Here is a 72,089-nt window from a genome sequence, read left to right on the forward strand (position 1 = left end):
TTTTCAAGACTTATTTACTAGTGTAATTTTGTTCTATTCACTCATTTGGACTATATACAAAGTTCTTCTTGTATTCAGGACACATGCTTCTAAATTATATGAAAACATATTTGCTAAAATTTCGAGTACATTTTTTGTTGCTAAATCAACTTCATTTTACCAAATTACTGTAAGCATTGACTATATATGACTGTTGTTGAATATTCATCTGTGAATAATATTATGTAATTCCAATTACTCATCTCAATAACATCTCATGTCTCCTCTGAGTTCTCACCCCATTGTTAAATCAATCCTTCTATTCTACTTCAAAGAGTTTATTCATTATTGTTGGAAACAAGTGAGTGCCAAAGGTACTATTTTTCATGCTTACAGCAATTTCACATCCACTTGTAGCTCTGTTTGTAAAGTTTAATTAATTCTTTAATCCCCTAGCTGCCTTTGTTTCACTAGCTAATTCTTTGAACAGTTTTAAATGGGTATGAATACACTCTGCCTTGTTGACATGCTTAAGTGCCTCTTCTAAGCTGCCTTACATACTACTGACAAATTGAAGACATTATTAGAGCAGAAAAAGTAAATAATTGTACTTTTCCTGAGAAACCCACACACATTTTAATACGGCTCAGAAAAATTCACCTTTTTGTACTTATTTATTTATATATTTATTAAAATGATGACAGGGAAAGAGCTTAATTTATGAGTAAACCATTTATGCTGTAAGATGACAAGACAGGTTTTTTTTTTATTGTTTTTGAAACAGGGCCATGCTGTGTAGCCCAGATAGGCTTTCATCTCATGGTCTTTTTGTCTTTGCCTTCTACATGCTAGGGTCACAGGCAAGTGCCCTCACATCTGACAGTATATTTAAAAATTCATCAAGTGGGACATTTTTAAAAGTCCTTTGCCCAGGTGTGTATTTGATCATAGATAAATTTTACACACCTTTCCTTTCCTATAACTGATGGCAATCACAATGCTCTGCTGCTGATAAGATGGGATCTTGTGGTGCATTGGTGAGTATAGTGAACAGTGGGAATTCTAGCTGCTCAAACAGCCTACTTCAATTAGATCTCAATTAGAGTCAACATCTAAATGTGCCATGTGAAGGCCCTGAAATAGCCCCTATAGCCATCTTTCTCCTAAAGGCAAGTTTAATTCAAAAATTGTCCTTTGAAATCATACTGCTTACTCATTTAATAACTTTCCCTAACAGTTCTCCTTTCTATCCCAGAATTCCTCCATCATAGGCCTTACAAAACCATCTTTAGTCTCAAAACACTGCCACACACTGTAATTAATCTCCTACATCCAACATTCCCTACCAGATTAGCTTCATCAGAGGTTAGTTTTCATATCCCTTTCTTACCAATGTTATCACTCAACACATTATTTCTGTGTGAAATTTGTAATTTTCTGTCACTATTTATTCTCCCTTCACTGAATCATGAAAAATTTGATCAAAATTTTATCACCATTTTGAAAAAGTGAAACTATTCTTACAATTCTAGCTCATGGGAGAAAGAGACACACAGATCACTCACTTGTCTGAAACCAGCCTGGGACCTTTAGCAAGTTATAGCCTTAGCTCTAGAGTGAGAGCTTGTTCCAGACAGACAAATGGGCAAATAAATTAACGAGTAAATAAGTAAGTTAATAAAACATGACACATTGAATTATTTATTTTTTGCTTCTATTTTTGGGGGGTGCACTGGCTACTTAGACTATTTTTCTTGAATCAATAATTGTTGACCACCATGTTTGTGCCATTCACTGTGCTAAGTGAATAAGAACCTTACATATAGAGTAAGCCGTGGGAAAAGAACTCGGTGCATACAGAGGTCACGATGTGTTTTCTCCGTGTAGGTTAATCCTGTTTTCTTTTCCTCAAATTCATGCTTTCTGTTTCTTTAAGTGAAATATGATCTATTATATTCCACCACTTCTAAATGCCATGCAAGGATCCATGGAAAACTTGTGCATGCTTTGGATCACTTTAGAGGACAGGGCTAATGGGAAAGGAGGGGAAAGATGGACGATGCTTATGTCGGAAAAGAGCCAAGACTGTAGGACAGCTTCCTCTGTAAGAGCTAGTTCCCGAAATGGCAGGGTATGTTGTAATTATACGAATGTTAAATGTTGCCTCCAATGTCCATGTTTCCACTTGATTCCCAGCTGGCAAGTAGCTTTTGGAGTATGTGGAGCTTTTCCTTGGGAGCTAGATCCCCATGCCTGGTCTGTAAGGTTATAGCATTCTTTGCCTCTACTGTCGTTCTCTGGCTCAAGCACATGGGAAGAGTGCTGCTAACCAGGAGAGGAACTACTCACCTGCAAATAAAACTCTCTATACACTTTTTAAAAGACTTTCCATTTCTTATGTTGCTTATTTCCGACACTTGGTTGCATCATTGAGGTTGTCATAAACATACTTACACATTCAGTTTCAGCTAACAACATGCTCATGGGCATGTCCAGAAGGCCAAAAGTCACAAATATGCTTGGGAATTTCAAAAGCTTGTGCGTAGGTCGGAAAGAAACGACAAGAACAGGCATCATGGTGGCCAAAGCCACTGGGGACTCCTTCAGAATATGCAGTTTCATGTTGAGAGTGTTGAACATCAACTAAGATATAGAACATTTATATCTCAAAATATTCGTCCCAAGCTACTTTCCAAGTGCAGCGACACTCAGATTGAAAATCCAACAGAATTACTAAAGTCAGATGGCATAGGAATATGAAGAGGTGTGGAGAGCCACAGATAGCAGCGCCCCCTGCTGCTTCCCTGGTGCAATGCACCCCCTTTTGTGCATGCGTAGTGAGTAAACCGTGTGCGCATGCGCAGTGCGCCCCCTTTTGAGCATGTGCAGTGCGCCCCTTTTTGCGCATGCGCAGTGAGTAAACCTTATGCGCATGTGCAGTGGGCAAGCCCCTTATGCGCATGCCTGAAGGCATGGCGTGAGGTGGCTTGATCTGAACAAGGCATGGCGTGAGGTGGTGTGATCTGAATGCACCAACCAGGAGCGACGACGTGGCAGTTTCTGATAGGACCAGGCACACTATAAAGGTTCTGTGGGAGCTTTTCCTGGGGTCACTCTGGTAGTCCAGGATCCTGAATAAAACTGCTGCAAGAAGAGTTCCTGGTGTTGGTGTCTTTCCTGCTGGATGGGGGCAGCATCGGCAAAGAGGTTTTTAAGAAGAAACTTCAGGTTGGTGTGGAATTTCTAAAAGTAAATATAATTGCTGGTCCAACTCTGAATTTACACAAATTTCAGACTTTGGGCTGTTCTCCATATTTTTCTCAAAGACAGCACCAAAGGCTGACCTTTTTATAGATTTGTACACTAAACTGTTTAAGCTACCTATTAACCTAGTGGCATAGCTATATTTTTATGCATTGACTTAAGCTATATGGCTTTAGCTATGAAGTTTCTTCAAAGGAGTGCCATTAAGGAAGGTTTTGAGAGTTGAAGCTTTGAGAGCAGGCACTGAGGGTGCTCACCTGTCACCTGGGGCCTCCGAGCTGTGGTCACTGTATCTGATGAGACTCTGGCTTTAGACTCCATGTTTCTCATTAGCACAAAAGTAGAAGCACTGGGCAATAGCTTTCAGGAGCTGGGGTATCACCACCTTAGCCTCTCAAGCATTCCCAGCACAGTAACCTTGAGCTTAGGGATCAAACCTGACATTTGTGTTTCTCCATGTGGCGTAGAATCTCACTTGCAGGGTTGTACACTCCATGGCAGCTGCCTCTACCTCTTAGTACTTTTCCAACTGAAAATGGTTGTGTCCTTGGATTCCTTTCCAATAAAATATGATCACAAAATTTGTGAGCAGAAGCTTCTCTTTAGAGGAAGATTTAATTAAAAGGGGATTTAGACTTTTTGTTTTAAAAAGCGTGTGTATATTATCAGGCTGAAATGTATCTTCTATGAGTTTATTCTAAATATTCTCTTAAGTCAATATCACTGGACCATAGATGTTTATCATCTACTAATGTCCTTCATTGTAACTTTATCTATCAGGGACTCACTGCCTGAGATACAGTGCTGACTACAGGAAATAGAAAAAAGGCATTCCAATTCAATGATATGACAGAAAAGACATAGTGAGGCTTGTTTCTTCCTAGTGTGGTCCCAACCAAATAGCTACAGTATTGAAATTCTGTAGTCACTCATGAGAGACTAGGACAAAAAAATTAGTTCTCAAAACTGAGAATAAAATTGGAGAATTCTTTTTATCAATGAGAGGAATAATTGTTCTGGGACTGTATCACCCTAAAAAAACTGCTCTGTTGATGTCACAAAAGTGATGAATTCTGCTTATGCCTTTTATTAAAGACACCTAGGAAGAATGTAGTAGGATAAATGTGACCAAGCAAAGAGACATAAACTTACTGAGTTCATCTTTTCTTTTGTATTATTCCTTTGCGAAGAGGTTTATGTTATAACTAACTTAAGTGAGCTATAAATAGGTGGTTGCAATTTCTTTTCTTTAAAGGTGTTATAAATATGTATCAATTGATATTATTTTTATGATTCTGTATTTTTATTACATTTAAAAATTTTAATCTATTCACTTTTCATCCTGATTGAACCTCCCTCCTTTGTCTCCTCCCATTCCACCCTCACTCCCTCTTCTCTCTCCCCCCTTTTCATCAAGTCCTCAGAAATGGGGAACCTTCCTCTCCTACCACCTGACCTCAGCCTATCAAGTCTCATCAGGACTGCCTGTAACCTTTTCCTCTGGGCTGGCATGGCCATCCCACCAGGGGAAAATGAACAATGAGTGGGCAACAGGGTCCACGTGAGAGGCATCCCTTACTCCCCAATTTGTGGGCTCATATAGAAACTGTGCTGCTTATTGACCACATCTGAACAGGGGTCTAGTGTAAGACCCCCTCCCCTGTGCACCCGCCATAGCAAGCATAGCAGCAGTAACACTATCTTGCAAGGCAAGACTAGAATAATAGGTTCCCGGGATAAGATGAGGCCTGGGGCCCAGAAGAGAAAAATAAAAGCATGCTGAGATAACATAAAAGCATGCTGAGATAACAGAAACAGTTTGTCCTTGTCGAACAAGATATTTATGGTCGGCCATCTGGCCCAGGGAATGGGTAAACTCCCCTGTTCCTAGAGCCCATTTGATGACCGGGCCATAACCTCGCCTCATTTAAATTTACCAATCAGAGCCCTGTAACTATGCTTCTCGCTTCTGTACCCGCGCTTCCCGCTAAAATCCCTATAAAAGGCCCCCGAAAAACTCGCTCGGCGCGCCAGCCTCTCCAGAGACTGAGACGCCCGGGTACCCGTCCCCCTACAATAAAGCCTCTTGCGTGTTGCAACCGAAGTCTTGGTCTCGCTGGTTCTGGGTGGGGGTCTCCACGTTAAGACCACCGTGCCGGGGGTCTTACACTAGGTCTTCTCTACGCATGGCCCTTGGCTGGTGCATCAGTCTCCAATAGGTCCTCGTGGGTCCAGATTTTTGGTTATCCTTGTGGAGCTCCTGTACCCTTCAGGTCCTTCTATCCTTAGACTCTTCCCTAAATCACCCTGTGCTCTGCCCCAAAGTTTGGCTGTATCAGCATCTTCTTTGATGCCCTGCTGGGTGGAGGCTTTCAGAGGACCTGTCTGGTAGGCTCCTGTCCAGTTTCTTCTCTTCAACTGCTTCCAGTGTCTATTCAATTAGCCCTTATGAATGAGAATTAAGCAGTCTCCCTAGCTTCCTCCTTGTTATTTAGCTTCTTGAAGTTTGTGGATCATATTGTGGTTATCCTATATTATATGGCTATTACCCAATTATAAGTGAATATATACCATACTTGTTTTTCTTGGTCTGGGTTACCTTACTCAGGATGATAGTTTCCAGTTGGATCCGTTTGCCTACAAACTTCAAGATTTCTTTGTGCTTAATAGCTGAGTGGTATTCCACTATGTAAATGTTCCACAATTTCTTTATCAATTCTTCTGTTGAGGGACATCTAGGTTGTTTCCTGATTCTGGCTATTACCAATAAGGCTGCTAGCAACACGACTGAGCAAATGTCCTTGTTCTATAGTGGACTATCTTTCAGGTATATCCCCAGGAGTATAGCTAAGGTTATAGCTAAGTCTTGAGGTAGAACTATTCCAATTTTCTGAGACAGCATCAGATTGATTTCCAAAGTGGTTGTACAAGTTTTCACTCCCACCAGAAATGGAGGAGTATGCCCCCTTTTCCATATCTTTCTCCATATCTGCTGCATGTGCTGTTACTTGAGTTTTTATCTTAGCCATACTGAAGTATGTAAGATCAATATCAGAGTTGTTTTGACTACATTTCTTTAGGTGTTTCATGTCCATTGCATTTTCCTCTGTTGAAAATTCTCTGTTTAATCTCTGTACCCCATTTTTAAAATTGGATTATTTGGTTTGGTGGAGTTTAATGTCTTGAATTCATTACATATTTTGGATATTAGCCCTTTGTCAGATGTGGGGTTGGTGAAGATCTTTTGCCAGTCTGTGGGCTATTGTTTTGTTCTGTTGACAGTGTTTTTTGCCTTACCAAAGCTTTCCAGTATTATGAGATCCCACTTATTAATTGTTGATCTTAGAGCCTGGGCTGCTGTTGTTCTTTTTAGGAAGTTGTCTCCTGTGCCAATGAGTTCGAGGCTTTCCCCCCTTTTTCTTCTATCAGATTTAGGTTATCTGGTTTTATGTTGATGTCTTTAATCCACTTGGACTTGAGTTTTTGCAGGGTGATTAATATGTATCTATTTGCATTTTTCTACTTGTAGACATCCAGTGAGATCAGCATCATTTGTTGAAGATGCTGTGTTGTGGTTAATTTATCAGTATGGCCTAATAGTGTTTATTATCAGGCCTATAATTATTATTACCATGGCATTTTCTAACCTGCTAGCAATCAATCAAGACACAGACACCTGTTATATTTTAAAATAGCCTTAATTAACCTGGGGCAGGGCAGATATTAATCCCCTAAACTACTTCCCAAGTGGGGCGGGTATCCCATGCCATCTGTTTCTAATAATTTCTATCAAGCTATCTCCTATCCATAATCCCAAATACTTGCTAATTATCATCATCTGGGACAAATCTACATCCAAGCCAGCCGTGTGCCTCTCCTCCCCCTAACCTATGGCACAGCCTTCTTCTTTTCCCTTCTCCTTCAGTCTCTCCTCTTCCCAAGAGTCTACCTGTTTCCAAAAGCCTGGGATCCTTAGCTAAGCCTATACCATTTGTGGCTGAAGTGTGTTTCTTGAATGCAACAGAATGATGATTTCCGTTTATGCATCCATTATGTGAGTCTGTGTCTTTTTATTGGAGAGTTGAGACCATTGATATTGACCATTATTAATGACCATTGACTATTAGAACCTTTTAATTTTATGGTGGTTGTGGAACTGTGTTTATGTGCTTGTCTGCTTTTAGTTTGCTATAGTGAAGCTATTTATCTCCTATGGTTTTGGGGGTGTAGTCAGCCTCTTTGGGTGGGAGTTTTCCTTCTAGTATCTTCTGTAATGCTTGGTTTGAGCATAAATATTATTTCAATTTTGTCCTATAGTCGAATATCTATAGATGTTTTCTCCATCTATGATGATTTAAAGACTTGCTGTATATAGTATTCTAGACTGGCATCTGTGGTCTCTTAGGGTTTGCAAGATGTCTGCCCAGGCCCTTCTGGCTTTTATGATCTCTGCTGAGAAGTTGGGTGTGATTCTGATATGTTTGTTATTATGTTACTTGGCCTTTTTCCCTTGCAGCTTTTAATATTTTTCTTTATTCTGTACATTTAGTGTTTTGATTATTATGTGGCAGGAGGATTTTTTTCCTGGTCTCATCTATTTAGTGTTCTTCAGGCTTCTTGTATGACTATAGGCATCTCTTTCTTGAGATTGAGGGATTTTTCTTCTATGATTTTGTTGAAAATATTTCCTGGGCCACTCAGTGACAATGGTTGCCCATGGTCAGAGATGGACCACTTGGGTACCTGAATGCCTGAAGCTGAGACCTCACCAGCAGGAGCCAGGAAGTTTTCCCAGGGTTTAGCCAGGTGATCTGAGTTTGGCCCCCACAAGTTTCACACACTCTGGGTTCTTGTCTCACATGGGAAAGATAGATATGTGGGGTTTGGGGGCCCACAACAGGCCTGTCAGTTTAGTTATGATGTGTACTTGGCACAGCCATCTTGGATCTCTGTTTTCAATTTCCCAAACATTTTGAAACCAGAAGAAGTCTGCATACAAAGTTGTTTCCCACTAGCCTGAGTTTGGTAGGGCTTAAGATTGATTAATAGGCATAGAGGAATACTAGGCATAGAGAAACTTCATTAATTCCAAATACTTGAATAGTATTTATATTAATAGTGTCCCTCCTTAATCTTATTTAAATGTGGTATTTATATAAATTCGGTGTTGTTCAATTTCTGTAATGAGAGATCTCATGCCACCTGTTAGGACAATAGCAATTAATGGTCTCATATCTCTGAATAATAAAAGAATAAATCAAGTAAACAGATACATGTCCCCTCTGTTACCTTCATGAGAATACTTCCCTCTCTCTTTCATGTTTCTAGTGGTTTGAAGATGTCTGTCTTCCAGTGCAGCATTAATTGCCATCATCATCATCTGATGGTCTTGCTTCTAAATTAGTCATGTGTGGGAAGCCATGCTAGAAATCCTGTGCTTAGGCTGCATGGTGTGACCTTCAAGTTGTTGACCTTTGCTGAAGGAGGTCTTGTGTGTAGGCTATCTTTGGATTGTTTACCTTTGAAAGAAATAGGGAAGTTCTTATAGGAACTACCCAGAGGAATAGGGATGTTCTTACAGGGAACTACCCAGAGAAATAGGGAAGTTCTTACAGGGAACTACCCAGAGAAATAGGGAAGTTCTTACAGGGAACTACCCAGAGGATTGTATTCTTATCTGGGAGTTAGGTGAAGTGAGATTGCAAAGGAGCTTGTGTTTACCTTGCTATATAAAGTCTACTTACCTGCATTAAAATGAGTCTTGATCAAAATCTCCGGACTTGACTCAATTTTCGTTGTGTCTCTGTCCCCCACTTTCAGTCCCCATTCCCTCTTCCAGGGACCCCTGTTTGATTTGTCCCATGGGCCAGGACAGTCCAGTGTTATTGTCTTGTTTCTAAAGCAATAATTATTCTCGATTGGGGGTCCACCTAATCTGACAAGAGCTCGGGTTCAATACTGGCTTCTCTCCTGGTTCTGTTTTTCTATTGTATCACATCGGAGGCACCTGGGGACTTGGACCTCAAATATAACATTTTTGGAGTGACACAATTCAGTTCAATGTGTGAAGTATCATAAACTGGAAAAAACCCAACAACTTTACATCTAAAGCAACCTTAGCAAGACTGCTACCGTACCACCTAAAATAATTTTCAGTTATTATTTTCATAGTACTTGAGTGGTACATCTGTTCAAGTCTAATCTGAAATTTGACAAATTCCTCAATATTTATAAAATTTATCCATAAATATTCTGAATAAGACCTGGTATACAAGTCACATTTATGTGCAACTGCATTTCAATTCTGAGCAGCAATTTTGCTACATATATCTGTACTAATGTGTGTGTGTGTGTGTGTGTGTGTGTGTGTGTGTGTGTGTGTGTGTGTGTATACATACACAATACTTTGGATTATTATATTAATTTTCATAAGCTATAAGCAATGTTTTCTGCTAGTCTCCATTAGTTTATTTTCCCAGTAAAGTCAAGATAAAAACTTTATAAAAATTCAATTACTACTTTCTCTTATTTGTCTTTCCTTCCCTGCTCTATATCCCTCCCACTTTCTTATCCTTTCTTTTCCTTTGGTTAATGTATTGGTCACTGATGATATTATTATACAAGTTATAAAACTGATATTTTTAAGTAACACTTCACAATTCTTATATGAAAACATTCCACATTTACAATTAGAAATCAGGCTCTAACAATAGCCACTTCAAATGTTTTGCCAAGAAAATAACTTGAAGATTTTGGACAAAAACACAGAAGTTATTCTAATTATTCAGTTAAGTTTTTGTTCAGAGTAGCAAATGAAATCATTTTCATTCAACTATGATCATTATGAACACTTGTTCACAGAGTCAATTGATATTTGCAGCATTGTTAGATATTTAAGAAAAAAAATTCGAGCTATATGGATAGCTCAGCCAGTAAAGTGCTTCCCATGCAATCATGAAGACTCATGTTTGTTTTCCTGAATCCCAATATAATATAAAAGAGAAAAGAAAGCCAAACAAGGTGGCAAGTGCTTGAAATCCCATATCTGGGGGTGGAAGTGCAGAGACAGTTAGACTGCTGGGTCTTGCTGTGCAGCCAACCTTGGTGAATCAGTACTTCCCAGTTCAATGACAAATCCTGTTTCCAAAACACAAAACTGGTATAAAATGATAGCACCCGAGGAATATCTGATATTCTTCTTTGTCAGCTTCTTTGCCAAGCATATACGCAATCACAGGAACCTTATACACATATGCAAACATGGAAAACAAACATGATTTATTTATTAAATAAGAGTGATCTTATGTCTGACTAACACATTCTTAGTCCAACAGTCATTTGTCTAAATAAATATTAAGAACAAATAACTTCATGATTAATGAGCTTTGCTTTCTAGTGTTTATTAATTTTTTTGCTTCCATCTTAACTACACTCTGTAGTAAATGCTAGTCCTTAAGTCATATATTCAGATTCATCACACTGTTGAATTAAACTATTTGACTGTTCTAATGTAAATAATTTTTTTTCATTTGAATGCAAGCTGAAGGGATTATTCCATGGGAATGGCCTACAAATTATACTGTTGTTTTGTTTGCCAGTTTGTTTCTTTTATTTTTTTTTCCTTATGAAAATAGAGAGATTTTCATTTGGTATTCATCTATCCTGGGCCTGATGCTGAGAGTGACACATTGTACAGAAATGACACCTGTTTAGCCCAGGACTGCCCTAAAGGATAGCTCATCTGTTAAGGGAATGGGTGAGATTGAACAAGACCTGCAATCTCCGTCTCTTGGTTTCTTTATCTAGAAATGATGCACATGTGTGTAAGTAACTTATTTTTTCCTGGTCTGTGTCTGCTTATTTGTGTATATATAACTGATAGAGGTATATAAGTAGATGATAGACAAAGTTAGATAATAGATAGATAGATAGTAGAGATAGCTCAATAAGGATGTTGACATATTACATAGACCAGTAGTTACATAATATAGGAAGGCAAGAGATAAATATAATTCCAGTTTCAAGACTTCTAGGAGTGTTAGTTGATAAAGGACTAAAGACGTCATGGAAGCAAATGGAACAGTGAAGTGTTAGATGTGTTTTATAGTTAACCAACTCCTTAATTAATAAAGATTATTTCTTTAATTTCTTAATATTGAACACTGTAGAAGACAATGACTAGGACTTTTCAAAAATTATTACACAGTCTGTGTTCATTCTACATACAGATTCTTAGTTGGTATAAATAAAGTGTATCAGAAATACCATAGATGAGAGTAATTTATGTACCCTAATTGCATTGACTACAGATTCAAAAGAAAATGCTCATGTATTATATTATTAAAAATTTGTATTTGTTTTAATACTACAGTAAAATCCCAAGAAAATAAGAACATTAGAACAAAATTTCCTAATTTAAGAGTTTTAAAACATTTTTTCCTAGTGAAAATAGAATTGAAACAATTGACACGTACTAAATATCAATAAATGTTGAGTTGATAATACTTGACCCATATTTACAATGAAGGATGTTGGGATTCATTAGCAGGAAAGTTTTGATGATGCGAGCCCGCATTTTGAGAGTAGTACATTGTTTTACTGTATTGATGGCAGCGAAAGTCTCTATATGTTCAGAAGAAGTAAAAAGTTTCAATAGCGACTTCCTGGAAGAGCCAGCCTCACCCATCTGAGCTGGCATCTGGGCCCAGATCCAGTGCTTACAGTTAGTCAACCCCACAACCTATTCCTTCTCCCAGCTGCTGGACCACAAGGGCAGCCAGTGCTGGAGAGCCAGCATCATTGCCAGTAAAGATGAAAACCTGAAGCATGGCTGTGACAGAAGTGTCTGCTATGGTCCAGTGTTTATGGTGTTTCAGAGACCAGGAGCCTTGAGGCAGACCAAGGACATGAGGAAGTGAGTATTTGCATGCAGAACTGTCTAGGCAAAAAGTATACTGAGTGATGTGCTACAGCTCCCCTTGTCATTACATTGAAGGACCTTGAGATTGAAGGGCATGAAGGATGGAGGAACAGGGTGGTGCTTACGCTGTGAGGAAAGGCTGAACCATGTCCAAGGCCTGAGCTGCTGCTGGAGGCCATGTTCATGTGTATGGCCTATACTTTAGTCTGTGGCATGTTGATATTTGTGGGGCATGCTGTCTCTGAAGGCCAAGTCTGGTTCTTTGTTTGTGACCCATGTGGTCAGTGTTATCACTGAAGGCCATATAGATGTTTTTGGTCTGAGCCACATACCCATGGGCCATGTTACCCCCAACCACATCCACCATCATTAGGATGTTCATGGTAGGTGCTGCTACCTGAAGCCATGTTGATGTCCAAAGGCCAGACTTCCACTGGAGGCTGTGTTGGTGTCTGTGGCCTGTACTGCCACTTGAGACTATAATGAGGTCAGTGGTGTATGCTGTGTGGCTAGGTGGATGTCTGTCACCAGATAACACGCTGAAGAAGCCCATGTTCCATGCTCCTGTTATTGTAAAGCACAAGGAAGCTTCTTCTGCATTGGCATTGATGACTGGAGACTCACAGTGGAGAAAGAGAGACAGAAGAGGGTTCTGTAACAATGCCCCCAAACACACCTCAAAAATAAAATAACAACATAGACGGAAAGCTATTGAAAAGAACCCCTAAGCATTGTGTTAAGGATGCTGAAGTGTAGCTCCCCACAATAGGGGCTACTGCTGGTGCTGGTTGAGTGTGACTCATAGTTTTAAGAAGCTATTCACTGGGAGTTTAGACTCGGGAGTTGCTGAAGAAAACTATATGGACAACACATGTTGGACTTTTTTTTTTTAACTCTTTTTTGAAGGGAAGATCACAAGAGTCAGGGGGCAGACGTGGGAGGATTGGGAAGGAAGGATGACCAGGAGGCATTATGGAAATTCTAAAAAAAGTCAATAAAAATATTATATTAATAATGTTTGACCAGCCATGGCAAAGTGTCATGCAACTGATATAACTCAATAAAATAAGAGTACGACTCAGGAAAGAACTTATCATACCTCTCAGCAGACATGGATAGAGCTGGGGTAGAGATGAATGAAACCCTGTCATGTTTCCAGGAATCACTGGTGATTGCTAATAGTTGATAATGGCCTTGACAATAAAGGAAATAGGATGACACAAAATGTATCTATTTCTTACCATAGCAAGATGAGCTTAGAAATATAGAATTGCCTGGTTGATTTACATCCCAGTTTTAAGTGACCATGTCCAGTTAGACTATATAGCTGATTTTAACACTTTCCACAGTGGTCCACTTTTCCTATGTAGTCTCAGTATGTGATCATTGCTTATTCAACATGTAAATATGTACCTAGAAATATATATGGACAGGGTCTTGGTAAATATCTAACTTGATATCTGAGAGAAGTCAGACAAAATGAACAATGGCTCCTATATACCTTTTGTGGCTTTCCATGTTATTCCAACAAAGATATTACAGGCAAACAAAAGTCATATTTTATTTATAGAAATATTTAAATTCTTTGCACCTGTTCATGAGGCCAATTGGTACACTCACTGAACAAGAACACTTCACACAAATTACAAGTGTTTCAAGGTTGTGTCCTACACTGTGTTTTCCTCTTATGTCATTTTTAACTACTATGGTCTCTGACATTTGGTTAATTAAATCTGCCCACGGTGTCTGACTTGGTTTTGTAATTCTCTAAGAATGTGATTTTTCAAAGGTGGCAAGAAGAATGGCTAACCTTGATAAGCCAGTTAGCCACATCAGCATGCTGTTCAATGAGACTGTAAAAGATTAGACAGCTTGAAGTCTGTGTGAACCTACAAGCATGGGCCCCCTATGATCTGCAGGAGGAGTCAGAAACTGAATTGTGATAAGAATAAACTGATTGCAGTTTCAAATTTAGCCCTGTGCCAGTCATTTACACACAGACACACACACACACACACACATTAATTTAACTCAGCATATTTTTCTGAATCATTTTAAGATGATATCATAGTTTTATTCTATTGCTGTAATAAATACCATGACAAGAGCAACTTAGGGCAGTAAAGGCTTTATTTCAGCCAACAGGTTATGCTGGTTGCTTTCCCACACAGCATTACCTTGTACTAAGAAATCACATACGTACAGAAGTACAGTGGCAGCCATGGAAGATGGTTCTTAGGTAACTTACACTTAGCTAGCTTCCTTGCACAGCAGTCAAGGACCATCTCTTGAGTGCATGGCACAACCCACAGTGAGTAGTTCCAGCTGTTTAGATTAATAATTAAGACAATCTTCCATAGACATCGCACAGGCAAGTCTGATTTGCAAAGTCCTGTAGCTAACAGTCTTTTTCTGTTGACTCCAAGCTGCATTAGGTTGACTATTATTGAAACTAGAACACAGGACCTTTAAAATGTATTTATTTATTCTAATATTTGACATTATAACAGAATTACATCATCTCCCCCTTCCCTTTTCTCCCTTTAATCCTTGCCATATACTCTTCATTGACTGTTTTCAAACCCATGGCCTCTTTTTGTCATTAGGGTCATTACAAACACATAGACACACACCAAGACTCACTCACACTTACTAAATCACACAAATACAACTTGCTCAGTATGTATTATGCTCCACTTTGCTTTTTCTTCACATTAACACAAGAAATAGAGCATCAGGCAGTTAATTGGCATTCAGAGTTTATAGACTGTTTCGCATTGTATGATATTTGGAAAGTCAGGGACAATGTCAAGGTGAATTTGTATTATTGTATTTGCTGCTAGGATGGCATCGACAATAGTAGTGGTTCAGCAAAGAATGCTCTCTATAAGAATTCTAAAAATTAGCTTTTAATAATGATATTTTGAGCAATAGAATACACTTAGCACAAAAGAAATGAGAATATATTCCTGAAGAAAATTTCCATGTGGATATCCAAGGAATTTTATTTTATTTTAAGAATAACCAAGAAGAGACTTGATACCCTATGATCATATAGAGGGGGAGGTAATCCCCCTCAGGAACAGTCATAGGGGAGGGGAATAAGGGGAAATTGGGAGGGAGGGAAGAATGGGAGGATACAAGGGATGGGATAACCATTGAGATGTAACAAGAATAAATTAATAAAGGAGGAAAAAAAACACAAAAAGAAACAACAAAAAAAAAGAATAATTTCTGGCCTCATCTGCTACACCACCATTTTGCTAGCCATCTTTGAAAACTACAGGTTGCAAGCGTGCTGCTTTTTCTGTTCAAACATCAACACAAATGTACATTACAAGGTTACTTTGCTTTTCCAAGGCAAAACCTACCCCAAATTTATTTTCTTTTTTTTTTAATACATTTTTATTAATTTATACATATTACATCTCAGTTGTTAGCCCATCCCATGTATCCTCCCATCCCTCCCTTCCTCCCACTTCCCCCCCCTACTCCCCTCCCCTATGTCTGTGTCTGAGGGGGATCTCCTCCCCCTGAATATGCTCATACGGTATCAAGTCTCTCCTTGGTGACCTATTATCTTTCCTCTGAGTACCACCAGGCATCTCCATCCAAGGGACATGATCAAATATGGGGCACCAGAGTTTGTGTGAGAGTTAGATCTTCTTCTCCACTCAACAGTGGAGAATGTCCATCGGCTAGTCCGGGTAGGGGTTCAAGGTTTTTACTGCCTATTTTTTCCTTGGCTGTTGCCACAGTTTGCGGAGGACCCCAGGGCCCAGACTCGCCTGTAGTTTTCCAGGACCCACTGGATCCTTCCATTTCCTCTTTCTCCCAGGCTTCTCACACCTAAAGTTTCAATAGGATGTCCTCCCCTCTTACCCATTATTCTGGTAGGTACAGTTTTTCATGGGGACGTACACCTTGGGCTAGTGTCTCGATATAAGTGAGTATATACCATTTAGCTCTTTTTGGTTCTGTGTGAACTCACTCATTATGACAATTTCTAGTTCAATCCATTTGTCCACAAATTTTGGAAATTCCTTGTTTTTAATAGCTGAGTAGTATTCCATAGTGTAAATGTACCACAGTTTCTTTATCCATTCTTCTGTTGAGGGACACGTAGGTTGTTTCCAAGTTCTGGCTATTATGAATAAGGCAGCTATGAACATGGTTGAGCATATGTCCCTGTTGTGTGGTAGTACATCCTCTGGGTATATTCCAAGGAGTGGAATAGCTGGGTCTTGAGGAAGCCCTATTCCCATTTTTCTGAGAAAGCACCAGATAGCTTTCCAAAGTGGTTGTACTAGTTTGCATTCCCACCAGCAATGCAGGAGTGTTCCTCTTTCTCCACACCCTCGCCAGCATGAGGTGTCAGTTGAGTTATTGATCTTAGCCATTCTGATGGGTGTAAGACGGAATCTCAGTGTCGTTTTGATTTGCATTTCTCTGATGACTAAGGAGGTCGAGCATTTCTTTAAGTGTTTCTCAGCCATTTGATATTCCTCTGTTGAGAATTCTCTGTTTAGCTCTGCGCCCCATTTCTCTATTGGGTTATTTGGTTTGGTGGTGTTTAATTTCTTAAGTTCTTTATATATTTTGGATATTAGACCTTTGTCAGATGAAGAGTCGGTGATGATCTTTTCCCAGTCTGTAGGCTGTCGCTTTGTTCTCTTGACAGTGTCACCAGCCTTACAGAAGCTTCTCAGCCTCATGAGGTCCCATTTATTAATTGTTGATGTTAAGGCCTGGGCTGTTGGTGTTCTGTTCAGGAAGTTGTCTCCTGTGCCTATGAGTTCCAGACTCTTCCCCACTTTTTCCTCTAACTGGGTTAATGTCTGTGGTTTTAAGTTGAGGTCTTTAATCCACTTGGACTTGAGTTTTGTGCATGGTGACAAATAGGGGTCTAATTGCATTTTTCTACATGTAGACATCCAGTTAGACCAGCACCATTTGTTGAAGATGCTGTCGTTTTTCCATTGAATGGATTTGGCTTCTTTGTCGAAAATCAGGTGAGCAAATGTGTGTGGATTCATCTCTGGGTCTTCAGTTCGATTCCATTGATCCACTAGCCTATTGCTGTGCCAGTACCATGCTGTTTTAATTACTGTTGCTCTATAGTACAACTTGAGATCAGGTATGGAGATTCCTCCAGCGGATCTTTTATTGTAAAGGATTGTTTTTGCTATTCTGGGCTTTTTGTTTCTCCATATGAAGTTAAGAATTGTTCTTTCAATATCTTCAAAATATTTAGTAGGTATTCTGATAGGGATTGCATTGAATCTGTAAATTGCTTTTGGTAAGATGGCCATTTTTACTATGTTGATTCTTCCAATCCACGAACATGGTAGATCCCGCCATCTTCTGATGTCATTTTCAATCTCTTTCTTCAGAGGTTTAAAGTTTTTTTCAAATAAATCCTTCACTTGCTTGGTTAGGGTTATTCCTAGATATTTTATATTGCTTGTGGCTATCGTGAAGGGAGTAATTTTTCTAATTTCTTCCTCTGCCTGTTTGTCATTTGTATATAGGAAAGCTACTGACTTTTTTGAGTTTATTTTGTATCCTGCCAATTTGCTGAAGGTGTTTATCAGCTGTAGGAGTTCTCTGGTGGAATTTTGGGGGTCACTTATATACACTATCATATCATCTGCAAATAGGGATAATTTTACTTCTTCCTTTCCCATTTGGATCCCCTTGATCTCCTTTTGATGTCTTATTGCTTTGGCTAGAACTTCAAGAACTATATTAAAGAGGTATGGGGAAAGTGGGCAGCCTTGTCTGGTCCCTGATTTTAGAGGGATTTCCTTGAGTATCTCTCCATTTAATTTAATGTTGGCTATTGGTTTGCTATATATAGCCTTTATTGTGTTTAGAAAAGTGCCTTGTATTCCCGATCTCTCCAGAACTTTAAACATAAATGGGTGTTGGATTTTGTCAAATGCTTTTTCTGCATCTAAAGAGATGATCATATGGTTTTTCTCTTTCAGTTTGTTTATATGGTGGATTACATTGATGGATTTCTGTATGTTAAACCATCCCTGCATTCCTGGAATGAAGCCTACCTGGTCATGGTGAATGATGTCTTTGATATGCTGTTGTATTCGCTTTGCGAGTATTTTGTTGAGTATTTTTGCATCAATGTTCATAAGAGAAATTGGTCTGAAATTCTCTTTTTTTGTTGGGTCTTTGTGGGGTTTAGGTATCAATGTGACTGTGGCCTCATAAAAGGAGTTTGGTAATATTCCATCCATTTCTATCTTTCGGAATAGCTTGAATAGTATCGGTATTAGCTCCTCTTTGAAGGACTGGTAGAATTCTGCGCTGAAACCATCTGGCCCTGGGCTTTTTTTGGTTGGAAGACTATCAATGGTTGCTTCTATTTCTATAGGTGAAATAGGGCTATTTAATTTGTTTATCTGGTCTTGGTTCAATTTTGGTAAATGGAATCGGTCGAGAAATTTGTCCATTTCCCTTAAATTTTCAAATTTTGTGGCATAAATGTCTTTGAAGTAGGTCCTTACGATTCTTTGTATTTCTTCGGTGTCTGTTGTTATGTCTCCCTTTTCATTTCTGATTTTGTTAATTTGGATAGCTTTTCTTTGTCTTTTAGTTAGATTGGCTAACGGTTTGTCTATCTTGTTAATTTTCTCAAAGAACCAGCTCTTGGTTTTGTTGATTCTTTGGATTGTTGTCTTTGTTTCTAATTTATTGATTTCAGCCCTGAGTTTGATTATTTCCAGGCGTCTACTCCTCTTGGGTGTTTCTGCTTCTTTTTTTTCTAGGGCTTCCAGATGTGTTGTTAGGTTGTTTATGTGGGATGACTCCATTTTCTTTTTAAAGGCACTTAGTGCTATGAATTTTCCTCTTAGCACTGCTTTCAATGTGTCCCACAAATTTGGGTATGTTGTTCCATCATTTTCATTGAATTTCAGGAAGTCTTTTATTTCTTCCCTTATTTCTTCCGTGACCCATGTGTCATTAAGTAGAAAGTTGTTTAGTTTCCACGTGTTGGTATGCTTTTTGTTATTTCTATTGTTGTTGAAGTCCAGCCTTAGACCATGGTGATCTGATAAGATACAAGGTATTATTTCAATCTTCTTGTATCTGTTGAGGTTTGCTTCGTGACCAACTATGTGATCAATTTTAGAGAACGTTCCATGGGGTGCTGAGAAAAAGGTATACTCCTTTGCGTTTGGGTGGAAAGTTCTGTAGATATCTGTTAGATCCATTTGATTCATGACATTGGTTAATGAAGTTATTTCCCGGCTTAGTTTTGAAATCAAAGTCCTATCCTTGAGTGAAAGTGGGGTGTTGAAGTCTCCCACTATTAATGTGTGGGTATCGATGAATGGGGCAAGCTTTGTTAATAACTCTTTTACAAATGTCGGAGCCCTTGTATTCGGAGCATAGATGTTCAAAATCGTGATGTTTTCCTGGTTGACTTTACCTTTGACAAGTATGAAGTGACCATCCTTGTCTCTTTTGACTAATTTTGGTTGAAAGTCTATTTTATTAGATATTAGAATAGCTACCCCAGCTTGTTTCTTGTGACCATTTGCTTGGAATATTTTTCCCCAACCTTTCACTCTGAGGCAATGTCTGTCCTTGTGGTTGAGATGTGTTTCTTGAATGCAGAAGAATGTTGGGTCGTGTTTATGCATCCACTCTGTTAGTCTGTGTCTTTTTATTGGAGAGTTGAGACCATTAATGTTGAGAGATATTAATGACCAGTGATTGGTAAGTCCCTTCATTTTTGGTATTTATAACAATCGAGTTTTTGTGAAGTTGTGATTTTGCAATGGTGTAGTTATTTATTTCTTATGTATTTTTGGTTGTAGTTTGACCGGTTTGGGTGGAGTTTTTCTTCTAGTAACTTCTGTAAAGCCGGATTTGTTGCTAGGTATTGTGTGAATTTGTTTTTGTCATGGAATATCTTGTCTTCACCTCCAATGGTTATTGATAATTTTGCTGGATATAGTAGTCTTGCCTGGTATCTGTGTTCTCTTAGCGTTTGCAGAACCTCTGTCCAGGCCCTTCTGGCTTTCATGGTCTCTGCTGAGAAGTCAGGAGTGATTCTGATAGGTTTGCCTTCATATGTTACTCGTCCTTTTTCTCTTGCCGCTTTTAATATTTTTTCCTTGTTCTGTATATTTTGTGTTGTTATTATTATGTGGCGGAAAGATTTTCTTTTTGGGTCTATTCTATTTGGTGTTCTGTAGGCCTCTTGTATGTTCGTATGCATCTCCTTCTTCAAATTGGGGAAATTTTCTTCTATTATTCGGTTAAAGATATTTTCTGGGCTGTGGAGTCGGTTACCTTCTCTTTCCTCTATCCCTATTATTCTCAAGTTTCGTCTTTTCATGTTGTCTTTTATTTCATGAACGCTTTGTGTCAGGAACTTTTCAGATTTAGCATTATCCTGGATGATTGTTTCCAGTTGTGCGATTGTATCTTCAAGTCCTGATATTCGTTCTTCCATTTCTTGCAATCTGTTAGATAAGGCCACCTCTGAGATGTTTGCTTTCTTTTCTGATGCTTCTCGATCGCGTTTTTCTTCCGTGCATTCTTTTATGATTTCTTCCATTTTTATCTTCAGGTCTTGAACTGTTTTAATAATTTCCTTCATCTGGTTATTTGTGTTTTTCTGAAATTCTTCAAATGCCTCTTTATATGACTCTTTTAAGTCATCAGCCCTCTTGTTTGCTTCCTCCTGCATTTGTTTACAAAATTTATTTGATTCTTCCAATATCATCTTACTTACTAAGGATTTGAGGTGGTTTTCATGTATATCCATTGTTGTTGGGTTCTCCAGGTTGTTTTCATTAGGATTGCTGGGATCTGGAGATGCCATCCTGTTTTGGTTTTTGTTAGCATTCTTTCGTTGTCCCCTTGTCATTTTGGTGAATCTAATGTTGGGAGGTGGTTTGTAGTGACCTTCCCTGTTTGGGAGTGGATAGTTGATGTCTGCTTATAGGTAGGGTGCCCTTACCTGTGGGGAACAGGGAGTACTTCCCTGGACCAGGCTGGTGATTCAGATTCTACTCCTGTAGATTTTTCTCAACACCTTAGGCTCCAGGCTGAGTCCCGCGAAGTAGGTTTCTGTTTGGGCCTTTTCCCCTTACTGCTGTATCTCAAGTCAGCAGTATTGGGATCTAGAGTAAGGTCAGCACACAAGCTCTCTGGTTGTGTAGGTTGATCCCAGCTGTCTGTCTTTCCTGTTGCTTTGTAGCCAAGACCCCAGGTGGATCAGATCTTCTGGGTTGTAGCTGTCTTAGGAGCGTTCAGCCTTTCCCATGAATTTGGGAGTTCTTGCTGGGTCTGCAGGAGCTGACACAGCTAGGATCTGCCTGTTGGAGATTACAGGATCTGTGCCTGTAACCATACGGTTTCAGGCCACTGGCAGTATCTGAGGAGGTAGCAGTTTCCACGCCCCTGTATGCCAGGCCACTCCCAGCTTGCTATAAATTAGCGGTTATACCCTGCACATATGAGCCTCAGCTCCCTATATTGTGGGATACAGCTAGGGAGAGCCCAGTCAGAGCCAGCAGTTCGTCCCTGTGGCTGGGGACAAAAGCAGGTTAGACCGCTCCCAGACGCTTTAAGGCAGCAGTTATTCCCTGCCAGCAAGGCCCACAGCTCCGGATAAAGTGGGCGGTCCTAACGAGGGCACGCAAGAATGACCCCTGCTAGGTCTATTGTTCAGGTAGAGCCCAGTCAGAGCCAGCAGCTCGTCCCCTCGGCTGGCGGCTGGCGACAAATCTCCTGTATTTTCCCTTTCTGCTAGAGAAAGGCAGAGTGCGTCGCCTTAGGGCAGCAGTTATTCCCTGCCAGTAAGACCCACAGCTCCCGATAACCTGGGTGGATCTGTCGCGGGCCCACAAAGATGGGCCCAGTTAGTTCAGTTGTTTGGGGATTGCCGGCAGTCGGGCCACGCAGCTGGCGCCAAAGGCAGTTCAGACCGCTGGCGTGAATCTGCTGCCGGAGTACTGCCAGTTTCCTTTAGGGCAGTAGTTAGTCCCTGCAAGCGTGACCCTCGGCTCCCTATAACGTGGGCGGACCCACTGGGCTGTGGGAGCAGACCACGCCGGTTGCTAACTGCCCCAGTTTGCAGGGTCAAACCTTTGTGTCTGGCTTCAGCTTGAGCGCAGGAAGCGGACGCGGTCCCCAGATCTAGTTGGTTTTGGTGAGACTCGCCACCTGTGTTTCCACCCGGGTTAGGCAGGTGCCGTCTGCAGTTCGGCGCGGTGTGGATGTACAGGATCAATGGTAGTTTCACCCTATTCGCTGAGACTCCTCAGGCTTGGGGCTCCGGAAAATCTCCTCCCCAAATGGCGAATTTGGGTTTTTTGTGCTGGCTACAGCTTGATTGTGGATTCCTTTTCGGAGTTTGGGGAGTGCGTTTAGCCCTCGGGGCTGTCGCTTGTCCCGGGGTTGGACCCCCTGGTGGTCTGCGGAGTTTGGGGCCCCACTCACCTACAGTTCTCAAAATCCAGCAGTCTGTGGTTCCATTCAAGTCCCTGGTCTCCTCAGAGAAGATCAGCTATGGTGCCTACTGGTCGGCGCCATCTTGGAATCCCCAAATTTATTTTCTAGTGTTGAGAACAACTTATAGAGCCTTGCTGGTTAATGCTTTATTCTATGGAATGAGTTATCACTTGCCAAACATACATTCAAGGAGTGATATCTGTGCTTGGATGAGCTGCTAGGAAGGTTTTCGATGAGCAGTTTTTATGGTGGCTAGTGGATAAAGGCCCAAGTTTCCCTGTCTTCGGAGTATTTGAAGCAGATGTGCCTAAGGCAAAGAACTAAGTAACTGGGAGAGCTGATCCAAGAGTGAGGGGGGTGAGAACAGCATCTCCAGAACACATCACTGATAAGAGGTGACAACTGAACTGTGTGTCCTAGCTCTTGTCATTGTTTTCTTCTGCACATTGGAGGTCGGATAGAGGACCTCACAGACGGCAGGTGACAGATGCTTCACACTTGTGCAATGCCCCTATTCTCTTTATTTTTTCCTTTATATTAATATATTATTTGAGAATTTTAAGCATGTACACAACCAAATACGATCATATTCACACACAATTTCTTCCTACAATTACCCTGAAATGATCCTCACCCTCCATCATGACCACTTCCCAAATTCATGCTCTCTACTTCTTTTATTTCATTTAATAACTCACTAAGTCTAATGACCATTGTCCGTACTGATACAAAGTCTCACTGAGCTTTCTAAGCTGGTCTTGAATCACTTTGTAACCCAGGATGACTTTTAACTTGTAATCTTCCTTCCTCAGCTTGTAGGCTTGAGCTACTTGATGCAGAGGATGTAAACATGCATCTGTTTTGACCCCAAGTGGGAGATGTGAAACTGCCTCATTTGAGAGTTTTGTTTAAAGTAGATATTGAAGCAAGATTCTAGCCTGAAGTGAAAAGAAGAATGAAGTTAATAAAACTACTATACTCATTTTAAATACAGTAAGACAGAGCAAATGGTACAATTACTTACTTCTGTATACAACCACACTTTAAAACATGTCAGTTAAATCAAAGGAAGTAAGTGAGGCCACATATAAATATGAATATAAATATGTATTTCACTCCTATAAATACATATATTTATATACATGTATATATGGAAGTGAAATACATATGTACACACACACACACATATATATAAATGCATGTATATACATACAATATATGTATTTATAGAAGTGAAATGTGTGCATCAGTTAGACATCACATGGTGTCTGAAATGAAAAGGAATTTAATGGTACTGGAGGACCAGGGGAGAGATGGGAGTCTTTAGTGAGCATCAGTGTGAAGCTTGGCATAATTCTGACATTACCGTTCCAGAGGAATCTTGGAGTTGTTAAAGTCAGATGGTGTAAAACAGAAAGAGCCGTGTTTACTGGCTTTGGCAGAAACTTAGCTTGATGTCACATGGGCTAACAGTATTTATGAGGGTAGTAGATGAATAAGGAATCTAGAACACTGAGATTTCGGTGACATTCAACCCCCTTACTGTAAGATGGAGGCTGCTAATGCTCAGGAAACAGACTAGCACACCCTGAAAGAGGGATGCAGAGTTTAAGCAGATCTTGCCCATCTCACAGGAAGGTGCTCTGATACATGGAGGCTATAAATGGTGCTGTAAAGTGTGAGATCTAACTCGATGCCTCCTTAGATGAATGGAGCCATAGAACTTAAAGGAAAAAGGATTGAGTGAAGTGATGAAACCTAGTGGACTCTCAGTGGAGGATGGCCAGCTTGCAAGTCTGTCAATATGCAGTTTTAATAATCATGTCACATGACTGTTACTGAAAAAAACCGAAAAAGACAGTGATAGCAATGCAAGGAAGACTTCATTAAGCACTGCGGTCCTACACCTGTGAGCTTTTCATCCTCCTCATTCTCGTTGGGGAACACAGATGCCAGTGCACACATGGGGCAGGAACAGGGAGACGTATATAGCAGAGATTGTGTACAACCCAATCTATAAGGTGGAAAATGGGAAGTTGTTATAAAGTACTCAACAGTTGAAGAGGAACACAAGGGAGGATTAAAAAAAAAAGAAAAGTGGTGTATTTGTGAAGACATTTGGACTTCGACAGATTAAAAAAAGGTATATATGGAAGGTATATTTGAAAAAAAAAAAGTCATTAAGTACCCGTGTTTAAGAGGGAGAGAAGGAACATGTGCATCGAGCCTCAGCTTCACAGGAATTTCTTCACTTTTGATATGATGTTCTTTATCAACGTTGGTCTGAGAGTTACTAGACATACTAAACAGTAAGGAGATGATTTAGCACATGATAGTTACTATTTTTTAATTAAAAAAAATAACCACTGGTGTTGTGCAGTGTGCCACATGTCTGCAATCCAAGAATTTAAGACTCTGAGGCAGGGGACTGTTAATCAGATCTGAGCTACATGATGAGTTCCTGGCAAGCCTGGGCTACAGAAAGAGAGCACCCAGGGGGGATATGAAGGGAACTCTAGCTGAGACTCCTGGTAGCAGGGGCCGTGGAGACTAAAGATGACACCCTTTAACTAGACAAGACTCCTTGTGGACGAAGGAGTACACCAACCCATCCACAAAAACATCGATCCGAAAGCTTCCCCGCCTACATGATGTGCAGGGATAAAGATAAAACGTATAGAGCAGAGAATGAGGGAATATCCAACCAATGCCTGGCCCAGCTCACAACCCTGACAGTATTAACAGGACTCTGCTATGCTAGCAGACAGGAGCCTATCAGAGTTGTCCTTTGAGGGCCTCCACCCAGCAGCGCTTTGAAACAGGTGCTGAGACTCTCAGCCAAACATTGGGCAAAGTATAGGGAGTCTTGTGAAAACGTGGGGGGAAGAATAAAAGGACCTAGAGGTAACAAGAGCACTTACAAGGTGATCAACATAGCCAACTAACCAGGTCCCAGAAGGGCACATAGAGTCTGAAGTACCAATCAAGGGCCCTGTATGAACTGGACTAAAGTCTCTACATAGACGTAACCGAGGGGCAGCTCAGGCTTCATGTAGGTTCACTAGTAAGGGCACCTGGGGCTGTCTCTTACATGAACTCCCTTGCCTGTTTTATGATCACTTCCGCCTGGAGGTACTGCCTTGCTAGGCCACAGGGAAAGAGGAAGAACTCAGTCCTTATGTGACTTGATGAGCTGGGGTGGGTCAGTAGGGGGGCTGTTCTTTTCTGAAGAATAAGTGAGTGAGGATGAAGGAGGGAGGGTGGAACTGGGAGGAGAGGAGGGAAGGGCGTCTATGACTGGGATGTAAAGTGAATAAGTAAATAAAGTAATAAAAATTAAAAAAAAACAAACAAGCAATGAGTTTCTCTAAAAGATTCCAAAATGAGCAATGGTTTTAAGCCAGACTGTCCTTAATTGTTGCTATCATCCTATGTGACTTCCTGCTTGTCTTTTTAAAAATATGTTGTTATTATCCAAAGTAGTTTCTGGAACTAGTCTGTCACTATTTTTCTCGGATTAAAAATATCCTAAGGAGATGAGCTCCCAGTTAGTGTTCTATCTCCATAAGCTCATTTTATCTAAAAGCTCATTGTATCCTGATCCCTAAATCTTTGTTCTCTCCTTCATCTTTGGGATTTGATCAACATGCTTTCCACATGGTTTGTGCACACACTCCTGAGTTGGAAATGGAGCTGGTCCACTAAATGTCCTCTCGGATTAATTTCTTCCTGGACTTCACCTGATTTAAATAGTCATTTGGGTGTCTCTTAAATGAGCTCATACATAAAATATTTGTAACAATGACTTAATAAGAAAAGTAACCCATTCCTATTATATCAGAAAAGTTAGCTGTTTGTGGAGGAATTAGGATGGTTACACTCTTACCATATTGACTTAGGTCAGTGATTGTTTCAATGAGTTCTTCCTTGATGAGTCAGTTTTGTCTATTTTGGAATTTATGCTGCAAATGTAGAGAAGAGAGGACCTACAGATGTACTTTAAAGGCCTTTTGCAAAAGTGGAGAAGCATTTCTATGATAGCTAGTGTCAATTTGGCAGCATCCAGCATCATCTGGGAGGTAGGACTCTGGGATTATCTTGGTTAAGTTAATCGATGAGGGGAAATCCACTCTGGCTCTGGACAGGACTGTTTGCTTGGCAGGGAACCCTGGAAAATCAAGCTGATCGCTAGCAAATATTAACTGGTTTCTGTTTCTTTTCTTTCTTTCTTTCTTTCTTTTTTTTGTTTTTTGTTTTTTTGTTTTTTTGAGACAGGGTTTCTCTGTGTAGCCTTGGCTGTCCTGGACTCGCTTTGTAGACCAGGCTGGCAGTGGTTTCTGTTTCTTACCCATTGACTTCACTACCATAATGAACTCCTGAAATGGTGTCCAGACTAAAACCTTTCTCCCTAAATTGCTTTTATCAGTCTTTTTTAAAAATCATAGCAACAGACAAACTTACTACATTATTAGCTATACATGGGCAAAAAAATCAGTTGTACACTTTAAACTTTATTTATTTTGGGTACTGGGAATTTTACCTTACCAAAAATTATCCATAAAGCAATTTCATACTGAAATTTGCATCATAACAATGAATAGTGAGTTCAGGAGCATATGAACTGATAGCATTATATGTTTAACTTCCAATAATTGTCTTACAGCTTTCAATAATAATCTAGTAAGGAAAATAATCAGCTTCTTGGTGAGCACAGAATTATTCTAAGAATTTTGGAAGAGATTTGATTTTACATTAAATAAAATAGATGATTTCCCAGGGGTGATGCATAGTTTCTAGTGACTATCCTTAGTGTCATTTGGCATTTCCAGGAAATGTGCTACAGCACACCTGCTGATCGCTCCTCACCACGAAATGTCAGTACAATTCCAACCTAGAGTAACATTGATCTATGTCTCCTTTTATGTACAAATACTCTATCTACAACATCTCGCATTAATACTATTGGGAAATTTTAATGTAACATTTCTTGTTTATCACTATCTTTAATTCAGTCATTAGACTACTTATATTAAGTATATATTATATTTATTTACATTTTATAAAGATAAAAGAAGAGATGAAGAAGTTCAAAATCTTGCTGAGCTTATAGGTTTGGAAGGGATCTGAGTACGAATATAAAGACCCAAGAATGTGTTTATTTGCCCTTCTGAATGAGAATTAAACATCCTCAATTCTCATTCAGAAGGGCAAATAGAATAGGCATCTGTAGGGGTGGAAGAGAAGGAACAGGAGGGAAGCTGACCATAGAGGTCCTCTGAAAGACTCCACCCAGCAGGGAATTGAAGCAGATGCTGAGACTCACAGCCAAACTATGGGGTGGAGCACAGGCAATCTTATGGAAGAGTTGGGGGGTTAGAAGAACATCAAGGAGACAGAGCTTCACTAGTAGACCAACAGAGCCAACAAATCTGGGCCCAAGGGGGCCTGAAGAAAATGATGTGCCAACCAAGGACCATGCATGGTGAAGACCTAGATCCCCTGCTCAGATGTAGTCCATAGGCAGCACAGTCTCCTCCTTGATCCCATAATATAGGGAGTAGGGGCTACCTCTGACATGGACTCTGTTGCCCACTCTTGGTCACTTCCCCTTGGTGGTATAGCCTTGCCAGAGGAAAAAGATGCAAGCTGTCCAGATGAGACTTGATAGGCTGGGGTCAGATGATAAGGGAAGAGGGATCCCCCTTTCTGAGGACTAGGGGAGAGGACATTAAGGAGGAAGGGTAGGACCAGGAGGAGATGAGGGAGAGAGCCACAATGGGGATGTAAAGTGAATTTAAAAAAAAAGAATGTGTTGAGATGAATGACTTTTCAAAATAATTATCCAGAAAATCAGAGTAAGTTGCATGTGATCCAATGCTTTTAAAACAAATAGACAAAAACCAAACCAACCAACCAAACAAAAGCCTGATGACCTGAGGAGTAACTCTCTCTGCTGCAGACGTATCTGTTTCAGCACCCATAATTGACCCCTGTCCCAAATCCTGAATATTGATTATTAAGTACTCTTCCCAGGGCCTATGTTCATTTATATAGTCACAAGATCTCCTGTTCTTACATTTAATGCTTCTAGTTATTTCTTTTGATATGTTTATATTTTCACGTGACCTGAGCTTATCCTCAAGGACATCAGAGGCAACAGGACAGGAAATCTGTCTCAACTTTTCTCTTGCTTTATCATTTGTTTTCTTGCCTTTATAGATGGAGCCTGGGCTGATTTTCTACACCCCGTGGGTCAAATTACTATTTTGAAAAGGCTTTCAAAGTATCTTTTAAGAAAAGAGAGCACTTTATAAGTCCCATATCTATTCAAAAAATCCACTTCCAGTATAATCACCCCCTATAAAATTTTTAATGACCACACGTCAGCCAAGCTATAGGAGAGTTATTAAAACGGTACTGTGAATAATCCCCAAAGACCTTTCTATTTCCTGAGAGAAGGTGATAGTAACAGATAATAATAATTTAATACATCTCTCATATTAGCTGGCTCAGTCAGAAGCCATCCCATTTGGCATGCAATCGCTTCTTTAATCACACTTGGGAGAAAACCCACACAGAGCTGACTCCATGTCACGCACTCTTACTATCCTACGTAAACTGTCCTGGGTCAGATTTGTTATAGAGATAACAGGTAAGCAATTGTCATTGTGTGATGAGCCCTACTGAAAAAGAAATGCCTGCTTGAATTTGAAGTGGAACTTAGGTAAAATAAAAAACAAATAATTGTTATTCTGGGCCCATAATGCTCATAGAGACTAAGCTTCCAACCAGAAAGAATGAATGGGATAGACCTAGGCCCCCATGTCACAGGTGTGCAGCCCCGTCTCCATGTGACACTCCTATAGTGACAGCAGGGGTTGTCTCGGACTTGCGTGCTGGCCTTTGAATCCTTTTCACCTAGTCTTGGCTGCCTTGTGCAGCCTCAGTAGAAGAAGATGCACCTAGTCTTACTGCAGCTTGATATGCCAAAGCTGGTTAGTATCCATGGGTGGCCTCCCCTTTCCTAAGTAGAAGGAGAGGAGGGGTGCATGGGAGCATGGTGAGGTGAGATGGAGAGACTGGGAGGAGAGGAGGGAGAAAACGCTCTGATAGATATGTAAAGTAAATAAGTAAATTTAATCAATAAAAAAGAAATAAAAATACCATAATCAATCTCCCCAAATAATAACTTATATATTTCTCAGCATTAACCTTGGAGTCTGTCTTCCTTCCAAGTTCAAGGGAAGATAACAGCTAAGGATTGTCCAGGATTGCAAAAATCAGAACCTTGACCTTTGAGACACAATTTAGTCAAGTTTCATGCAAGAGAGTAAAGGGCTGGAAGGTCTTCCAAGCAACCAGACCCAAGAAGCAAGCTGGAATAACCATTCTAATATCGCATAAAATAGACTTTCAACCAGTGTTAATCAAAAAAGGATGAGGAAGGACACTTCATACTCATCAAAGGAATATTCAACCAAGATGACATCTCCGATTGAAACATCTATGCCCCAAATATAAGGGCACACATATTTGTAAAAGAAACATTAATAATGCTTAAACTACACATCAGTCCCCACACAACCTGTGACTACCATTTTCATCCCCTCCTACTCTCACTGACTCCTGCATCTTCCCAACTATTTCCCCACCTGCCCCATGTTCTTTCTATCTGTCTACCTATCTACATATCTATCTATCTATCTATCTATCTATCTATCTATCTATCTCTCATCAGTTCTTATGTAGGAAGTCATATTTTCTCTGTGTTCATGACTAACTTGGTCATGTCATATTCAGGCAAGAGACTCACGGTACATTTTCTATATCCTTAAGCTCTCATGTTTTTTTTTTCATTCCTCTATCTTCAGAGTTTCCTATGGCTCGGGGGGGGGGGTGGTTGATATATGTCACAGTAGAATGATCAGGAGTCATTTATTCTCAGCATTTTGTCCAGTTACAATCCTTACTTTGATCACCACTCACTGCTGAAGGAAGCTTCTCTGATGAAGGCATTATTACTCTGTAGGTGTACTGGCTACTTTTATGTCAACTTGACACAAGCTAGATTCATCAGAGAGGAGGGAACCTCAATTCAGAGAATGCCTCCATAAGATTAAGCTGTAGGCTAGATTGTAGGGCACTTTTTTAAATTGGTGATTTATAGGGGAGGAACCATCCCAATTACAGGTGGTGCCATACTTGGGCTAGTGACCTTGGGTTCTATTAAAAAGCAGGATGAGCAAGCCATATTGACCAAACCAGTAGGGAGCAATCCTCCATAGCCTCTGCATCAGCTCCTGCCTCGAGGTCCCTGCTTTTCTTGACTTTCTGTCCTGATTTCTATTGATGATGAATTGTGATGTGGAAATGTAAGCTGAATAAACCCTTTTCCTCTCTAAATAGCTTTGGTCATAGTGTTTCATCACAGCAATCGTCACCCTAAGTAAAGCAATAGGTATAAGTATGCATGTTTTAAAGGTGCTTTAACTACATGACAAGTTGGCTGACATCAACACTATATCTTCCCAGTGGTCACACAACCTCCTCAGACTTGGGTTTTAGACCAATTCTATGCTGCAGGCATGTATTTCCTCCCATGAGTTGTGAATCTAATGCATTCAGCAAATTGCTGGTTACTGCTAGAGCATTCATGCTATATATGGTGGTTTGAATTTGAATGGCCCCCATAGACTCATTTATTTGAATGCTTAATTGCCAGTGAGTGGAAACATTTGAATGCATTAGATGGACTAAGAGATGCAGCCTTGTTGGAAGTAGTGTTTCATTGGGGTGGGCACTGAGATTTCAAAACCCTTGCCGCATATAAGCTCTGCCTGCCTGCAGATCAGGCTGTAGCTCTGAACTAACTCCCAAGCTGCATCCATACCATGCCTGCTGCTATGCTTCCTGCCATTATGATAGTGAACTGAGCCTGACCCCAGTTAAATTCTTTCCTTTATAAGAGTTTCTGTGGTCAAGGCACATGTTCACAGTAATAGACAATAGTTAAGACTTGTACAGATCGGCATATGCTCTAGGTAGTTCAGTATTGTAGTAGTAGATAGAGTCTACAGCTGGGTCCACTCTTTATGTCTTTTCTTTATCAGATTACTGTTAAAGGCATCTGGATGATGTAAGGACCTAAATAGTGAGAGAAAATAACACTACCAGAATTTCCTCACTTACAGAGAGACATCAGATTTATTTTGATCATAAAATCTACGTTTGACCAAGGTTATGTAGTTAGAGGCAGGTAAGAGATTTTTTTCCCCTGTAAAATCCCATGGAAATTATATTGTTTTCCTTAGAAGTTTACAATCTTAATAAAGGTATTATGATACCTAGTATTTGTGTCTCATTTGTAGTCACATTTATACTACGTTTTTTACAGTGTATTATAAAGATACTACTAAATATAATTATTATTTTATTTTTCATTTACTTAAGTTGTACTTGTAATTTTGCATAAAAATTTTTTAAATTAGTTTCCTTATATAATAATGAATTTCTATTTGTGTGTGTGTGTGTGTGTGTGTGTGTGTGTGTGTGTGTGTGTGTGTGTGTGTGTATGACCAGGGGAGCGTGTATGCAATGCAATATTGTGTATATCACAACATAGAAAAGAATGATGAGACCCAACCCAACCATAAAGTCAACAGGACAAATGCCAAAGTCTACAAATCAATGCCCCGCATGTGAGACTCCTGATGACCTTGTTCTGGGCACAGGAGAACGTGGGTAGCCTTGATCCTGTAGCTTTGTTATCTTCCAGACAGATAGCCTTCCTTACACTGCCTCCACTCCATGTCCCCAGGTTCCTTTCCTGGACATCTTATAGTTCTAGCATTTCCAGCATCCTAAAATTTCCACTGAAACTTAGGCATCACCTTTGCAGCTACATCTACTGACCTCTCAGGTACCAATTTCTGGAACCCTTGTCATACATTGCCTGGCCTCAGCAGCTGTGTGAAAGGTAATCAAAGATTTTTATGACTTTCTCAATCTGCATGTTTCTTGCCTAGAAAACAAGTACCATGGGAACGATGCTGCCAACTTCTGGTGCCAGCTTAGGATGGATAGTGGCCCACATGGACCACAGTTCCACTGCCTTTTGTGTACACAGTATAGGGAAGCAGTCATTGCCAGGTGCTTTAATCCATGAACCCGTCCAGCAGGAATCTCAGTTCAGGCACTCTCCTTTTCAAAAGCTAGAGCCTTCCACGGGTGAGTTCTTGCCAGTTGTGCATTCTTTCTCCTTCCCAATAATGTTCAGCAGGTCTCCCTCTCATGGAACTAACCTTTTTAACCATATCAGGTGGTGGCTGTCTGCTTCCTCTTTCTCCTGAATGCTTAAACTCATCCACATACCTTTCCTCATAAAACGCATGATAAAACAGATAAACAAATAAACCTTACCTGTGGATAAGAACTTGAAAGATTAAATCAGACATAAACATAGTATTGTGAAACTTATCCCATTGTGCTTGAAAAATATGTAGTGGAGAATGGTTGTAGGTTACTAATAAATTGGTGGGAGGATTTTTCCCTTGTGGTTATTCAGCAATTGTTAACAACTTGTTTTTAATGCCCAATTTTTCTTAACTTGGAAAAGTTGAGGAGGGTGAAATAAATACATGATAAAACTTAAAATATTTTTCTTTCTCTGAGATTGTAGAAAAGGTGTACATCTATCATAGGTCCAATTCCTTTACCATTCAGGCTACATTTCCAGACAACAATCCTTTGCCTTTTAATTAAGTTCTTATAAAAATTACTATATACCCAAACAGTACTTATGAAGTGGTGGATAAGGACAGTAACAAACCTCCATCATAATGGAAACACTTTGAGTATTTAGACACTGATGACTTCAGAGAACCAAAAATGCTCTACAGACTCTCAGGAGGCAGATTTCAGTGAGATACTTCATTTAATTTGGGGAACAAAGAATATTTAAACCATTCAGGAGTGGGTAGAGGTTTTCTGGGTGAGTGTATATCATTACCCAGGTACTGGGAATGCCTTATTTGAATGAAGAAGAATTCCAGGTTGCTGGTAGACGATCTTATAAGGGGAGAGGAAGTTTACCCTGTAATATGGCCAGCAGGCTCCCTAAACAGCAACCCCCCACAAAGGATGGCAGAGATGGGGGCTCTAAGGCTGTGTATCAGGACGTGCAGGCTTAGGGCAAGAGGCAACAGTCCTACTTCTGCTGATCTCAGGATGAGATTATCAGGGTTTGGACACATCTTCATGCAACTCTTTCTCCAGACTGGCTCCTTACCCAAATCCCCATTGCATTATTGCCTGGCACCACAAATAGCCATTACAGTATTCCATTGTTACAAAAAATAATAAATATTGAACATCGTAATAGTACTAAGCATAGCATGAAAGAGTTAAGTAAAGAACAAAGCGTACATCTATATGACATACACAATAAAGGCCGTTGTTACCTTATTAGGTAAAACTAGCCACTCAGAAAAAAAATTTTTTCTCATATTCCCTGTCCATTGCTTAGTAACCAAGAAAATAATACCCACTCTATTATCTTTTCCTGTAAAATAAAGGTCTCATATGATGACAATTAGAATGGTGTGATCATCCATATTACCGATGTTTCACTTACACGGGAGATGAATTTAAATCATGAATGCATGTATTAATGAGGTTATTTCAAGTAAAATATATCACTGAGAGGTGTATTATTTCATTTCATTAATAATAAGCCTAGCTCTGTGTAAAGGAGAAAAAAATAGGATTGGAGAGATACCATTTAAAATGTATCATATTACAAAGCATGGAAAATCAGGGTGAAATCTTTCTGCTCCGAAATATATTTTAAAATTACATGGTTAAACTAAATATAGAATGGTTGATACACAAAAATGCTTAACTGAAAAACAGAAATATGTCTAAAATAAGTCAGATAAAAGATGAGCTCATTTTTTATGTCATTGAAAGTGAAAAGGCATTTTTCCCTAACTTTCTCATAATTTTCTTTCTCTGAGAGACTTCATAGTATTTCCCGCCCCCCTCTTCTGTGTATGTTACATGTATCATGTATACATGATAAAGAATAAAATTTCTTTCTCTCTTGTATATTGTTGCAAATTCTGTAGGTCATCTGTAAAACAAAACAAAACAAAACAAAACAAAACAAAAAAACAAAGAAGCCTCTGCGTCTTGCATTGTGAAATAGAAGTCAATGCTAGGAACCTGGAGGAGATGATGGTGAGGCAGGGGTAATGTTGGTAAAGGTAATAGCCAAGTGTTATAAAACAACATGACAATGTGCAACTTACAGGAGTGTCTGAAGAAATCTTTCCACCTTATGATCATAGTAAAAGCACTGAAGCTCCTCGTGTAACTCAATTATTATAATCCATCCGATTGTTCCATTTCATAATCCATCTCCTAATTGGTGGCAATTTTAAGATCAAAGTTGTTCTCTGTTTGTGTCATGGTTCATTCAGTCATATCTCTGTTGGGGTTATAGTGGGTATTCTAAACGAAATTTGAAATGGGTAGATTTAAATGCTTTTTTTTTAAACCTCAGTGTACTTTCTTTTTCTCTGTATATTACATTTATTCAATCCACAAAGATAGAAGAACGCCCACAGAAAACCATGAATATGAAATAACCAATTTCAATCTTTTGAGTATTTTGAAATTCTCAAACATAATGATAAAAAATGAAACTGAAAGACCAGAATTATGATTTTTAAATTCTTAATATCATAGGTTTCATCATGAGAGAAGAAAAATTGCAATCCAACTATGGAGATAGTTACTTATAATGTTTTTTCTATCTTATGATTGAATTAGTTAGGAAAAGGTTAAAAGAGAGAGTGGGAGACAGAGAGTGAGAGAGAGAGAGAGAGAGAGAGAGAGAGAGAGAGAGAGAGAGAGAGAGAGAGAGACAGAGAGAGAGACAGAGACAGAGACAGAGACAGAGAGAAAGAGACAGAGACAGAGACAGAGAGACAGAGAGAGACAGAGAGAGAGAGAGAGAGAGAGAGAGAGAGAGAGAGAGAGAGAGAGAGAGAGAGACAGAGAGAGAGACAGAGACAGAGAGAGACAGAGAGAGAGAGAATACAGAGGGGAAAGTAGCATGCCTGAGGAAAAGGGTATAGGGCTTACAATTCTGAATAAAGACAGTTGCAAATTGATGTGATGTTTTTATGAATGAGATGGATGTATGCTGTTGCTTTTTTAATGATTATTTTTGTTTTCCCTAAATCTTTATTAGATAAAAGATATACTTTCACACATCTTTCATTTTCAGGGTCCAGTGTCATGTTCCCCTATGTCAATATAATGAATTTTGCAATTCCATATATTGATGTGTTATATGAATTAATGTCATTGTCTGGCCTTTGGTAGTATATGTCCCTCATTTAGTTGTGGATGAAACTGGTTGAATTGATTGATAATGATACAATTCATATACCACGATGTTTAGTATTTCTAAAGCTGTGTTATGTGGAAGTCAAGCCAGGGTTGACACGCCCTCTCATTCCAGCTCTTTCTTACACAGGGAAATTAGATGCAAGGATCGCATTGTCAGAGCGAAGGTACCTGTTCCCTTCTTCAGTAGTGCTCCAGGGCACCCAACACAACCATTCCTCCTGTATGGATGAATGAAGACTACAAGGGCAAATCACCTGAAAGTGGAATGTGTTCTTTAGAAAGTCATTCAGTACCCAACCACTTCCCCAAGAGCTGGCAGCTCCACAAAAACACGTAGCACGGACTGTGTAGTGTGCATTCCTTCACTCCCCTTCCAAACACCCTTTCCCATCTAAAACATTTCCATCCTCAAGACTCATGGGGTTTCTGTGTAGAAGGCACGTGAATGAAATACATTAACAGTGTTTGACTGCAGATGCTTTCCCTGTTCAAATAAAGTGGATGGAGCCTATTGGGTTATTTTTGTTTTAATCCCAGCTTTGATGGATGAGATTAAAAGAAGCAGATTTACTTATCACCAGTGGAGGACAAAAGCTTTCATCCCACTTTTAACTGGATTTGCATTGTGGTCCTAAAAACCAGAAGGACATTTTGATCCATGCACACTCCTCCTAACAGGCCCTCTAAGCCTACAAAGCTTTTAAAACTGCAATTGTCCTTCTCAATCCAATAGCAAGGTCATTAGTGAAAATACACATGAACTATTTCTTGTTCAGGAGGGTGACTGACACGTTCTGTCCCTGGGAGACTCTTGTGAGCTCCTTCTCATCTTCATGGTGAATTCTTACTCTTACTCCTGTCAAATATTTTGGAGCACATCAAAATTGACATACCAGGAAGAAGTGATTGTGATAATGAATTTTAACCAAAATGAAGTGTTCATGAAGAAGTTAAGTGGTAACCTGTGATGTTACAACACTAATAAAATATAATGGAAGGAGATAGCAGAATGCATTGATGTAAAAAAACAAAATTGAAATAGGTTACTTGGAACTAAAGTTGTAAGTGGGCATAGGGACAGAGGAAGGTAGAAAGAAATGGGTAAAGAAAGGGTTGGCTAACCGAAGCTTAGAATATATTCAGAAACCTTGTGAAACATCATTGCTTTACCAGCAAATTACAGCATAGTGTTTTTGCAAATGGAAGGACATTTAAGAGTTCAGAGGACAGGGCTTATTAAATGAAAACCACAGTTCACATAGCTGTGGGAATATTTATCTGTATGATATTACATAAAATTATATAAGAATGTGCAATGTAGAAGAAAACTTGGGAAACATAGTTCACATATATGCCACATTCTTCACTCTCTGGCAAAAGAAGTGCTTGTTTGGGCAGGTTCCTATATCTTGTTATGTTGGGTATCTAATTATATGCAGAGCTTTTGGGGCTGCTGTGACAAAGGTATGCTTCTGTGGCTGGCATTTTAGGACTAAGTGGCCAGCTTCACAGCTCCTGGATTTTGTCTGATGAAGAAATGTTTAAATGCCAATGGAGTTACTGCTGTCATCATTTCAGAGAATTTCCAGCAGCCTACAAAAGCTGTTAGTGTCTAGTGTCTTAGCTAGCAAGAGTCTACACCTTTACTTTGCAAATAAATAATGTGGGACCATTAGCTGAATAAAAGTGAGTGAAAGTGGAGACCTGACAGCCTGACACCTTTCTTCCTATCCCCCCTCCCTTCCCCCCCCCCCCGTGGCTGTGTGATGAAAACATATGAGTGTACACGTATGCACATGCAGAGGCTATTGCCTTCAGACAATAAGCTTGCATTCAGCTTCACTCAGCTGGATGCTTGCCATTTTAGGTAGGTGAAAATTTGGGATATGTCTGTCTCTGGCCAACAGTCCTGGATGACAGGAATGCACAGTCGCATCTGATGTCTTAGGTGAGTATTAGGGATTTTAACTCATATCTTCAGGTTTTCACAACAAGCATATGTACCCACTAAGCTATCTCCTCAGGCTGTCACTGACATTTTTTATTTTAATCTCAATATGATACACTAAGGAGAGCTCAAACAGCAAGCATAGTAGCCAGTTTCCTGATCCTTTCGGTTGGCAACTGATCTGAGAACAATGACAAAATTGCCGTTATTTTAATTTTGTGTGTGTGTGTGTGTATGTGTGTGTGGTAGAGTGTGCCTCATGTTATACTACGTATGTGGAGGCCAGAAATTAAACTTGGGGTTATTCTATTTCTGTCTTGTTTGAGACAGGGTTTCTGGACATGGTGTAGACCAGGCTAACTGGCCCACCAGCTCCTGAGGAGTCTCCTGTGTTTACTTCCCAATTTGCCATGGTGCAGTGGGGTTACATGTTTCTGCCAGTGCGTCTGGCTTTGCATAGGTTCAGAAGATTTGAAGCTATCCCTTATATTTTTATGGCAAACACATTACCCATTGAATCAGCCCCAGTTCTAACTTCTGCCACACTTAAAGACACATGACCTCATTTTGTGTCCACAACATCCTATTGGACCGGGTAGGTGCTTTTGTTTCACTTGATAGATATGGTAACAAGCTCAGGGGTAGGAAGAATAGGGTGCAAAGCAGCTAGTATAGGCAGATCGAGAGTAAAACAAGGTACTGCATAAATATAGCACAGAAAGTTTATTTTTAAAAGTTGGATTTAGCATTCATTAGCCTCCCTCAGATAGCAGAGTTAGGGTTTTAACTATGTCCTCTAACCCCACTCTTACTGTTAGCTATGTTTCTCAAAGCAAATCATCTGTAAATCGGGATTCTGCTTACTTGTATATCACTGTGCTTGTCTCTTTAGAGGCAGTCTCACTCTTTAATCACTATGTGGTCCTGAGGTTACCAGGTAGCCCAGGTTGGCCTGGATATCTCAGTAATCTCCTGCCTTTGCTTCACAGATGCTGGAATGCAGATGTGAGTCACAAAGACCGGCTCTATTTTTACACCATGAAGTGATGGCTAAGGCACTCTATGCATAGAATTTTCATGAGAATAATATGCAAATAGTATATTGCACGAATTAAAGTCGTAGGCAACTTTACATATGTCTATTTTAAGTATCTTAGAAATATTAAATGACACGGTGCAGGTTTTAAAAGTGAGCTAGCTCTATAAAAGCAGGCACTTCTGTGGCTCTCCTGTGCTCCCCTCACCCCATGCTGACCTTTAAAGTTAGGTCTTTGAATAGTCACTTTCCCTTTTGATGTAGCCTTCCCAGTGACTTGAATCATGGCGGTTGCATGGAACCAGCCATGTTAGATCTCGGCCATAGGTCTTACTACTGAGGACTTATGCACTTACAGCCCCTGCCTTCAGAATATTCATAAGCCCTTTCATTTCCATACCAGACTATTAGAGTTAAGGTTTGGTTAAACCGTAAAACTATGTCCTATGGATCAGTCAACACATTCGAAATACTCATAGTTTTTATTTACTGGAATTGGTTTTTCCTTCTTTTTGTCTTACATTTTGGGTGCCCAACACAAGTTCTTAACATTTTACAGGAACCTATAAAAGGCCTTTTGACACAATGCAAATCAGCGAGGTGAGACTTCTGACTGGAGGGGCGCTCTGCCCCAGGCACTGCACTGCAGAGGCTCTGCGGCGATTCTTCTCACATTCCAGGAGCCACAGCCAGCTGGACTCAGTACTGTCAAATTCAGAACTCCCAGTGCCGCCTACTCACAGACCATAGTACTCATGGGACCCACGACACCAGGCCCTAAGGCTCCTGTGCCCCTGGACTCACAGGTCCACTATTCCCAGGACTCAGGACACGTGGGACACAGGATCCTGTGTCTGCTTCCTGCTCTAGTTTTGATCCACATGTGCTTTCAGGGGAAGAACGAATGGAGGATTATTGAGAGGCCATAATGAATAAAGTCCCTCCCTTTCACATTAGTAATTCTGCTTATGTGCTAAACACCCAGCACGCTTGTTTTTATGCCAGTAAACTGTTATAATTATCAATATTAGTTTGATGTAATTCTGCTGGAGTCAAATTCTAACTCCAGAATTTAACTGAGAACAACTGACTATAAATTATTTAAGTGTTCCTATGCTTTCTTTCTAAGTGATAATAGTGTTTGGGGGTTGGAGGCCATTATCCAGAACTCTGGAGTAATTTTTAATAAAAAATGTTTCATATAAATAAAACAAGAAGCATACTTCCAAGCAGTGAATTTGGAAAAAACTTTCCCCTGCACTCAGATGTGTTCAGGCAACACTATCACATTAAGAAAGCAGCAGACAGTACTTAGTCACAAACGCTTACTGTTCAACAAGGGCTGAGTTTTAAGTGTGTGCTAGACATTGTACTAAGTGCATTTTAGTTATTAAGGTATTTATTTTCCAACAAAACTTTACAAGGTAGTTTAATTTTACAGATGAGAAAACAGGCTATGGCAGGTAAATAATTCATTATGAAGTGATACATCCAGTAACGTGGAGAAGATATTTGACTGTAAATGTTTTAGTTGCTGTTCTTGTGTGTGCTTGTGGGTTATGTCTGCATGCAGATGTGAGTGAGAGTGCAAACTGTGTGTGCAGTTCGCTTGTGTAAAGGTCCGGAGTCAGTGTATGTCTTTCTCTATTGCTTACCTCTTTATCTTTAAGAAAAAGTCCTTCATTGGAAGTGGAGCTCATTGGTTATCTAGACCAGCTCTCCAGTGAGTTCAAGAGATTTCAGCCCCCCTGTCCCCTCTGCCCACCCAGCTCTGGGGTGACAAGTGAGGACGACATGCTCTGCTTTTCATATGGACCCTGGGGATCTGAGCTCACGACCTTGTACTGGTGTTCATTCTATCTGCCCATCTGTATCATCACTAAGCATCCTCCCTAGGGTCCTCCTTCTTATTTAGCTTCCTTAGATCTGTGGATTGTAGTGTGGTTACCCTGTGTTATATGGTTAATATCCACTTATAAGGGACTATATACCATTCGTGTCCTTCTGGGTCTGGGTCACCTCATTCAGAATGATGATTTCTAGTTCTATCCAGTTGCCTGTAAATTTCAAGATTTCCTTCTTCTTAATGGCTGAGTAGTATTCCATTGTGTAAATGCTCCATAATTTCATTATCAATTTTTCTGTTGAGGGCCATCTAGGTTGTTTCTAGCTTCTGTGAACATAGTTGAGCAAATGTCTTCGTTGTATGGTGAAGCATCATTCAGGTATATGCCCAGGAGTGGTATAGCTGGGTCTTGAGTTAGAACTATTCCCATTTTTTTGAGAAAGCATTAGATTGATTTCCAAAGTGATTATACAAGTTTGTACTTCCACCACCAATGGAGGAGTGTTCCCCTTTCTCCACATCCTAGTCAGCATGTGCTGTCCCTTGAGTTTTTTATCTTAGCCATTCTGATGGGTGTAAGATGGATTCTCAGTGTTGTTCTGATTTGCGTTTCCCTGATGACTATGGATGTTGAGCATTTTTAAACTGTTTCTCAGCCATTAGATATTATTCTGTTGAGAATTCTCTGTTTAGCTCTTTAGTGTACATAATTATCTTAATGTGGGGTGCATGATGCAGATATAGTGATGCAGTCAATTCTATCTAAAACAGTTTTAAAAATCAATCACATTTTCTTATGCCTTCAGCAAACATAGTCAGCTTCACATATGTTACTGCTGCACACTGCATAAATTCCTCTCTACAGCTAGAGAAATTGGTTCCTCATGTTTTGCTTCTGAGTTTTACAGTTAGGGAGAGCTGCAGGTTTTGTGTGTTCAACTGCATATGTGATTCCAACGTAATGCCAACATGAAACAAAGTGTGAGGAATATTAAGCCTATAACACATTTTTGGATTCAGTAGATTTTTAATAAGATATGAGTGTCACCAAATACTTAAATAATTGAAGTTATTCCAATGACTACAGGATGCTGAAAATAAAAGTGTCATGTGTCTGGGGATGAGACGGTCAGTGGTTAAGAGCACATGCCCTATCTTACTTCCCCACCCCATGCTAGGTAGCTCATAGCTGCTTGTAACCCTAGCTCCGTGAGATCTGACACCCTTTCTGTCTTCCACAAGCACCTGAACACATGCATATACGTACACACATACATACACACACACATACATACATACATACATCCTTACTTACATACTTACATACATATTAAATCTTTAACAAAAAACCACGTATTTGAGTTTAGATAAATATAACACAACTTCTGTGAAAAGTTAGTGACAGGAACTTTTTGCATTTTTGGAGAAAAAACTTAAATGACCATTTGTAGCATGTTCAAGGAATATTCACAAGGAGTTCATAAACGTATAAGTGAAATGGAGAAACTGAACTGCTGATAAGGAAAGCCTATCAGGCTTCTGCATACAAGGACAATTTTTGCATCATATCTCTTAGATTTAAATAAGAATTCTCAAACTCAGGAGAGGTAAAATAAAAGTAAGTATTAAAACATATATGGCACACATTCTTTTGATGTTTGCTAATTACATGATTAGTAAAACATGTATGTTTGTACACTGTTGTAAAAAGTGGGAGTGAGATACATGACACTGTACAGGAAGGTTTTGATGTTCCAAAATCAAAATATAATATTTCCCACTAATCAAATTATTCCATCTTTATGTTTCTGGGCAAACTAATTGAAAATGGGAATCTGGTCCATGTCCTTCAGTGTTCACTGCAGCCCAGAGATGAAAATAATCCAAATGTGCATAATGGGTTACGTAATCAGGGTCTGCTGCTTTATACACTGGTGTTTTATGTAGTCATGAGGAAGATTAAATTGGGAAATACTACAATGGTGGTGGGAACCTCGAAAATTGCATATTTTTACAAAATATTAAAAAAGAGTTTTTCTAAGGACGTATACCATATGACAAATGACATGAAAATAAATAGTGTGCAGTTGTGTCTATGCAAAGTGTCTAGAATAGACAAAATCCCCAGAGAAGAAAACTAGAACGGTGGGACTAGAAGTTGGAGGAGAATGGGGTGGAGTCATAGTTCCTGAGTGGGACAGTGGGAAGCTTGGAACAGGTGGCATCTACACAGCTTGTCAACGCAGCAGAGGCAAATAAACTGTGGAGCTAAAAAGAATAAAATGTCAAGCCTCATATGGTTAATTATAATAAGAATTTAAAAGTTAATTCTGGCTCAGTCAAATGATTTTAATGTATATGATTTTACAGACGGAGATATTAAAAATTTACAGACAAAAGATAATAATTTGAAAAATAGTATTTTCAAATATACATAGCTTATGGAGAATTTAATTTCTGAGCAAGGAGGATTCTTACATTATCAGGGAAAACTGGGGACTATGGACTGTTGACTCTTTCAAAATTTACATCAGGGTTCAGATTAATAATACAGAATCATTAAAACTTTTTTGAAAATGGGATGCTTTATTTCATAATAATACAATAAAATGAAATATCTATGCTACCATTTGTCTGTATTACAATAGTTTATATAAATTTTATTCCCACCATATAAAAGAAAAATTGAGGGCATGATATTGCATTAGAAAATGAAATTTTTGGAAGAAGAGAGAGGTAGAAGCTTAAAGTATCTAATTCATACATTGGCTTCTGCTCTCTTCAGACTCTACTAAAAATGAAACGTAAATGGGTTTATAAGACACAAAATCCTGTGGTGTCGAATGGAGCTGGAGTGGGGGAAAGCTTCCAAACCTTGAGCTGATAAAGTACCAAAAGGAGTAACTGACTTACAGGGATGGAGGCGGTTGCATCTGAAACAGCGTTTGTCTTGTAAAGCTCTGAAGGGCTTGGAAATCGAAAGTGTGTGTTGTATCCTAAACCAAAGTGAATGTGAGGAAGTGAAAAACAAGCCTGCTTCCATCTGAGGCTTAAAAGGCATCTTATAGTCAAGACAAATTAGGTTCATTCTTCATTATAATTAAACCTCAGTCTCTGGAGGATTAAGCTATGCTCCAACTGTAACCCTAACTATAAGTGGATCTGTACTGCCTATTTCAGAAACGGCAATCATGACTTTGTTTCAAAAAGGTGCAAAGGGTCATATGATCACCTGTGACTAGCTTGCTTTGTCCACCTTGCAACCATGTCTTTGTTTCAGGAGGAACTATTTTGTTGTGCCTATGTTCTGCTCAGGTAACCCTGCCTATTTTGTCCACCAAACCACCGTTTGGAAACCCTATACCCCTGAGCCTTGTCTTCCTCACATCCAATGCTGACCTCTTGAGCTACCCCTTGAGGGTTGGAGCCCATGTACATAAAAATAAAAGCTTGCTTTAATTAATTTAACCATGATGATTTGGATTGGTGGTCTTTCTCCTCCCATCTTTGGTTTTAACAGAAGTCTTACAGAGTCAACTGACAACTGGGTTTTCAACCCCAAAATATTAAGGAACAGACTGAGAAGCCTATTACAAACACAGACTCTTCTTATACTAAGAGAAGGCTAGATTAAAGGCAGGAATTAGGAGTCCATATGATAATCAATCTTTCTCCTTAATGTGAACCTGTAATAGCCTTCAAGTTTCCTCCAGTGTGAAAGGAACAGTCCACAGGTTGTTAGCTTTAAGAATGTCTTATCATTATTTGACTGTTATGTGGACTGGATATTTGAGATCTAAACAAACTCAACTTCATATACAATTTACCAATATATATATATATTTTTTTAAAAAGGGCATTTATAAAGCAGAGAAGTATTAGATACCCGAGAAGAAGTTCCAGTGTGTGTGAGGTACAGAACAGTTTTTTTTTTTTGGTTTGTTTTTTTGTTTATTTGGTTGTTGCTTTGCTTTTTGTTTTTGTTTTTTTTGAAAAGTGAAAATTATCTCAGAATTATAAATTTTCTGTCTTTGGGAGCAATGAGGATCTCACCTCTGGTTGATTTCTCATATGGAAATTTTTAATGAAAAAAATGTGAAGAAGAACAAAGTCATTTGTACATTTTCTCTCCAAAGTCTAGGAATCAGTTGTGATTGACATACTATAAAAGAAGGAATAGTCATATCATTTCTATACTCGCAAATGAAAGCCTCATTTGAGGAAAAAAACAAGTTGTCAAAAAAAGTACCATAGCCAATTTAACACACCAGTACTCAGATTCAATTTAATAAAAGCAAAAATAAACTGAGGCATAAAGACAAAGATTAAAATAATATCTTCTGTGCCTTCAGAACCAGAGATTCAAAAGTTTGCCTTCCAGAAAAGAAAGGACCAAAGGCAGAGTCTTAGGTCACAACCTACAGGAAGCAGATGTCAACGGTAGATCATAGCCTACAGGAAGCTTATGTCAACTATAGATCACAGCCTACAGGAAGCTGATGTCAACTATAGATCACAGCCTACAGGAAGCTGATGTCAACTGTAAATCGCAGCCTACAGGAAGCTAATGTCAACTATAGATCACAGCCTACAGGAAGCTGATGTCAACTGTAGATCGCAGCCTACAGGAAGCTGATGTCAACTATAGATCACAGCCTACAGGAAGCTGATGTCAACTGTAGATCGCAGCCTACAGGAAGCTGATGTCAACTATAGATCACAGCCTACAGGAAGCTGATGTCAACTGTAGATCGCAGCCTACAGGAAGCTGATGTCAACTATAGATCGCAGCCTACAGGAAGCTGATGTCAACTATAGATCGCAGCCTACAGGAAGCTGATGTCAACTGTAGATCGCAGCCTACAGGAAGCTGATGTCAACTGTAGATCGCAGCCTACAGGAAGCTGATGTCAACTGTAGATCGCAGCCTACAGGAAGCTGATGTCAACTATAGATCGCAGCCTACAGGAAGCTGATGTCAACTGTAGATCGCAGCCTACAGGAAGCTGATGTCAACTGTAGATCGCAGCCTACAGGAAGCTGATGTCAACTGTAGATCGCAGCCTACAGGAAGCTGATGTCAACTGTAGATCGCAGCCTACAGGAAGCTGATGTCAACTACAGAGCCCTTATGCTGATAGATTTGAATCTCCTTAACCAGGAAAGGATTCCTCCTCTTCTCCCTCAACCAGTGCCTGCGCCAGAAGGCGAGATGGAAGGGGTATTCCAACAGCCTGATATGAGGTAAAGACACGATCCTCTGCAGTTCTGCTCTTTCTTCATGCAGAGAAATGTTGCAGCGTTGGGAACTATAAGAACTCCACTCATCCCTTGGAGTAGTAGATAACTGAAAAATGCCTATTGTCTAAAACTAAGTTATAATTAGCTGTCAGAAGGTGAGAACTTAAAAATAGCCTAAGGGCACACAATATTTTATATTTAAATGTTAACATTTTAAAATAAATTAGATTTGAAAGATACTAGTTCTTTAGAATTAAACTTTGGATAGGAAATAGAATTTTAAAGATAAGAAGTCATATTGATCTCTAAATGTGATCAACATGAGTAATACTTGGGGAAACTATTTAAAATTAATGCAGTAGAGTTTTTATCTTATCAAGACATATTGTAAGCTTTTAAACACTATTCCTTTGGTCACTTTCATCCAGATGAAATGACTATCAAGGGACTATTGCTTGGCACAGATGTGACGAGAACTGATTTTCATTGCAGTTTTATGTGGTTCAGAAGTTCAGTAACTTGGATTTGGGAGAAGGATAAGAAAGAATAAGTGGGGCAGGGGGTGTAGGGTGACAATTATGATAGCAATGCATTCTGTACACCTGAAAATGCCACAATGAATCCTATTGTCATGGATAATTAATATATGCTAAAACATTAAGCAAATTTTGCTAATTAACTCATTTTTCATTTTATTAATAGGAGTTTAGACTGAATACTTTGGCTTTATGACCAAAGTAGAAGAAGTAAAGTATTGAGAAGAAATATGTATAACAGGCGCATATTGTGTATGTGTATATATTATATTTTTGTCTATAACTGCATGTATGTGTGCTTATGAATATAATGACAGTATATGAAGATAATACTGTATGTAAAAGATATGTATGCACTTACAAATATACAGTAAGCATACATATACCTTTCTACTTATTTAGCAATTTATGTACACACATTAAAAATTATTGATTCAATGGGTAGGTTGATGGCTCAGCTGACTGAAGAGTTTACTCTCCAAGTACAAGGGTGTGTGAATTCAAATTCACAGGACACATGTAAATTATGTGACACATGGAGAGCATCTGTAACCTCAGTTCTCTTCCGTGATGATGAGATGCAGAGACAGAGAGTCCCAAGAAGTCTGAGAATCAGCTGTCTTGGCAAACAGAACAGAAATACAGCAAAGCGAATTGTGTTTATCAAAGAGCCATATCTTCTTAAATCAATAAAACTTGCTAAAAGAAAAAGTAATATTTCACAAAGAACCACTCAAAACTGGCTTTTATTTTAATGCATTTTTACTGATTGAGCAGTTGACAGTGGTTGAGCTTTTAATAAGAAAACATAGTGCTATAAAGAAAAATACAACACTGAGTTTATATGTATCACATATTTATTATGAACTGATCTACTATAAATTATAGCATTAGGACTCCCCAAAGAAAGCATAACTATGGCGTGGATTATCGTAATTCATCAAGAGAAGTTTCCAAGTTTTGGAAGTGGAAACATCAACATTTAGAAATAAAAATAAATAACTTGCTGGTATATGGACATGGTAGGTCTCAGTTTTGTAAAAATTCCAAAATCAGAAAAGTCTATATAGATGAACAAAACACAATATGATTGCATGTTTAGCACTTTCTCTTCAATGATCTCCATGAATACCTGAAAAAAAAAACACAAAAGAATGGTAATTAAGATATATTAAACGATCAGGTCTTCATCTGTCCTTTGCATAAAAAGCACAGCCTTACAATATAAGTAGTGTTTTATGCTCATTATGTTGTGGGAGGCAGGGCCAGTGATATGGCTCAGCAGGTAAAAGCACTTCCTGTCAACCACAGGAGCCTGAGTTTGATCCCGGGAACCCATATTATAGAAGGAGAGAGCCAGCTGCTGTACGCTGTTCTCTGACCTCCACGCTCACACCACTGCATGTGTTCCTTTGGCCTACACAAAATTAAAATACAAACAAACATAAAGTCTATAAAATGTAAATTATAACATCAATACCTATATCTATATCATCTGTTGATATCTATATGCAATGCATATACTAACAAATAAGTAATAAAGTAAATGTCATCATTGCCTCTGGCATGATGGAATGAAGTATTTTGTGTATCCACAAACTTTACAGTATATTTTTTTGCTTAATTATCTAAACAGTGTATTGTATTTGTCATAGAAAATAATTGACAGTGCCTAACATAAGACTTGTTATACCATATATCATATAATACATTTAAAATCACATAAGAATATACTACAGAAACATTTTACTGTATTGACTGGATACATGCTGTCTTAGATTGTGTGCACTTGCTTGAACTCTTTCCTCTCTATTTTACTGATTTTCAGAGAGTACATAATATTTCATATTATCTTAGATGAGTTTTCTTAAGTTCCTGAAGTCTTTGCTAATCTTTAGTTAATTAGGTTCTTCTTCCTTCCTATTTATGAAATTTTTATCTCATTTTGTTTTTCTCTCTCTCTTTCTTTCTTTCTTTTTTTCTTTCTTTCTTTCTTTCTTTCTTTCTTTCTTTCTTTCTTTCTTTCTTTCTTTCTAACCTTACTGGTCTTTTATGTATGTATTATGGCTTCCAGTTTAGTGCTCTTAAGGGATATCTGAATGTGTCTCTCTGTCTCTGTCTGTCTCTCTCTCTGTGTGTCTGTCTCTGTCTCTTTCACTTCCTAGGATCTTTCCTTCTCTTTACTTTTTCCTTTTTCAATGCATTTATTTTTATCTTACTGTATCTCATTAGCATCTCTTAGAAGCCTGTTTGTTTTTTAGTGAGAAACAGAAAAATGGTAGATTATGATGGGAGAGAAGGCAGTGAGGGACTGGGAGGTGTAGAGGGAGGGCAAACCATAATCAGGATAAATCATATGAGGAGAACATACTTTTAATAATAAAAGAAGAGAGAGTTGTGCTCTACAGAGTGAGACAGCTCAGCATGTAGATCTCCAGTCTTTTCTTTGACTTTATCCCAAACTCCTTTTTATGTGTCTTCAGAGTTTTGGGGCAGGTGACATCTTCATCTACAGTGCATTAACTAAAGGAGCTTTGGCCATTACACTCTGCCTCAATTACTATGTTTAAAATGAGAAAACAATGGCTCCCACTTGTCATAGTTTTATGAGAACCAAGAACAGTACAAGTCATTTGGAAGTATACTTTGTTCTGAGATATTAGTCTGAAGATTTGATGTTCAGTGTCCACATCCTTGATTCATATTTTAATTCTGCTTAGGGGTTGTACCCATTATCTTTTTGAATATTCTATTTCTTCCTTCTTTCTGAACCCAGTGTCTTCATTTTGACCATATACATTTGAAATCTACTTTTAATGATATAGCTAGATGTTGGGCACTGTCAAGGCCAGCCTGATTTACAAAGTGAGTCCAAGGCAACCAAAACTACACAGACAAACCACATCTCAAAAACAAATATAAAAACAAAAAAGATATAGTTCAATTACTTCCACACATTTCTTTTGTGTTTCAGCTTCCACTAATTTATCTCCTTCCAACTTTGACAGTACGTAGATGATGTTCCACACAATTTAGCTCTCAATTACATGCTGGCGTACAGTCACATTTGTGTCATGTATTATAATCATCTTCTTAAATACATTATTAACTCCTTGAGAGTATTGTATGGAAAGCTATTAAAACTGTCACAAAGCTTAGCTCTACTTTGGGTTCAAAGTAGGGTATGAGTGAAATTTTTGATGATTCATCTCTTATTAAATTTATTGTTCATGTCCTCAAATAAACTGCTTTAGGTAGCTCAATAGATGGATTTAAATATGTTTATATGTCTATCTTATTAAAGAAAACACCAGTCATAGGGGAGGGGAATAAGGGGAAAATGGGAGGGAGGGAAGAATGGGAGGATACAAGGGATGAGATAACCATTGAGATGTAACAAGAATAAATTAATAAAGGAGAAAAAAAAGTAAAAAAAAAGAAAAGAAAACACCACAATTAACATTAAAGGTTTATTTGTTTGTTTGTTTTTCAAGAAGCTTTTGAAAGATAGGGAAGGCTTGAGGGTTGCACTAAGGACCTCCTTCAATTTACTTAAGTCTTTGCAGAAGCTGTGGTCTGAATTTCAGAATACCCAGTGTCTTACACCTCTAGTCGTACACACCTCCCTGTGAGCACTGGTCAGATGGACTGGATCAGGATTTATCTGCAGGTTTGTGAGGGCCCTTTCTCATCAGCGTCACTTACCGACATCATGGTGGCTTGACTTGAGCTTCACCAATACATGGATATTTCTGTTGTCTGGTTAATTCCATTCATCTAGGCTCTGCAGTAATTGGAGTCTGGGAGTGAGTACGGTAGGTTCAGCAAAAACTTGCCGGACTCTATTGATTTTAGATGATGATATTGCATATGCAATAAAGCAAAACAAAACTGAATTCAGAGTTTCTCAGTCTAAATATAAAAAAGCATACTAATGTTTATCTATCTGTCTATCTATCTATCTATCTATCTATCTACCTATCTATCTATCTATCCATCCATCATCTTGTATCTGTCTTACATGTATCTATTATTGGTCAATCTGTCTGTCGTAGAATTTATAATTTATATATAAAGTATACATTTAAAATTTATTGATTCACATAAAACATATTTTAAAATGTGAAAATTGATATTCATGTTTAGCATGTAGTCCTTATATAATGGGCACACTGTATGAGTTATATTTTAGAGAAAAATGCAGGTTTTTTTTCTTTACTGAAATTTCTATGGAAGAAGTTCAAACAGTGGTTAAAAAAATAAAGAGGAGAGAAAAATATAGTTTCTCTCTCCCTCCTCTCTCTCTGGTTAATTCTTATCTCGTTTATTACATCCAGACTGCAGTTTCTCTTCTCTCTTCACTTCCCAGTCCCTCCCCTCCCACAGATCCACTCCTCTTCTCTTTTCCCTCAAAGATATCAACTAAGTGTGGCATATGTTTGTTATCTGTCTATCTGTCTATCTGTCTATCTATCTATCTATCTATCTATCTATCTATCTCTCTATCATCTTCTCTATAATCTTTCTGTTCCTCTATCTATAACTGATCTGTTGTTTAATAAACATTTAATTGGTACAATTAATAAACAGTCTGTACTTATTACTAAAGTTTTACTGATTGTGATAAATTAGTACAGCATTTTATACTCTCCAATTGCCTCAATGTGTTTTTTAAATATACTACTTTTATTTCTGTACTCCCAAAAACATCATAATAATCCACATAGGTGAACATTTATGAAAAGCAGCTTCAGGCATTGATACCTGTGACTTAAGCATTTTTTCTTATATTTTCCTGATACTCAATGTCAACTTCCATCAACCTATGTAGATCTGTCTATAAGAACTGGGATCTGAGGACCAGAAAGAATTGGGCAGACTACAGTCTAATGCTATAGACAGCATTACTTCAGTATTGTTCTATTTCCACACATGAATGTAACAAAGAAAAGGATGATCCAAGGAAGGTTGTTTGAGCTGAAAAGACATGATAGAAATGTTCAGAAAGACATGTGACAAATGTCAGTAATCAAATACATATCCAGATTTGGGGCACACTAACCAGATTGGGTTCTACAGCTATGTTCTGATGCACAACAGGAATAAACATGTCTGATAAATTGAATGTAAATGCTTATCATAAACGGCACAACATTACATTCAAGAACAACCCAGAGAGCAAAATGCACTTGAGATAAAAAGACCCTCTGCTGTTTTCCCTGGGGCCTCTCTCACAGTTTCCCCAAAGCATGGATCACCCAGTATCATTCCTTTGACTGTGCTCTGACCCTCAAGGGGAAGAGATATGTTTTATATGTAAAGAAAGTCTATGAGAGACAATAGATACTACATCTTACTAATGACTTGTTTCAATCTCACGTCACTTATATGCTCTTAAAATTATTCATTCTTATTGTTAGTCTTGAGCTCTTCTTTTTTGATTCTCTCAGGACCCATTAACTGGTATAAAAGTAATATTGTTAGAAACATTTATTGCTATGTGTGAATCTTTAGTTTAGAACTTGTCAGCAGTAATTTTAAACAAGATTTTACTTTTTACATATTGAACTTTAAGTTCAAATTTAGGATTCCCTTTGCTTTTGCTGTCATTCAACCAGATGGAGGACATTTTCCCTCTGAATTACAGTGGGCACATTCTCCTGAAGCTCTTGTTTCCTTTTGGCATAGATTATTTCTTTCTTGTGTTCTTCCCCAATGATGAATATTCTGCTCATTTGACTTGTTCACAGTCTATAGTATTGACCGTGGTCATTTTTTATTCCTTGTTATTATATTCTTATTCTCCAGCTGAAATCGAACTTTAAATGACTTCCCTTAAATAGGCATAAACATGGATTTTTCTGGCACCCTCTGTGTAACATCATTGAGCATCCTCTCTGGAAGCTGTTGATCAATATTTTACTCATTTACCATTCCATGTCTTTTGTTAAATTCATCAGTTAATAACATCTGGGGCATGGGTCAGTTAGTCCTAAGAGACAGTCAGGGTTTTTATTGCTAACTGATCTATTTGCACAGGGATGGTTTGCATTCATGAAGCCCTGAAATGCCTTGATGTCTTATAAGAAATGGTGTTGATGGTCCACATTTGCTATTGTCTCTCAAGGTAGGATGATGAGATATTGAAATAAAACAAACTTTTAGTGCTATGGATCTGGAATGTTAACCTAAGAATTTTTTTTTTTGGACAGATTCACCAGACATTCAGATGTTCTGCCTACTATCAATTTTAGAGCAATGAAAAATTTCAAGAATTGAATTTAATATTAATAACCTCAATGAATTGATTGACTAAGAGCTTAAGGCCAGTGAGATGGGTTAGAAGGAAAAGGTACTTGTCATTCAAGCTGGATGCAGTCCTGAACACGTGAGGTCAACCCACAGGGCACACAGAAAAGTGGAGGAAGAGGATTTATGTAAAAAAGCTCTCCTCTGATCTGAACAAGCATGCTGTAGAATGTGTAAACACACACACACACACAAACACACACATGAGTGCACACACACACAACAAACACAACACACAAACACACACACAAACACACATGTGCGCACACACACGCAAACACAACACACAAACACACACAAACACAAACATACACGCACAAACACATACACACACAAACACACATGTGCATGTGCACACACACACTAATAATAAACAAAATAAAATTAAAATGAATAGAAGTTGATACATGAACAACAAACAGCAATAAAAGTAGAAAGAATTAGCAAAATAAAGGAAGCTGTGTTGAAATCAGTTACCAGCTCAATGACAAACCATAAAGGATACTTATATTTCCACAGATCTCAAAAATTTTAAAGATTGTTCTATTATAGAAAAAAACTTGCTTCCAAAGATTAAGATGAGGTTCCCAGCTTATCAGTAGTGTCAAGAGAAGTCTATTCTCTTTTAGGTTCACAATCTACTTGTTGAACATTAACTTGTTACATATAAATTGGCCTTCAGAAACCTTTCAGTATTGTTTGTTTCCTGATGTTGACCCACTAAATTCCTGTTCATTGTTTATGTAGTTAGTTTTGGCTACCCGTCACCTCCCTGACTGAACAGTAGGTATCTAGGTGAAATTATCCTGCTACCCTGAAAAGGAAATGACCAACATGAAAACAAGACAAATGTTTACTTTCTGTTACAGATTTTTAAAACCCTCCATTTTTAATTTTTTAAAATCAATATAGGATATGTGATAGGATCATCTTATGAATCTATTTGTCTGTATTAGCTATACAATAAATAAGCCAGAATCAAAAGTGACCCTCTTTTCAATCATGCCATCTTTTTTCCTAGTGGGGAGATGTTTTTGCACATTTATAATTTCAGTGAACTGCTGTTAATTAATTGAATAAATTTTAATGCAAAATTAATCCATCGGATCATTACTCAGGTGATTATGTACTTTGGGTTATACAGATGCAATTTGCATGTTATTAAAATAATCAGAAGGACTTTAGTATTAAAAGTAAGATAACATTTAATTTTAGCTCATTGAAATAATTTAGGCTGGAAAAGCAAAATGAAGGAGGTAATTTTATGACCTTTAGAGAGGTGACGGCATATGGATCCTGCAAACTTTTTGCTTGAACTTTGCTAGAGAACCCAGTAAGATGTGCAAGAAATCGTGGTCCTTTTCAGTTGCTCACAAAGCTCTGCACGGACAGCCATGCTGAATCTTCCCTTTTCTCAAACCGTCTTCCTACGTAATGCCTCACCTTTTAGACCTTATGGTCTAGACATAATTGAAGGAAGCCAGACACATTCTGCTATTAGCATGATGTCTTGATCATTTGGGTAGCAAGAATGAAAAGGACCCTTGCAGTTAGCAGAGCTGGGTGTTTTCCAGTGTCTTTCATGAAGGGGAACTTTATCAGGACATTGATTACATTCAGACATCCCTCAGAAATGACGTGTCTGTTTGGTCACAGATGAGAGAGACAATATAGAACAGGTATGACGTGCAGCCTATCTTGGGTTAGTACAGAAGTGGCAATCACAGGAGGATGTGCATCCACTGATTGGTTTTGCTGATGACCAAGTCCAATGACATAATGAGGAGACAATATGAAGGACGAGGCTCGGAGGAGAAGGTGGGACCAGAGACATAGGGCATCGGGATGGCTTGTGAGCCCGGGCTTTGTGGTTGGGTAGAAACAGTATGGGGTTTGCATTAGAGCTCCAAAAGCTGGCAGGATGAAGAACAGACATGATGAAAGACAGAGGATGTTGTCCGAGCACTGGACTGCATCTGGGCCCCTGCAGATGGAGGTATGGCATCTTACAGTAGGATTAATGGTGCCCTCTATGTGCACATTCCTCACTGATTCCTCTAGAGTACCTCCACAGTGACACAGTGGTTTGGAATTCTCATCATCATGAGCCTAGTTATATGTCCTGAGACATGTTGAAAATGGATATATGATAAGCAACAAGGTTCTTTCAGATTTCCTATTACATAGAAATAAACACCTTTTCCTGTTAAAACATGTAACACTTTGTCTATTACTGTTTACTTGTGTGTAATTTTACAGACACTGTTAAGTTTTATACTTCTGGCATAGCTGATAGTTTCCTTCCTTACCCACTTTAGAAAGAATTATCAACTGTGTCAACAATTGCCCATCCGTGTTTTTTTCTTGCATGGTTTTATTGAAATATTTGCCTATAAATGTCCAGGACTTATAAAGCACTTGTAAGCAGATATTTTCTCCTTAAATCACACCTAAGTGTGTTCTCAATATATTTCAAGAGAAATTGATGTAATCGAACTAAAAAAAATAGAATTTAATGTTGTTTTAAAGTACAATAAGTGTTTACTACTATCTAAATCTTTATTACCAATTTTGTAAACAAGAAAATGTCAATAGCCCGACACCGGAAGCAGGCACGATTAGCACAGTAACCCAGTCATTACAGCGGAAACCTCGAGGCTACGCAAGCTAGCTGCTATGCATCACTGTACTCTGTCTTCCTGTCTTGCTCACAGAGAATAGACTAAAAGAAGCTGCAAGTTCCAGAAAGACTACAATTCCCATCCAGCCCCACGATTCTTGGGCCGACCTAGAACTCTTCGACTCTAACTACCAACTGCTTCAACTTCCTGAATATCTGGGACTACAGCCTCAGCCCCACATCATGGAACCACAAGTTACTCTAAATGTGACTTTTAAAAATGAAACCCAAAGCTCTCTGGTTTCGGATCCAGAAAATACAACTTGAACTGATGTTGGAGCTATGGTAAAAGTTTCATTTGATCTGAATACTATCCAAATAAAATCCCTGGATGTGGAAAATGAAGAGATATCCATCAATAGTCAAGGAGAATACGAAGAAGCACTTAAGATGGCTAATATTAAGCAAGAAAACCAGCTACAGATGCAAGTCCATGAAGGGTGCCATGTTATAGATGAAACATTCCCCCAAATTGTAGTAGAAAAACCAGCAGCTACCAGGACAGGGAAGAAGCCACTTGCACATTATTCATCACTGGTGAGAGTCTTGGGATCAGACATGAAGACCACAGAGGAGCCCGCAGCACAGCCATGTTCACTTGCTCCTTGTGGCACGGACCAGCCTCAAGATAAGCCCGCAGACTGGTTTACAAGCTACCTGGAGACGGTCAGAGGACAAGTGGTTAAGGAAACGGTTGAGAAGCTTGAGCAGAGGCTGCGGGAAAGGCTTGTCCTCCAGAACAAGCCACCCTTGACTTCCTCTACCTCAGGAGTCTCAAGGCCTGTTTCTGAGGAAACACTGTTTTTGCCAGAGAACTAGTTCAGCTGGCATATTGCTTGCAGCCACTGCCAAAAGAGGATCGTCGGTGTGCATTACCGGTGTAGCCTGTGCCCGTTCCACAACATTTGTGAAGATTGTAAACCTGGCCCGTACGCCTGTGGCACTACCCACGTCCTGCTAAAGTTGCGGAGACCTGTTGTGATTTCCTCCGAGTCATTTTCCCACTCGAGGTGTTTCACCCCTCGCCTGCCTGCTGCTCTAGAACAAGTCAGGCTCCAAAAACTAGTGGATAAGAATTTTGTGAAAGCAGAAAAGCAAAGGTTGTGTGCTGAGAAGAAACAGCGGAAAGCAGAGGTCAAGCAGCATAAAAGGCAGCTTAAACTCCACAGGAGGATTCATTTGTGGAATTTGATCCATCGTCTCCAGAGTCCCAAGTCCTCTTTGGGCCGGCCAGAGAGCTTTCTGCCGTTCAACACCCTGATGCTTCCTTTGCAGCCCTGTGCCCCAGTTATGCTGATGCTCAGCGCAGCATTTGTGGATGAAAATTTGCCCGATGGGACTAATCTTCAGTCAGGAACTAAGTTTATCAAACACTGGAGGATGAAAAACACAGGGAATGGGAAGTTGAATACAGACACAAAGCTCAAGTTCATGTGGGGAAACTTGACTTTGGCTTCTACAAAGAAGGGTGTCTTAATTCCCTGTTTGAAGGCTGGCCATGTGGGCCTTGTGTCTGTGGAGTTCATCGCTCCAACCATGGAGGGGACATACACTTTGCATTGGCTCCTTTCTCACAAAGGCCAGCAGTTTGGGCCTCGGGTGTGGTGCTGTATCATAGTGGATCCTTTCCGTCCTCTGAGAGCCCTGACAACGTTGAAACGGTTGTGATCAGCTCAAGCAAAGCTGATGATCTCACCCGTGAGCAAGAGGAAGCTTTTCTTCCTGCTGAAGAAGAGATTCCACTGGGTGAAGTGACAAAGCAGACAGAAAGGACCAGGACCAGCACCCCAACGAAGACACAAAATGTTGCCAGTGAGAGGGAATTCTACATTGCACCCGTGGACCTTCTGACTGCCCAGAACCTGCTATCCTTTAGCTGCTGGGTATAAACGTTGTACAAGAGTTAGAGAGAGTGCCCCACAGCACCCCTCTGGATATGACTCCGTGCATGTCTTCTCTGCCACATCATAGTCCTTTAATAGTGAAGGGGCATGATTTAAAGCACCTCCTGATGCCACCATATCAGCAAAGAGTAAGGCCGCGGCCACTGCTTCAGTGGAAGAAACAGAGGATGATCTGAGCGGAACGCAGTTTGTGTGTGAGACTGTAATGCAACCCCTTACCTTGGATTCTGCTCCAGACCGCAACCCACCTTGCAGGCAGCGGTCCCCACAGAGTGATTTACAGCTACATTCCACAGAGGGATAGCATCCAGTTGAGCTACCTGGACTCTGCAGAAAGGATTCTTCCTTGAAGTTTGCCTTGCCTGAAGAAGGACCACTTGGAGATAAGAGGGAGGAGTTTGTCCACGTTGCTGAGGATGAGGAGGAAGAAGAGGAACTCCAGAATGAAGTTCAAAGTCAGTCTTCTGCTTCCTCTGAGGATTACATCATCATCCGCCTGAGTGCTTTGACACCAGCTACCCCCTGGGGTGAGGGGCTGAAGGCAAGCCTGGGGTTGAGGCTGATCAGGAACCAACCACCAAAGCTGGAGAGACTCCTAGGAGGGGAGAGTCAGCCCTAAGAGCAGAGCATTAGTGACATCCTCACGACCTCACAGACTCTGGACATAGTGCCCTTCATCCCTGAGGTGGTAGGACTTCCACCAGCAGTGTCTGGGAGCTCCCCTTGTGTTCAGTTTGGGTCCCCAGGAGTGGATTCACTAGTTACCATCCAAGAAGTTCCTTCAGTCCCTGAGGAGAGCCCCGAGGCTCATCAGGACTCATGAGCAGCAGACAGAGGAGCTGTGACCACTCACGGCACCACAGTGGGAGCAGCATTGCTGGAGGACTGGGGAAGGGGGCTTTGTCTGTTGCTGCCTCTGCCTTCAAAGCCTTATTTTCTAGGCCACCGGTCTGTGCACAGCCCATCACTTCTGAAGATCAGACAGCAGCCATGATGGCCCACCTCTTTGAAATGGGATCCTGTGACAGGCAGCTGAACCTCAGGCTGCTGAGAAAACACAATTACCATATGCTGCAGGTTGTGACAGAGCTCCTTCAAGTCAACAACAGTGATTGGAACAACCTCCGCTACTGAGGACTGATCTTGTATTAAATAACTGCCTGCACTAAGAGATGATCTCTTCTGTCATGGAGGTGTGGGTGGAAACCCTTGCTTGCTTTCCAGTCCGATGAATGTATGTCGAGCATCACTGAATAGTCAAAACAAAACCTGTTGCAGTATTTTTGGAGCAAATCAAAGGCCAGAACTTAAACTTTCACTTTAGAAATGGCATGAATGGTGGGCACAGTTTTCAACTGACATCGACAGAACTCTGTCCCCTGCAGTCTGTGGAAGTGTGTGACTTGGACTTCCGGTAGATCGCTTTTCCTTCTGCTTATACTGAAGTTGAGTAGTTACCTTTGGTTCATGTGGATGTTTTAATGGGCTGTTAAATGTTAGTTTGGTGTTTTGTTTTTTAAACATTAACCTTGAATGTTTTCAAGAGTTATCCTCCTAATTTCTATAACCAACCCCAAGCTTCATAGCTTCGTGACCTTAAAGGACAGCAGATCAAGAAAGTCATTTCCCTTCAAGAATTAATAAGTACCACTTTGCTTTCAGAGGACCCCAGAGGTACAGCTGCGTATTCATGTGGCAGGAGCCTGCAAGCACTGACAAGCATGCTAGTTAGCCCACCAGCACCTACTGAACAGTGTCTGTTGAAGTAATTTTGCATAAAGTTTTATTTAAGGAAAAATCCTAGGTAGGGTGAGATATTCTGAGAATCCTGTAGAGAATGAAAAAACCTGCCTGTTAGATAAAGGGAAAGGGAAATTTAACAGTTGCCCTTTTTCTGACTGTCACAGCAGATCTTAGAGAGGTAAGGTATGTGCAGAGATTCATCTCAGTAAGGTTCCGGTATGGGGGAGGGGCCACAGCAATGCTGGTGACTTCTCAAACGTTTGTGATCCCCTTCTGGGGTGTCCAGCCCTAGAGAGCAGGAAGTAGTGGTTGGGGGCTAACCCACCGAAAGGTTAGTTTACCCTTAGGATAAAAGGGAAGAAGCTTGCTTTCAGAGTTCTAGTGTATAAAAGTGAGATTTGGGTACAGGTGGTGCTGAAGAGGAAACGAAACACTAAAGACTTTATTCATGGTAAGAGTTTCAGAGAAGGAATCTGGGCCCCCACTTAAAGTGGAAGGGTAGTTAAAATAGTATTAGTTGGTATTTATAATAAATGGAAATTTTAATTATTCATAGTCTGTTTACTTACACTCTAACTCTTAAATGCTTCTAAATAAACTATAATTCAAACTGCAAAAAAAAGAGAAAGAAAATGTCAATATCATTTTCACAATGCATTAATAATAGTAACCACTGGGAAAATATTTTTTAAAGAGTTAACACTGAATGACTTTGATAATTTCATGTAAAAATAAAATCTTACAGTTTTCTAATATCTGAACAAATACAACTCTAAAAATTTTAAGGAAAAAATGTCAAGCTCCATTTCTTTATTGTATGTGATGACCAGGTGAAGACTGTCATAGATAGGTGAAATTAAAGTCACCAAATTCTGATTAAACTGTCTCTACTATAAAGACAGGAACAATGAAGATATGCTGATTTATCTGCAAAATATATCCTTTTTTGCAACACTGAAATTTGAACTCAGGGCCTTGTACTTGCTGGGGTAGTGCTCTATCATTAAACTAGAACCTCGGCCCTAAAATTTCTTTGTCAGATCACACATTATTGTTCTATTTTATAATGTTGCTGTGCTGGGTAGTTTTATGTCAACTAAACTCAAGCTAAAGTTGTCTTATAGGAGGGAACCTTAGTCAAGAAAATGCTTGCATAAGATGGGGTTGTAGGCAGTCATAGCAGGTGTTTTCTTAATAATGGTTGATGAGGGAGAACACAGCTCATTGTGGGTGGCGTCAGCCCTTGGCAAGTGGCCCTGGGTCCTCTGAGAAAGCAGGTTGAGCAAGCCATGAGTGAGCAAGCCAGCGAAGCAGCATCCTTCCATGGCCTCCTTATCAGCGCATGCCTCTAGGTCCACGCCCTCTTTCAGTTCCTGTCCTGGTTTCCTTCAGTGATGGACTACAATGTGGACATGTAAGCCAAATAAATCCTTTCCTCCCCGACTTGCTTTTTTGTAAAGGTACTTTATTGTGGCAATGGAAGCCAAGACTAAGATGACTCTGGGTTTGGGCAGATGTAAGCCCCTAAGCTACCTAGATACCTCACAGCCCCGCATCCCATGCCAATTGCTATAATTATTCCCATCTGGGCTACTTTCCACCCATGATTTCTACAACTGCTTGGACATTCTTTTCATCTGGACTGCTTCTCTCCATCACCAGTCCTCAGCGCTGTCTCCTCCCAGCCACGTGGTCGTTCTTCTTCACCCTAACCCATGGAGACTCCCTTCCTTCTCCTCTCCTGTCCCTCTCTCCTGCCCCCCTCCCAGGATCTTTCTGCCCTCCAACCCCAGGAGCCTTAACTCCGCTTGTCTCATTTCTGCCACGCCCGTGTATGTAGGCAACTTTATATTTAGCCACTCAGGGATAACTTGGGAGCAAAGTTCACAAATGTCACTTCGGGTATGTGATAGTCTGCCTGTAAAAGACAGCAAGCCAACCCCAGGGAGTAAAACAGTTAACAATTAAATACAAAGCACCAGACCATGCTGTAACATGGTGCATGTTCTTTCAGTTCCTAGTTAGCATCCGTGTGCTTACGGCAGTGGTGTATAGTCACTCATGTGTTCCTCCACTAGCGTTAAGAGTTTTATAATAAAGGAATCTTAAGACTTGGGATGAAGCTCAATTGATAGAGTGTTTGTCTAACAGGCATGAAACCCTAACTTTGATCTCTAGCATTACATAAAACTGAGCACGGTAGTGGTGCATGGCTTTAATGGCAGCACCCAGAAGACGGAGGCAGGAGAATCAGGAATATAGATCAAATTAGCCTACGTGGCATATCCAAGGCCTGCCTGGGCTACATGAGATTGCCCTCTTAAATGGAATAACAAGGCAGCTTATTCATTTTTATATTTTTAGAACCTGTCAGTGAAACTGTCAGTCTTCTCAAAAGATGAATAAAAATTGAATGCAAGCCAGTTTGGAAGGAAGACAGTACTTGTGGACTATTGAAGATGATTGTGCATGTGCTCTGAAATCAGATTAGTACACAAATTAAAAATCAAGAATGCTTACTTGTAGCTATTAAGAGTTAAATGATTTCCTGCAGTAAGTGTTTTATACTCTTCTGTAGGACTCGGTGCTGTTGTTAAAAGCACTTGCTGTCCTTGTAATGTTCTCGGATGCAGTGAGCATGGGTGGTGGACATGGATGGTAGCCATAATATATTTATGTTTCCTGTATAGGCCTAAATGACCAAAGTAGGGACAAGAGGTCAATGAAATTATATCTATCTATCTATCTATCTATCTATCTATCTATCTATCTATATCTATATCTATAGATAGATAGATAGATATAGATGTTGAGTGGAACAAAAGCCACTGCCATGTCAGACCCACAGAAGATCCTTAGTGAATTTCTTCTATCCTTATTCCTTTTACCTAGCTGAAGAGAGGAAAACTGCTAACTGGGAATGTGCTGTCTCTTGTTGTTAGCAGAGCTCAGGATACATCACGAAAAGGAGATATGCTAAGACTTCAAACAAAATAGGAAAACCCAGAGCACAGACATTGCATTCAGATTATTTTGCACTCATTACAGTAAACTAAGGACAATAGTCAGGAGCCATATGCAGTGGATAACAGGCAACTTTAGTAAATATTTCTTGAGCACCTATTATATGAGACCTCCTGAACAATGTCAATTGCAATATAGCTTATAACCAACTAGGCATTCATAGACCTTTGCAAGTAAATTTGGGAACATTTCATCTAATAGAGTATTCAGGATGGCAAAGAGCCTCTGCACCATACATGCTATAATTAGAGTATAGCTATTCTCTAGCTGAAAAGTAATTGTTGGCAGGTGCACATATCAAAGCCCATGCCAAACTGCATAATTTTGAAGAATTATTATTCTCGTTATCACGACTTCCCTCAGCAATTCTAGCTGTCAAGTTTTGCTGAGTGATTATACAAAAATAGATAATAATATAGACTGTGTTCAACTGTGCCTTGTGGTAATTGCATTGTCACATTAAACTATTAAAAGTACTGAGTTATTATTTTCACATTTTCTTGGACATACAAAAGATAAACATCACAGATCTTAGAGAGAGGCAAGCTAAGCTGTTACAACATGAGTTTCTGTGACATACTGGGTTTATCTGTAAGTTAGACAGACCTATTATGTATTTCCACTCACAGCATACCAAATAAAATATGAGGACATATATGTTTCTGGAATTCTGAATAATAATAATAATAATAATAATAATAATAATAATAATAATAATAATAATAATATGATGATGATGATGATGATGATGATGATGAGGTGATGCTATTTTAAAGTATGATAAATGCATTTGGGCTTATAAAACAAGAAAAGTTGAAGATCATATTTTTTAAAAAAAGCACTTTTGGAAGCCAAGGGCATGGCTTAGTGGGTGAAAGCACTCGTTATACTAGCACTATGAAATATATTTGAATCCCTACAGCCCAGGTAAAAGCTGAGTAACATGAACATCTAATCTCAGTGTAGAGAGAGGAGACTCCTCAAAAGGATGTTAGTCTGGCATACACAATGAAATAAAACAACAAAAAGACCCTGTCTCAACCAAGGTAAATGCAAGGACACCAGAGGTTTTCCTCCTTTACACATACCCCCTAACATACATGTACATGGTCACAATCACATTTTATAATATATATATTTTTTCATATGTAAACTTCATTTTACAAGTTCTGAAGAAAATATGCTGCATCAAATATGTAACAACAAATGATTCTTTCAAAACGTAACTTATTTGACTTATATATAGTTAAATTTTATTAGAAATTATTTAAATATAGCTGATGGACTAGGTTGCAGAAACATTTTCCTAATATCTATTTAAAAGCCTCCTTATTCACATTTTCTTTTTTGTTGTTTACTTGTCTCTCTGTCTTACATATTTCTTCATAAAAATTTCCAATTGTGTTGTATTTATCGCTAAACATTCATGTGTCTTTAAGTTGTTTGCATGTCTGCCTATGCATTTTTATGTGTGGTTCATGAACTGACTCTTTGTGTGTATATGGGTATGTGACAGAAATGTGCGGCATGAAGAGAGTGTGTACATGAAATATTATCCTGTGCTGGGGACATGGTGATGCTGACTACAAAATATTTTACTTTTTTGCTGTTATTTTTTCTTTTTTTATTATTTTTCTCTTTTACAAAATAAATTTATATTATTACAAATATATACAATAAATACATAAGGCAATAAAACCATGAAACAGGAATTATGTAAGTGTTTACATTGATAGTGTTTTGGCTATTTGTATTTGGCAACCCTGAAGAAAACGTCTTTCCTGTTCTAGTGAGTCTAAAATTCTGAATGTAAATCAGTATCTATCATATCTCATCATTACCAACTTAAAACTTCTATCTAGACCTAAAAACATCTTAACTTCTAAATGACTAAGCTTAATTGTAAAAGTAAACTATCTGGTCTTCAATCTCATCAGAGACTTGAGGAGGAATAAAATTAATTAACTGAATAAACTGGAAGTTCAGTTTAGCAGCTTCCAAAATGAAAAAAATAAGAGATGGTTTTCTGCCTGAATAGTCACCCAGAACTCTTTATAACACCGGAGAAGCTTGGATGCAGGGGTAAACAAATGCTCAATAGTTACTGCCTCACATATACGTCTGTCAAATACTTCATTGTTTAACAAGTTTGCTTCAGGCTAGTTTCTTTATAGCTGTTCTCTGTACTTGGAGTGCTGCGTTTTAGCTGAAAGAGAGGCTAGAGATCTACTTCTTTACAAGTCATTAACTGATGCTGAGAGGTGGCTCAGTGGTTAAGAGCATGGGCTACATCACCTGTCGAATCCATCTAGATAGTGCTGTGATGCTCGGTGTTACCTTGAGTGACCTGCACAAATGGTCCACTCTGAAGGAATATGCTTCCTTCCTCCAGATGTGATACCACGTTCCTCAAGCATATTCAAGTCCTGAATTCATTATTAAAGAATTGGGAACATACCCTGATGTTCCTTGATAGACTGCTTAGTCTTCATGGATAGCCCCCTCACACTCCTTCTTGCTCTCCAGTATTTGACATACCACAGTGCTATCTGTTTCAAGTTAGAAGCACGGGGCACCTCTGAATTTTTCTCGCTCACTTACATAGCTAGTGCCAGGATGAAGGCTTACAATGCTTAACCAGAGTGTGTGTACTAGCTTTCTCCTTGCGGTTTGGTATGTGTAAAGCATGGCGGCCAGAAGGTGTGCATGCTCCTGTGATCAAGGGGGAAGTTTCCGTTGTGCTTTATGACCCATCTTCAAAAGATACATGGAGTGGTTTCTGAACAATACTTGTATTCTGTCAAATATAAAAGTGATAGCCTGTGCAAACTCTAGGAGGGAACCACCTTTGATAAGAAGGCAAAACAGCGTCATTGTAGAATATGGATGGAGAAAGCTCTCATTATCTTTGAGGCAAGATGTAGCCCAAAGTGATTATGACAAATATACTGCACCTCTGGCCAGAATAATGTCATTTCCAAGTTCACATATTAAATTGTAGCCTCCTGTAACTTAGGACACTGTGACTTCAAAAAGGTGACTTCATGAGTTTAAGAATATGCTAATTATGACTGGCAACCACACATCCTTTTAAAAGATTACAACAGACCTATAAGAGACATGAGACTAGACACAGACAAAGGTACATCCCCAGGGTACATCGTAGAAGCAGCCATTTATATGCTGAGAAGGTATTCAGAGGAAGCCAACATGGCCTCGCACCTTGATTTTTGACTTGAGAACTGTGGGGGGAATATATTTATGTTGTTTAAGCTTCACAGTCTGTGGCATTTTGGTATAGCAACCCTTGCGATTTCTTCTTCCTTTATTACAGAAAGTTATACAAAATGTTACACGAGACTTTTCTTCCCTAGCCTAAGCATGTGCAGTATTCATTGTGGTACTATGGGGAATACTAACTTAGAAACAGCTGTTGAGCTTTGCATATGGCCCAGATCTACCTGTTTTGTGACTGCTTAAATGAAGGATGTCTCGCCAGGATTCAGAGAAAGACACATTGGCAGCAATATGGTAAAACATTCCTTTTAATATCTAGAATGTGATTCTGCTTACAGTATAAAATACACTTGTTGATTATTTGAAAGTATATTTGTATGCCAGCCTAAATACTAACATATTTTTCTGGAAACAAAAGGAAGGGAACCATATGTCTAAATGTTCCAGAAATTGTTTCTTTTCAACTGGCCCATCTTGAGCAACATATGTGTAATTAATCTTTATTAACTGAGAACCAGGAAGCAACAACATTTTTGTTCTTTCACATTTTGGTGTTTTATGAAGAGCCAATTATTTTGTCATAATTTATTTCTTTTGGTGTTAGAAATAGTCCTTTACAGAAATAACATGCTTAAACCAATGCTTACTACTTGGTTTAACATGAGATATCTAGTCACTGTGTTTTGAAAAAAACAAGAAAATGTTAGAAATTCAACAATTATCAATCAAGTACCCTGCAAATAGTTTAATTCACACACACACACACACACACACACACACACACACACACACACTAGTAGTTAAGGACAATTTTTAGGTAACCACATAATGCCAAGAATCCTAATGTAGAATATGCCTTTATAAACCGAGAAGCACGGACACACAGTTTTGAAATTTTAAGTTAAAGTTATTTTTCTTGATATGCTTTCCCAAGGATGTCTGTCAATTAATTTTAATTAGTATTGATATTCTTAATTTTAAAGTGCCTTAATTGGTTTAAATCCCCTTAAAAATAACATCTTTGGCTGTGTAATCAGGGTTTACTTTGAACACCCACTTTTGCCTTCTGGCTGCCAAAAATCTTTTGAAGTATGGAGCATCTTATTTTAAAAACAGAAAATGACAACTAACCTAGTAAACAAAGAAGAGTGACATGCACAGTTATGGTGCATGTATGTGTAAATATGGCAATGCTTGCAGGAAACGATGCGTTGGAAAGCACACACAAGGACTTTCAGCTGTTTCTGGGACTTGCCTCTGCAGCTGGGAACTGGGAGCGTGAAGAGGCCACATTCAGCTCTCTGTGTTTTTACTTGGTCGCCAGTGAGGAGGTGTATGTGCATATTGATGTTGCAGTTATGAGCAATAAATACACAGGCGATGATGCGCAAAGCAGTTTTGATACACAACCTTAGAACTCTTTGATTCCCCTGTGAGATATGAGGGCTTCAGGAGACAGAGTTGTGAAATGTAATATCCTTGTGTCTTGTTTGACCAAATCAAGCTATCAAGGTAGTTATGACTCTCTAGTATCCATATAAGCCTTTCTAGTTGCAAGGAAGACTTTTTCAGATATTGCGCTCTCTCTCTCTCTCTCTCTCTCTCTCTCTCTCTCTCTCTCTCTCTCTCTCCCTCCCTCCCTCCATCCATCCATCCCTTCCTCCTCCCTTGCCCACCTTTGTGTATGTGTGTGTGTGTGTGTCTGTCTGTGTCTTGGCAGGTCTATGTGAGACATTAAATGTCAAAGATTAGAGAGTTTCTTTAATTTTATATTTATTTTTAAATATTTTACATATGTAATTATTATTATTATTATCTATATGTACAATAAACTACCTACAGCAAGAAGAACCATGAAACAATAACATTTATAGTGTTTGGCTATTTGTATTTGGCAGCCTTAAAGAAAACGTCTTTCCTAACTTGATGAGTCTAAAATTCTGAACGTAAATCAATATCTATCATATCTCATCATTATCAACTTAAAACATCTATCTAGACCTAAAAACATCTTAACTCCTAAACAATTAAGCTTAATTGTAAAAACAAAACTATCTGGTCTTCAACCCCATCAGAGACTTGAGAAGCAATAAATTTGTTTACTTGAGTATACAGGGAGTACAGGTTAGCAGCTACTCAAATGAGAAGATGACAGAGACAGCTTTCTACCTGAATAGTCACCCAAAACTCTCTGTAACATTGCAGAAGCATCTTTAGCCTTCTGGACCAATATATCTGACAGACATATTTGTGACTCAGAACTATTGAGGACTTGCTTATCCTGTCTTGGCAGAGTTTGGCCGTTGACTCTGCCTGCATCCACGCTTGCCCATTTTTAGGCAGAATTCTGTCTGGTAGAAACTAGAACACTTTTCCCATGGCTGGTTTGCCACATGTGAAGCCATCTCCATAAGGAGGTTCTTTGATGCTCATTTTATTTGAGGTAGGCTGGGTGTTGCCAGGAGTTAACCTGTCTCATTGTAAATCTATCTTCGAAATAATAAAAACATATTTAAATGCCACATTCTGTATGTCACTGAGGTTTCTGAAGACCTTATCTAAGTATTTTACCTTATCTTTCTATATAATCATGTCTATATGTTACACCTAGGATGTCTATTCTTGTGATAAAAATAGACTAGTAATTGACATGATTTGATGAGATAACAATTAAATTGTTCTTATAATTGATTGTTTAAAATATAGCCATACAAACTATCGAACCATTCATCACAGAGGCTTAGAAAAAAAATGAGTAATAGTCCTTCAGTGACTGGCTGATGTCTACGTTGGTTTAAATGCAGCCCACACATAATAGTGCAGAGTCACCATTCTCCAACACTATCTAGTCTATGAAAGTCAATTCTTATGGCTTGGATTAGCCACAGACAGAGTTGACTCTTACTATTATACATTTTAAATGTTACAGTTGTATTATGTTGAAGGCATGTTCAGATGACATCTATGAAGATGTTATGGGAACTATGAATCCTCCTCATGTGCAAACACTCAGGTTTTTTTTTTGTTGTTGTTGTTGTTTTTTTTTTTTTTTTTTTTACTGTGTAGTTTTGTGAGGAGATAAAAAGATACTGATTCTTAAACAGTTATATGTTATGTAAAATGTTTGCCTGGTTATTAGAAGGCTGTGTTTTGCATGTTCCTAAAGGAAAATGATCATATGGAGTTAATATTTGTGTGTACATTTGAGGAGTAACAAATAAATGCATCATAATTTAAATTCTAGAGAAAAAGCTAAAATAAGATTGTCATAGAATCTAAGCATTAAACTAAATCAGTACCATAGATTGAGTTATTCTTTTCTTTCTTTATTTTTCAAGACAGGGTTTCTCTGTGTAGCCTTGGCTGTCCTCGACTTGTTTTGTAGACCAAGCTGTCCTCAAACTCAGAGTGATCCCCCTGCCTCTGTCTCCCATGTGCTGGGATTAAAGGTGTGAACCACCACACTTGGCTCAGATTGACTTATTCATAAGTTTGGAAATATTAAAAAAAATTGATGCTGCATTACACCCAATTGTAAGACTTGCTCAATACTGTGCACTCTTTTTAGAGCACATGATTATATGAGACAGAGATTCCAGCCAAGGCTGCCCATGGTATTAATCCATGTGCCCTTACTTCTCAATTTTTGGAATTACAGACATGTACTACCATGCATAGCATATAAAAATTTTATTAATAGCACACAAAATATACTTGGTTTATATAGAAATATTATATTTCTTACAAAAATTAAAAATCATTATTAATTGTGTCTCAATTCCTGAAAGTGCTCTTGAAGAGGTGAGTTGGAAGTCCTCTACATCATTAGTTGGAAAAATATGCCAGGATCCTAGAAGTCAATTTTGCCTATTTCACACGGCAAGGGAGTAAACTACTCTCAGCTAAATTTCAGAATACTTCTTTCCATTCCAAGAAGACAGGGAGTGGAGGAGGGGGGTTATCTTAACTGAGAACCCTTGTGTCTCTGGTGTGAAACCAAGAATTAAAATTCTAAGGCTTTGGAATAAAGCTGAAAACTGTCAAAACACAACAAAACATTGTCAAAGCAAACCTATGGAGACAATATTGAGATGTCAAAATTAAGATGAAGCCGTTGCAAATTGGAGTAGCACTTTTTAGCAGTGAAGCTTCTATTTATCTGAGTGTGCACTGTCACTCATTCTGAGCGAATTGTTCCTACCAGATGTGTAGGAGGTGTGAGAAACATTCCAGTACATTCCAAAAATAGGATATTGTTCAAAGTGAATTATAAAATTGTAATAAAGTTAGATTACTGTTTGAAACCTAATTTATTCTTCAATCTTATGTATCTGTTTCCTTTTAGACTGTATGTATCGCCTTCACATATGTGCACTAAACAGTACTTTTTTTGTTTTGTAATATCTATGCAGTCAGTTTTGAACACAATGGTAAGTGGGTCTTGAATTACCCATTAAAAGGGTAAGTGAGTACAATGAAATTATTTTATAATTTCTGAGCTGATAATGACGATTGATGTTATCATCAGTGGAAAATTCTCTCAAATTATTTACTTAAGAACAACCTACTTTTCAACATTATTGTTGTCTTATCATAATATCATCAGTTTGTTTTTTCCAATGATTTTCTGCCAAATATTCAAATATATATATATATATATGACTTCTTATATTTACATTTTATCATTAAATGTAGATTATATGATACTAGAATTTATATCATGATTCCCACAAGACTCTTATGAAATGCTGATTTGCAAACAATAGTGTTTCTACTAGGTGTTTATTTCTAAAAAACCGTTTTTCATAAAAATAACTTAAGGGTCTAGAAAAATGATTCTCAGCATTCCTAATGCTGTAAACCTTTAATACAGTTCCTTATGTTGTGGTAATCCTCAGCCATAAAATATTTTGGGTCCTACTTCATAACTGTAATTTTGCCACTGTTACAAATTGTAAAATATCTGATATGCAGGATATCTGATACTCAACCCCTGTGAAAGGGCCATTCGACCCACCACCCCCCAAGATGGTTATGACCCATAGGTTGAGAATCACTGGTCTAGAAGGTTGATCAACGTTTAAGAGCATTTGCTGCTTTTCCAGGAGATACAGGTTTGGTCCCTGGTACACACATGACAACTCACAGTCGTATATAACTTAAGTTCCAGAGGATCATCTGTCCTTTTCCAGCCTCACCAAGAACGACACACACAAGATTCACATGTATACATGAGCCAAAATATCCATACACACTAAATAATAAATAAATATCTGTCTGTATGCTTATTTGATTATTGATCTTTTTATGACAATTATGTCTGTCAAATATTGAAAATAACACCTGTTCATTACCATGTTGAAGAGGGGCGAGACAACTTTCTGGACGGGTGTAAGTTTTAGGAGGGTTATGACTCTGTGTAGGAGGACTTTGTAGTTTTGCTCTAAACTTTGTTGTGGGAGCTGGAGCGATGACTCTGCGCTTACGACAAGCGAGCAGCCTTTGTTCTTGCAGATGATGTGGACTCAGTTCCCAGCACTCACAGGGTGGCTCACAGCCCTCTATAGCTCCAGGTCCAGGAAATATAATGGCTTCTTTAACTTCCTTTGGTATTAGGCAACATGTTCACTTGTATACATGTAGGTAAAATATTCATCCAAGTAAAATAAAAACATGTAAAAATAAGGTTTACTAATCTGTTGTGAAAGTTTTTTTTAAACCAGCTATCATATGGTCTAAACTAAATGAGGTGATCTCCAAAGCTATAGTTTGAACAGTTGTGTGTTTAGGTGAATGTATCACACTGTTTATCAAAGGAAAATGCACAATCATGTATCATTCATAATAGAGCACAAATGACACACAGTTTTAGATGGGGAAAGTAGATTATAAATATAGTTTAAAAGTGTTAGTGTTTGGACTTATTTTGCCATAGAGCAAGCCAAGTATCACTTAAAAGTATCGTTAAAGATGTTAATGGCAAGACAAAGTGTTCCTTAATGTATTATTTCGAAGAACTAGTACAGAAAATCTGATAGTCACAAATAGATTTGTAGAGAGACAGAACATTTTAAGTGCATACTTACAATGATTAGTTGGGAAGCCTGGTCAGAGGACGACATAAGCAGCCTGGTATTGTAATAACATACAAAGTAAAAGGAAGCGAGATTTGAGCATTTCTAGCTGTAATTCCATTTTAGCTCATTTGCTTAATGCATATTTGTTACTAAAACAACAGATTGCAGACAGATTTAGCTTCTGAACCATTATATAATATTGCATGCACACTGTGCAAATGGCATTAACTCTAGTTTCATAAGCCAGCATTTTCAGTCTGCTGCCAGAAAAATAAGAAAACACAATGCAACAAAACCCTTATACCTATCAAAATGGTTTTTCAGTTTGTGAAAATGATTATCAAACTGCATTGCTTTTTTTTCTTAGATCAGTAGTCTCATTTTGACTATAAAAATTGCTTTATTTATGAATAGAAGGCTCCTCTATTCACAGAAGCATTC

The 72,089-nt window shown here is 38.9% G+C and overlaps 1 pseudogene across 1 annotated transcript; it reads left to right on the forward strand.

Annotated features, from left to right (window-relative positions):
- The first annotated feature begins 3,093 nt into the window (after positions 1-3,093).
- Positions 3,094-59,926, forward strand: LOC311598535 (next to BRCA1 gene 1 protein-like; annotated as a pseudogene). Its single transcript, XR_014783626.1, has 4 exons — positions 3,094-3,207; positions 46,841-46,915; positions 52,714-52,801; positions 55,566-59,926. The product of XR_014783626.1 is annotated as a next to BRCA1 gene 1 protein-like (transcript).
- The last annotated feature ends 12,163 nt before the right edge of the window (positions 59,927-72,089 follow it).

Source organism: Acomys minous (genome assembly GCF_964271855.1).
Source record: "Acomys minous genome assembly, chromosome: 5".
Taxonomy (NCBI): Eukaryota; Metazoa; Chordata; class Mammalia; order Rodentia; family Muridae; genus Acomys; species Acomys minous.